Here is a 72,089-nt window from a genome sequence, read left to right on the forward strand (position 1 = left end):
ATTATTTCGCAACAGTAGTATAAGGAACACATAGAAGAACCGGGTCATTCTATAATCTGTGCAAGCGAAAAATTGGACACCATACAAACCACTCCTCTTGTGTGGCAGGAAGAGGGGTACTATGTGGGGTTACCTAAAGAGATGAGAGATTCAGGGTAGTCGGTTGCCGAAAATTACTTTTGAGAGAAATGAATGAATGAATGTAAGATTAGAAAAAAATAGGGAAGAAAGAGGTTTAGTCGCATTTTGTAAGACATTTTCAACGATGGACAATAAAAATGGAATTTTAAAAAATTAGCCAAAAATCACTTATTAATTAGGTAAATGATGCCACAAAACATTGTCTTGTCACAGACAATCATATTTTTTAGTGTATGAGAGTCCCAAACATGAAACCTTAGAAAGATGAGAGATACATGGAAGAGGGATACAAAAGGTAAGGGAAGGGGAGTGCTGTATGGGGTTACCTGAGAGAGATGAGAGATCCATGGTAGCCGGTTGCCGAAAATCACTTGAGAGGAGTGAATGAAAGATTGGAAAATATAGGGAAGAAAGAGGTCTAGTCGTGGTTCATACGAATTATCAACGATGGACAATTGAAAATATATTTAAAGAATACGTCGAAAATCACTATTAGGTAAATGTGATGCACATTAATTTCTGGCAGCTGGGAAAAGAGTACTCGTCGTGGTGATTAGAGGATACCTCTGATCGCTCAATTTTAAAGCGACACGTTCCATCCCAGTTTAATATCAGTTACAGGGGAGGGCTAATATTTTTCTTCCAATGAGGCAAAGTCGTCTGTCTGGATCCTAGTCTCGTCCCTTGTTAATTCACTTGAGACTCGACTTGATATTGCTTATAAGATTTTGACGACAAATATTATATTAGGTACGGGATATCCCTACCCCTCGAACCATAATCTCTCCTAATGCAATTCACAAAAGTATCACAAAGTGGATAAGTCCGATAACTCTATAGCAGTGCGGAATTGAGTTCCAATGACTACTCGTCGGAAGTTAGTTTTATAACAATTAATTAATTGACTATTTACCTAATCTCTAATAACTTAGGATACCAGCCATAAAAAAGTTCAATTTTATGTGCTTTGGCACATGAATTTTTCGACAAGTAGTACTGAAACTCCTTTTACAGTAAAATGTTTAATATTATATTTTATCATTTGCTCATCGCTCTCCATTTGATAAAGTCGTTGAAAATTCGACCAACTTTTTTTCCGTTGATAAACCCCGTCAAAATTTCCAGTATTACTTGTAGTCATAAAAATTTGTATCTATATCTAGAAGTATATGCGACAAAAACTTTTTTTTTTTTTTTGAATTAATATAAAGTATACCAAAGTGCAAAGTTCCTTAGACGATGGGGGTTGAGATGTTCACTGAGAGCCAGCAAAGACAAACAAGTAAACTCACTGTTTTGATCCTAAGTTAGCAAGGGCATCAGCCTCACTGTTTTGATCCCGAGGTATGTGTTGCAAAGTACACTCATTGAACTGATGTGATGTGACATGCAACTTGTCTAGGTACCTTTGCATTCGTTCTTCTTTGACCTCGAATGTCCCATTGGCTTGGTTCACCACGAGGAGGGAATCGCACTTAGCTTCGATCACCTATGCCCCCAGGCTTTTGTCTAGTTCGAAACCTGCAATCATGGCCTCATATTCGGCCTCATTGTTAGTCAATTTCACAGTGCAAATAGATTGTCCCTATTGGTGGCTTCAATATAATGCCAAGTCCGGACCCTTTGCATTCGAGGCTTCGTCAGTAAAGAGGGCCCAGATCCCCGAAGACGTCCCCGAGTTCACTAACAACACTCTTTCGACCTCAGGTATTAGGGCTGGCATAAAATTAGCCACAAAGTCTGCCAAAATTTGAGATTTAATGGCAGTCCAGGGTCAATATTCAATATCGTACCCGCTGATATCCACGGCCCATTTGGCCAATCGTCCCAATAGCTCGGGATTATGCATTATATTTTGTAACGGGTAAGTAGTCACAACACATACAGGATGACATTGAAAATATGGTTCAGCTTCCTAGAGGCGCTTAGCAAAGTGAGCACCAATTTTTCTAGGTGAGGGTACCTAGTTTCGACCTCACCTAGGGTCCGACTAACATAGTAAATTGGAAATTGCGTACCTTGCTCTTCCTGGACCAAGAGTCTACTTACCGCTATCTCCGATACCACCAAAGTACAAGTATAATTTTTTATCTGCCTTCTGCGTGTGAAGCAGCGGTGGGCTCTATAGATATCGCTTGAGTTCCTCCAAGGCCCGTTGGCATTCCGAAGTCCATAAAACGTTATTCTTCTTCTTCAGTAGTTGGAAGAATCGGTGACTTTTATCGGAGGACCTCGAGATAAATCACCACAAGGCTGCTATACGCTTGGTTAATCTTTGCATGGCCTTCACGTTGTCCACAACCGCAATATCCTCGATGGCTTTGATCTTGTCGGGGTTGATCTCGATTCCTCGATTGGATACCTTGAATCTTGATCCGACTCCAAACGCACATTTCTCCGAGTTTAGCTTCATATTGTACTTCTTCACTATGCTGAAAGTTTCCTGTAAATGTTTTAAATGATTCTTTGCTCGCAGGGACTTAACTAACATATCGTCAATGTAAACCTCTATTGATTTTCCTATTTGTTCCTCTAACATTCGGTTTACTAGGCGTTGATAAGTGACACCGACAGAAAACTGAGGCTCTCGTGGCTGGCCGTGGCATCGATCATGTGATTGATATTGGGCAAAGGAAAGGAGTCCTTGGGACATGCCTTATTCAAATCCTTATAGTCCACACACATTCTTAATTTATTCCCCTTTTTAGGGACTACCATTATGTTTGCTAACCAATCCGGGTGTTTAACCTCCAAAATGAACCCTATTTTGAGGAGTTTAGATACCTTGTCCTTGATGAAAGCATGTTTGACCTCGGATTGGGGTCTCCTCTTCTACTTGACCGGGTGGAACTTCGAGTCCAGGCTTAGCTTGGGAGTGGTTATCTCCTGCAGGATCCCTGTCATATCAAGGTAGGACCAAGCGAAATAATCTATGTTAGCTATAAGAAATTGAATGAATTTTTTCCTGAGCTCGGGGCTTAACCCCATGCCTAGGTATACCTTCTGATCGGGAAGATGCTCGATCAATATGACCTATTCCAGATCCTCGACCGTTCATTTAGTAGTGTCAGAATCATCGGGGTCTATAAAAGACCTAGGAACCTTTAATCGTCGTCCTCATTAGTCATCTGCTTCTCTGGTTGGGTCAGGGATGGAGTCAGTAATTGCTATTTAGTTTCCTGCTTTGTGACCGAACTTGGCCCATTTGTTGTGGCAAGTGAGAATACCGGAATCGCTTCTTTGACCGCAAATATTTTCTTTGTGGCTGGTTGTTCTCCATAGATTGTTTTAATCCCTCCTAGTGCTGGGAACTTCAATACTTGGTGCAGAGTCGAGGGCACTACCCTCATGTTGTGGATCGATGGCCTCTCGAACAAAGCATTGTACCTCATGTCTCCTTCGATCATGTAAAACTTGGCTTCCTAGATGGTCCTGGAGGCATTCACTGGTAATGTTATCTCCTTCTTAGTGGTTTCACATGTCATGTTGAATCCGTTGAGAACTTGGACTGCAAGCAGAATTTGATCTTGTAGACCGAGATGCTCTACGACCTTAGATTGGATGATGTTGGCCGAGCTACAAAGATAAATTAACACACGCTTAACTCAAGATTTATTTATGAGTACAGATTATCATTGTGGGGCTGAACAGTCCCTTCTGCGTCCTCATCATTGAAAGACAAGGTTCCTTCCGGTACATAATCTCGAGTTCGTTTTTCCCTTGTGATGGATACTTTGGTGCGCTTCAACATCGTCCCTATCGATGATCATGTTAATGACGTGTTGAAGTTCTTCTTGTTCGGTCCGTTTATTAGAATCCCTTATTTCTGAAATGGTTCTTTGCTCGATCGCTCAGGAATTCTTGAAGGTGCCCATTGTTGAATAACCAAGCTACCTCATCTCTCAACTGTCTGCAATCCTCTGTTTTGTGGCCATGAGTGCCATGATATTTGCACATCTGGTTAGGATCCTTTTGGGCTAGATCAAATTGTAGAGGTCGAGGTAATTTGGTGTCCTTGATGCATCCGATAGCTGCTACAATGGCGGCAACATCGACATTAAAGTTATATTCCTATAAACTCGGTGCTTCCTTAGGCCCGATAGGCCTGTCGAAACCACTCTTGCTCATGAGTCGGCGGTTGCTCTGACCTCGATCACCTCTCCTTTCATTTTGCATAGAATTCTGCCCGGACCCACTGCTTCTCCGGTCTCCAGTGTACGGCTGATAATGATCCCTGTTCGGCCTTGGTTCACGGTCGATATCTCTCTTGACTCTGTCGATGATTCTGACGGGATAAATGGACCCCGAAGGGGCCCCAAGTTGATCATTTTCGACTCTGATTTTTTATTGCTACCTGTTATGAATGTTAGCCAAAGTAACAGCTGGGTATTCTATCAGATTTCGTTTCAACTGCTATGAAGCCACTAAGCTTCGATCATTGAGTCCATGGGTGAAAGCCTGAACTGCCCAATCATCAATAACCGGTGGCAGATCTATCCATTCCATTTGAAACCGAGACACGAACACTCTGAGCATCTCATTATCCTTCTGTTTTACTTTAAAAATTTCTGACTTCTTGGTCTCAACCTTGATAGCCCCGGCGTGTGCTTTTACGAAAGAATCTGTAAGCATAGCAAATGAATCAATAGAATTAGATGGTAAGTTGTGATACCATATCATGGCTCCTTTTGACAGGATCTCCCCGAATTTTTTCAACAGGACAGACTCGATCTCATCATCTTCTAAGTCGTTCCCTTTGATGGCACATGTGTAGGAGGTAACATGCTCGTTTGGGTCAGTCGTTCCATTGTACTTAGGAATCTCGGGCATGCGAAACTTCTTAGGGATCGTTTTTGGAGTCACGCTCGGAGGAAAAGGTTTTGGCATGAACTTTTTGGAATCTTGGCCCTTCAGTATCGGTGGTGCTCTAGGATCTGATCGACCCTGGAATTATAGGTTTCCACCTTCTTGTCATTTGCTTCAATTTTCTTCTTTCGTTAGTTCTTCGAGCATCTTCATAATCTCAGGGTTGGTCCCCGACTCCCTTTTATTCGGCCTCTTTGGGGTCGGTTCATCTCTGTGAACGACTTTTTGGGGTGGTTCGGGCTCAATCTTGCTCGGCGTGCGGCTCTAGTTCTGGAGTTGGGCTATCGCTGACTGTTGAGCCTGTAACATTTCAAAGATTACCCGCAAGTTGATTCCACCATCTTCCCCATCATGCTTGTTTTGTGCAACCGATCATAATATATGCAGACGTTGTTTTCAGGATCGATAGGCAAATTTATATTGATGGCTACATGCGAGATGACATCAATCAGATCTACAGTCGGGACACCATCGAGGTCGGCTGGAGGTACCTCATTTCTGAGTGCTACGTTATTGTTTTCTCCATGGTGGACGGATTCATTGTCAACATGTAGGGGTGCTAGTTGAGAGTTTGACATTTTGAGTTTAAACTTGAAATCGGAGACACTTCAAAGAATAAGTGTAAAATGGTCTGTGTTATGGAGATTTGTATCAAATAACTACTATTATCCTTATCCCCATGGTGGGCGCCAAACTGTTTACCCTCAAAATCGGATAACAATTGAATTTGTAAGTGGTTTTAAGGATACGTGGATTAAATTGACGCAAAATGATAAAATAGATTACAATTGAAGTAAATAATGATAAAGTAAATTCAAACCACACGAATTGAACAGTCACAGCCTTGGGAAGTTGGCCACCCTCGAACTGGATGAACTTCGATTGGTATCAAGGCACAATTGAATAAGAGCTTAAAGAGAAAAATAATGTATTGCTTTGGAATGCATTTTACAATGTGTTAAACGAATTATCAGACCCCATTTATATAGTACGGGCGTCCTTCTTTAGGTATAATTTTATAAAAGGTAAAAATCTCTTGATTTGCTGATTGCCAGTTCCTTACTGATACATGCCGAGATTCCCGCCGTAATATTCGTCACGGATATTTCGGTCTTCTGTTGATTATGCTAACAATGTTTGCTCGAGGTCGTTTGGGGTCAGGGTCGATTAAGGGATCACAGACTCAATGTACTCGAAGGCAAACATTCTGACCTCGGGTTCCGGCCCTGTGGGATTTGGGGTCAATCTTCAGTCCCTCATGTTCCGAGCCCATTCTGTCTCGTCGTAGACGAACCCGATTTCCACCGTATACACTCCTTATATGATTTTGGTCAATCTTTATCTTTCGAGCTAGCTTTTGGAGTTGAGTTAGGCGTCCTTTTCTAACACGATTAATTAACATTACTTTTGTTATATTGAGACAAAAACATTTTTTTATATCTGGACATATTTCACCTAATGCATATTTTTTAATAGATGATCTGATTACGTACCTGAGGCAATGGGTTCAATTTTGCATTGAAGTAATTATACCGTTAAATTTATTGGTTCAAATTTACTATTTGTTGAAATTTTAATAGGTTTATTTTTACCTGCATATCTCTATTCGGTATCGAAAGTTATGAGATTAGATGAACTCATAGCCGAAAAGCTACGCCCGCCCCTGACATGTACACCATTTCAGTTATTCTATCATGACCTGATCTTATTGTCGACATAAATATTGCTCTTGTCCGATAATGTGCTACTTTCAAAACTGAGACAACAGAGTTGCTCCTTTTTTTTTCCCTCCTCGAGGAATATGATACTGTAATGTTTTATAACTGTGACGCAGGTATATCGGATAGAACCTTTTGTAATATCGAATATAGCTTATATACTATACACTTAGTATATATATATATATATATATATATATATATATATATATATATATATATATATATATATATATATATATATATATATATTTGTTTGTCGCGCGAAAAAAAGTTGTCCATTTGTGCACGTTATTTATCTTATATAGCATCCAGAATTAGACTATTTAATGATGAGCTGCTGCAATTGTTCCGCTTCAAATATCTTAACAGGTAAATACTGTCATTGCATGGTGAGTCGCACGCAAATTTGCTGCAATATATACCATTACCATGTGTGGTAAAGCTGCGAACGATTTCACATTAATCATAGATAGTGAAGATGCAGTCTGCTCACGTTACCGAGATATAAACTTGCACAAATGACGACACACTTGAGTAATATGTGAGAAACTCAACAATCGACATCGAATTTTTATTATGTCCAAAGTTAGAAAGCAAGTGTACTCTTGATGTCCTGGCCTCAAAAAGAGTTGGAATCTTAAGCTTTTAAGAACATTAGCTATAGTGGAAGCAAACACAGAACCGGAAAAACGTAACCTAGAAATGTAAATTGAAAAAAATGGTGTTGGAAAAAATTGGAAGATTATGGAGAATAAATGGTTTAGCTTGAGGCGTGTCAATGACACTGTCCTTAAGGATATTTCGTCCACACCGAGATAAATAATATTAGGTGTATCCCTAGGATTCAACAAGCTCTTCTAGTATAACTAGGAGCAGAAATAACAAAGCTTAAACAAAATAAAACCCAGCAATAAAATCAGTTTAGAAGAAGAGTTTTACTTTCGGTTTCATACACTTTTTTGTCTACCTTTCAAAGTGAATGTAGAATGAATTATATAGTCAAAAATGGACATAAGTTAGTCAGCAATAGCAGAAAACCAATCCATTAAGATTAAGCCATTAATAATTAAATAAACGTTGGACATAAGTTAGTAAGCAACGGCAGAAAACCAATCCATTAAGATTAAGCCATTAATATTAAATAAACGTTATTTTGACTTTCAGGATAGTAACGTGCAAATCTCATAATAGTCATATAAAAACTATTCAAAAGGTGGTTTCAAAATGAAAGCCATTAAGGCTAATCAAGTAGTCACATTAAGTTTATAATTTGTTACAAAAAATATTCAAAATAATTAATATGATAAAGACTTATTAATAAAACATTAAGAAAATAAATCTAGACATAGTTTTGGAATATTTTTTTTTGAGATATTAAAATAATTTTTCTTTCAAATGGATCATGGAATATGACAAAGGATATGCTGTATGAATTGAAGCTCCTTGACTTCTCTCTAAAGAGTCAAGCGACACACCTTCATAGGCACAAAATCAAGCAGCATCTCCGACTTTCAGCAACTTTTACTGCATCTCACCTGCAAATTAAATTCATGTACAAGGTAACTGAGGGAATCTGATGAAAATATTCTTTAAAGGAGCTGCTTTCACGAAATGGAATTGTAAAATGATAAGAAAGTCACCCCATTTTCTGACCCTAGAAAAGCAAACCCCCCCCCCCCCCAATGCAATCCACAGGGCACAAGCACAAAAAAATCGCGGGATATGCTGATTCTCTCCAGGGGTTTATTCCATCTCTTAAACTGGGAAGTGATGCTCTATAAAGCACGAAGAGCTGTATTGTGATGGACCAGAAGCAAAAAAAAAAAAATGAGAAAGAAGAGTTGGTGAATGATAATACTAATTCTTAAATAATAAGCGAAACAGTGGTAGGGCTACTCTCTATTGGCATGCCGTTATATGTATTGTGACTCCCTCACATATAAATTTCAGCTGACACGCCAAAGGAGAGCTGCCCTGTTACTGTCTCTGCTTAATCCTAATTCCTAACATGCACCTCCGCACTTAATATTGTGATGCAAAAGGTATTGCTATAATACTTGTCTCAAACGTCTACATTGGTTTTTCTCGATGGTTACAATTTTGCGCCAAGACTGACGTAGGAACCAATTATTTACTACATTAGCTCTCTCTCTTCTACAGTTCTACTTGAATGCTCCATTTGGCAAAGCGGACTTTTAGTTAACTCATAGTGGATACAATATAATGTACTTAGCAAAGAATGAGCAAAAAAAAGCAAAAAAAAAAAAAAGGAGAAAAAAGATAAATAGGTTTCTTGGCCAAAGAGAGGTGCCAAGTCATTTTCTATTGTCCCAACTTTATATATATATATATATATATATATATATATATATATATATATATATATATATATATATATATATATATATATATATATATATATATATATATATATATATGTTGGGATATACTATTAACCATGCGGTTTAGACATAGTATTATATTTTATTCTTTATGGAACAATTATTTATTTAATTTATTCAATTCAATAAAGTACTATTTTAAATAGATCATTTGTTACATGTGTGTCCTTTTAGTTATGTAGTAGACAATTTAGTGTATGGAGTCTTAGCTCATGCACAGAAGATTAAATTGTTGGTTCTCTTAATTAATAAACTCTGTTCACAATCAAAGATATTGTTGGACAAAATATCTTGATGATTGTAGCACAAGATTATCGTATAATTTGTCTTGAATATGGGAGTAGTTTTACTCCAACTTCTTGTGCTAGTATACTCAGTGTATATTGAATGGATCAAGTAGAGAAAAGATTTTTTGTACTGAATATATAAAACATTTTCAATAATTCATTAAATGAGCTTATACTCATAATCTTGATATAATTATTATGATCAATGTAATTTATTTATTGTTTTGATTTATCAAAAGGTACGACTCTATTTAGAGTTAGTATATGCCTAATAGATTGGACAATAACGAATAACATTTGTGAATAATAATTAGTTGATAGAATCCATGACTCCGTTTTGGGTTTGATGATACCCCTTTATGTAAGCTTATAAGTTTTCATGTGAAAACCCGGCCGGTGGATTTTGTATCCGTCACATGAAATAGTTTAAGCGGAATTATAAAGGATTTAATTAGTTAATTGAATTAAATTTTCAGTGATTTAATTTAAATAACTAGTATTTGAAATCTTAACATGGGGAGTTAAAATAAGCGTTAATGAATTTTTGAAATTCATATTGAGGAGTTCAATTGCAGCTTTTTAGTGGAATAAATTGCAATTAATTATAATAAGAATTAATTCATGTTAATTTCGAATTAATACTATAATTAGTAGCATTTTATTATTTCTGTGGTCCCTGCTATACCTAGTAAAAATCTGGACAGACTTGGATAAAAAGTAGCTTGGGAGAAAAGTTATCCTTTTGAGTTAGAGTAGGATTCTACTTGCAGAATCTTGCACGTTTTTAGCCCCTATCGTGGCTCAATTTCGGGTTTATTAAAGGAGGACTAGTTTCACCTAATAACTTACCTTTCAGTTGTATTGTTCTTGCCCACCCAATAGCAAAATCGTCCAAGGTTTTACTAGGCAAATAGTAGAAGACTGCCGCCCTGGATTCTTGCTGCTTTGAAGTTTGTGCAACTACTTTAAGAGGTTAGTGCTTCTAATCTCGTTATTATTGCGTTGTCTAGTTCACATGTATTTGATGCCTAGTTTGTATGCTTGCTTCCGTTGCGTATGTTCTGACAATCGGTATCAAATGTCGTCTTACATCTAACTAGATAATGTAATACAACATGCATAGAGTAATATTAAAACGTGTTATTTATTGATACATGTTTGGGATGATTATTCTATGTTTAAAACGTGATTGTATTTATTAGTATCTTAATTCTGTAATTCTGAAATTATAAATTAATATACACATGTATAAATAGTGGTGTTATATTTAAATAACAGTCTGTTCAAATTACATTTTTTGTTGAATAGCAATTTATTTTTGATAAAAACGTGACTGTGTTTTTGAATGCTATTAATGCTGTAATTATGGGTTAATATACATATTCATAAACAGTGAATTAATACCATTAATCTGTTTTAGTTGAGTTATGTCCATAATCACAGTGTTATATTAATAAAAGCTTCACTGTTTTGTATGATGTTAATTCTGTATTTTTGGATTAATATACAGAATTATGAACAGTACCGTTTTTGACTAGTGAAAACATATTGTTTTTACAATTCTGTCTAAACACGTTTTTATTAAATAGAAAAATTATTTTGAGTTCTGAAATCATGTGTTAATAAACATCAGTATATTATGTGATTTGAACAAGTCAAAATAATTAAACCCCTTAAAACGCCAAAAAAACAGAATTCTAGTCACGCGTAGAATTCTGAAATTCTGTCGAACTCCGATTGACCTCAAATTTGGTAGGTTCATCGGAAACGGCCCAACTTAAAAAACACATCAGCTTTGCTGATGATGTATGCCGTTTTTTGGGTATCGGGGTCGTTTAGATGGAGTTTTGGCCTTTTTTCTATTTTCTGGAATTATTTTAATAAAATAAAAATATTAATAGAAATCTGTGATGGTAGGGTTCAATTCCCATTGTTTCCAATCATGTTTTATAGTAATATAATGAATTTATATGTTTACATAGGTCTTCTTCCACATCGGATAAATTCATTATAGATGATTACTGTAGTTTTGCCTCTAGTTATTTCATTACATGTATTAACTCTCCAACTGAGTTACATGTTGATTGAATGAAACTAGAGTTTATAAAAGTGATACTTACCTATCTTAAATTAACAGTTTAATCTCCATCTGAGTTATTCCTGTTTAAATTTATGGGGTTAATATCTTACATCACTCATATATTTTGCATGAATAGTTAAGTTTCTCTAACAAATCTAACTGTTCAATGAGCATGGTTATATGTTTAATGTGTCATTTTTGATCATTCTAAATACATAACTAATGATCTATTTAATGTGAATATCTTTTAGATTAACCATGTCTTCATTCAACCCACTTACCTCAATTTTGAACCAAAACAAGTTAGAAGGACCGAATTATGTTGACTAGAAAAGGAACCTTGATATTGTCCTAACTGCTAAAGGTTACAAATTTGTAATCGCTGAGGAGTGCCCAGAAAAACCTGAAAATGCTACTGATGATCAGGTTAAGGCCTATGACAAATGGGTTAAGGCTGATGAGATGACGCGATGTTACATTCTTGCCTCTATGGCGAATGTTTTGCAACATCAGCATCAGTCTATGGGGTCTGATTATGATATGCTCGAAAGTCTGAAAAAGTTGTTCGGTGAGTAAACTCGTGCAGCTAAGCAGACAACCATGAAATCACTTTTGAATACCAAGATGGCTGAAGGATTATCGGCCAGGGACCATGTTTTGAAGATGATGAGTCTTCTGAATGAACTAGAGGTCCTTGGAGCTATGATTGATAAGAAGTCTCAAGTTGAGATGGTCCTGCAGACTCTGCCTGACAGATTTCAATAATTTCACTTGAACTATAATATGAACAAAATGGATTTGTCACTAGCGAAATTATTGAATGAGCTGCAAGCGGCAGAATCTATTATCAAACAACAAGCTCTAGTTGTAGCACTCAATGTTGAGAAAACTTCCATTTCTAAGTCGAAAATCAATAAGAAAAAGAAGAAGGCTTAAAAGGTTCTGGCACTTGGTGGTGCGACTGGTGTGAAAAAGCCCAAAGGCAAGTGCTATCATTGCAAGCAACCTGGGCATCACAAGAAGCAATGCTCTGCCTATCTGGAAAAGTTGAATAAGCAAGGTAATTCAAATTTAAATGTCGTTGAAACTTGTTTAGCGACTGTTTCTACCATGCTTTGGTGTGTAGATTCGGGAGCCACTAATCATATCTGCACTACATTTCTAGGGTTTCAGGAAACGCGACGGCTAAGTGAGAATGAAGTTTGCGTTTTTCAAGCCAATGGCGAGCCAGCACCAGCTTTAGCTTTAAGAGATATTAGAGTTTCATTTAGTAGTGATAGAGTTTTAGTTTTAAAAGATGTTCTCTATGTACCTTCTATTAGAAGGAATTTGATTTCGGTTTCGAAAATAATGGATGTTGGTTATAACGTTTATTTTTCTAATAACTCTACTATTATTAAGTTTAATAAACGTTTTATCTACACTGCTGCTAGAGTACATGACCTTTTTATTCTTGATATATCTCCTCATGTGCTACAACAACCAAAAGAACTAAATAACATTAATCTATCACATAAAAGAAAACATATTTCTGAATTGAGTCAAACTTATTTATGGCACTTATGTCTAGGCCATATAAATCTAAATAGGATTTCAAGATTGGTCTCTAATGGACCTTTGAGTTCATTGAAAGTGGAGTCACTACCAACATGTGAATCCTGTTTAGAAGGCAAAATGACAAAGAGATATTTCCCCTCAAAAGAAAATAGAGCCAGTGATAAGCTAGAATTAATTCACTTTGATTTGTGTGGTCCTATGAATATACAAGCAAGAGGTAGTTTTGAGTATTTTGTGACTTTCGAAGATGATTACTCAAAATATGGATATATTTATCTGTTACGACGTAAGTCTGAATGCTTTGAGAAATTCAAAGAATTTAAGACGGAAATGGAGAAACGACATGATAAATATATCAAAACATTGCGATCTAATCGTGGTGGTGAATATCTTTGTATATAATTCATAAAATACTTATCAGATAATGGAATTACATCTCAATTATCTGCCCCAGGAACACCACATCAAAATGGTGTGGCAGAAAGAAGAAATAGGACCCTTATGGAAATGGTTAGATCAATGTTAAGTTATTCTGATTTGCCTTCTTCCTTTTGGGGATATGCTTTAGAAATAACAAACTACATTCTAAATTTGGTTCCTTCAAAGTCAGTACCTTCAACTCCAGTAGAATTGTGGACTGGGCACAAGCCAAGTTTAAGGCATATTCGGGTTTGAGGTTGTCCAACACATGTGCTGAAAGGGAAAGCGGATAAATTGGAATCAAGGATAGAAGTATGCATTTTTATTGGATATCCAAAAGGAACAAAAGACGGTTTGTTTTATTGTCCCAAAAAAAGAAGGTAATTGTTACGACAAATGCCAGATTTTTAAAAGAGGACTATCTAACGAACCATATTCCTAAAAGTAAACTAGTTTTACAGGAATTAAATAATGGAGTAACTAAAGACTCATCTCTATAACGTATCCTGGAAGCTAGTATTGACATACCACTGCATTATCGTAGTGAGAGAAATGTCAATAGGCAGCAGATTGTACAAGAGCAATTGCCTGACATCTCACTACCCCAAAGTAGTGGGAGTAATGTTGAGCAACCTCAGATTGTTGAACAACCTGAAATTGTTATGCAACCTGCACTCCATGAAGAAGTTAATGATATCCCAGTACCACAAGGCATGGAGGATAACATTAAGGCTTCAGTTCGAGGAAATGATGATGTGATTCAACAACAAAATCAGCCTCCACCTGTAGTGAGTAGTCGTAGTGGGAGAATTATTAGAAAACCTCTCCGGTTTGTGCTCTTGGGAGAATCTTATGATAGAATCCTTGAAGAGCCTAATACAGAACCTATTAATTACGACGAATCACTACATGATGCAGATGCTGATAAATGGGTTGATGCTATGAAATCTAAAATGGATTCCATGTACTCCAATCAAGTCGGGGATCTTGTAGAACTACCTACTAGAGTCAAACTCATAGGTTGTAGATGGATCTATAAGAAAAAAAGAGGAGTGGATGGAAAAGTGCAAACTTTTAAAGCTAGGCTTATTGCAAAAGGGTTTACTCAAAAAGAAGGGATCGATTATGAGGAAATTTTTCGCCGGTAGCCATGCTTAAATCCATTAGGATTCTCTTATCCATTGCTGCTCATTACGATTATGAGATCTGGCAAATGGATGTGAAGATCGCTTTTCTAAATGGAAGTCTTGATGAGTGCATCTATATGGCACAACCAGTTGGTTTCATAAAAAGTGGTAATGAGCACATGTTGTGTAAATTAAAGAAATTCATTTATGGATTGAAACAAGCTTCTAGGGCATGGAACACTTGTTTTGACGCATCGATTAAGACCTTCAGTTTTGATCAATGTGAAAATGAGTCTTGTGTCTACAAGAAGTGGAATAGAGATAAAGTTACATTTTTGGTTTTGTACGTAGATGATATTTTGCTAATAGGAAATAATGTGAGCATGTTGAACTCAGTAAAGGAATGGTTGTCCTCACGTTTCGATATGAAAGACTTGGGACAGGTAGCACATATCCTTGGGATCAAGCTTATGCGATATCGTAAGCAAAGGAATTAGGCTTGTCCCAAGCACTTTATATTGATACTATTCTCATCAGGTTTAGCATGCAAGATTCCAAGAAAGGGTTTCTCCCCTTTAGACATGAAATCTCTCTATCAAAAGATCAGTCCCCAAAATGACTGATGAGATAGAAAAGATGAAGATGGTCCCTTATGCTTCTGCTATAGGGAGTCTTATGTATGTTATGTTATATACTAGACCTGATATCTACTTTATTGTTGGCATGGTTAGTAGATTTCAGTCTAATCCTGGTTGAGAACACTGGACTATTGTTAAGCATATAATCAAGTACTTGAAGAGGACTAGGGATTATATGTTGGTATATCACTCAGGTGATCTTGCACACATTGGCTATATTGATTCAGATTTTCAGTCAGATAGAAACTCTAGAAAATCTACCTCAGGATATGTTTTTACCTTAGGAGGTGGCGCTATAAGTTTGAGAAGCATCAAACAATCATGTGTTGCTGATTCCACCATGGAAGCCGAATATGTGGCTGCATCTGAGGTAGCTAAAGAGGCTGTTTGGCTCAGAAACTTTCTAAAAGAGCTTAATGTGGTTCCTTCGGTTCAAGCACCAATTATACTTTATTGTGACAATAGTGGTGCAGTTGCAAACTCGAAGGAACCAAGAAGCCATAAAAGGAGTAAGCATATTGAGTGTAAATATCACTTCATTTGGGACATATCTCAGAGAGGTGATGCAAGAGTGTTGAAGATTGCGTCAGAGGACAATTTGGCAAACCCGTTTACAAAGAGCTTGACACAGAAGATTTTGACAAGCATGTAGAAGGAATGGGTGTTAGAGTAGTAGACGAATGGTTATGAGTCTAAGTGGGAGATTGTTGGGATACTATTAACCATGTGGTTTAGACATAGTATTATGTTTTATTCTTTATGGAATAATTATTTATTTAATTTATTCAATTTAATAAAGTACTATTTTAAATAGATCATTTATTACATGTGTATACTTTTAGTTATGTAGTAGACAATTTAATGTATGGAGTCTTAGCTCATGCACAGAAGATTAAATTGTTGGTTCTCATAATTAATAAACTATGTTCACAATCAAAGGTATTGTTGGACAAAATATCTTGATGATTGTAGCACAAGATTATCATATAATTTGTCTTGATTATGGGAGTAGTTTTACTCCAACTTCTTGTGCTAGTATACTCAGTGTATATTGAACGGATCAAGTAAAGAAAAGATTTTTTTGTACTGAATATATAAAATATTTTCTCTACTGAATATGTAAAACATTTTCTCTAATTCATTAAATGAGCTTATACTCCTAATCTTGATATAATTATTATGATCAATGTAATTTGTTTATTGTTTTGATTTATCAAAAGGTACGACTCTATTTAGAGTTAGTATATGCCTAATAGATTGGACACTAATGAATAATATTTGTGAATAATAATTAGTTGATAGAATCCATGACTCCGTTTTGGGTTTGATGATACCCTTTTATGTAAGTTTATAAGTTTTCATGTGAAAATCCGGCCGGTGAATTTTGTATCCGTCACAGGAAATAGTTTAAGCGGAATTATAAAGGATTTAAATAGTTAATTGAATTAAATGTTCAGTGATTTAATTTAATTAACTGGTATTTGAAATTTTAACATGGGGTGTTAAAATAAGTGTTAATGAATTTTCGAAATTCATATTGAGGAGTTCAATTGCAGTTTTTTAGTGGAATAAATTGCAATTAACTATAGTAAGAATTAATTCATGTTAATTTCGAATTAATACTATAATTAATAGCCTCTTATTATTTCTGTGGTCCCTGCTATACCTAGTAAAAACCTGGACAGACTTGGGTAAAAAGTAGCTTGGGAGAAAAGTTATCCTTTTGAGTTAGAGTAGGATTCTACTTGCAGAATCCTACATGTTTTTGAGCCCCTATTGTGGCTTAATTTCGGGTCTATTAAAGGAAGACTAGTTTCACCTAATAACTTACCTTTCAGTTGTATTGTTCTTGCCCACCCAATAGCAAAATCGTCCAAGGTTTTACTAGGCAAATAGCAGAAGACTGCAGCCCTGGATTCTTGCTGCTTGGAAGGTTTGTGCAACTACTTCAAGAGGTTAGTGCTTCTAATCTCGTTATTATTGCGTTGTCTAGTTCACATGTATTTGATGCCTGATTAGTATGCTTGCTTCCGCTGCGCATGTTCTAACAGCTACAATAAGTTTTATAGTCAATATTAATGCTTATAAAAAATATTCAAAAAATTGTACTAGGAATGACAACAATATTGGATATCTATTTTTTTTTTAGTTTTTTCATGGTTTAGATAAAATGCACAACTTATTTTTTTATAGTGTTTACTCATGTAAAAGTAGAACTTGTTAGTCGTACTTATTTTAGCAACTTAGTAGGAAGTCGTGAAAGATGTCTATATTAATCGACTTGAGAAATGTTTTTATTGTTTGGTGGATAATTTTGGGTGCTTTTAATATTCATAGAAATTTGATAGAAATATATTATAATTTTGGCCATGGCAATTGTTGGAAAAATAAGTATTAGTGGTGGCAGAATTTTCGTAAAAGCAATTAGTAATTGTAGCGAAAATGGTAGCCACTAATTCCCAATCTATTGTGGCGACAAGAGTTAACTGAAGTATAATAGCTTTGGTGCCGGCTAATTGTCGCCACTAACAGTCAATTTACAGTGGCTACCTACCTAAAATATTGTTGGAACTTTTTTCATTGTATAGTTAATTATTTTTTTGGGGGGTTTAGTTGCTAGAAAATGTGCCAAAAATATTCAGTTTCGGAAGTACTTGCAGCAATTCTAGTGTCGCCACTAAAAGTTGATTTCTCACAGTTACACTCCCAAGTTAATCAAATATCGGACGATACTGAGTTGCTACCAAAATTTTATAGTTCAAGAGACATTAATTCTGAAAATAATGAGTAGCATCACTAGAATTTTTGAAAGAAAAATTGCACATTTGATAATTGACTCAAACATCACAAAAAATATAAATGGGAAGAAAGAAAAGAGGAGAAGCAACCATACCTTGATAGCTTGCTACTGAAAATCGTTGGAACCAATTTCAACAGTAATAGAGTAAGTTTGGATGTTATTAGTTTTTATTTACATATGGATCCACCCCATGGCCCAAGGTAAAAAAATAGTAATGCTTCATTTTCTTGAACTAAATATATATAATATATTATATATAAATTTATTCAGTTTGATTCGGTATTTTTTTTATTTCTTTAAAAACTAAAACCTATCTTAATTATTCGATACAAGTATAGATTGGGAATTTGTTGAACACTAAGCGAATGGATGTTCTCATTGCATCGGTGTTGGAAAAGATTGACCTGCTACCCTTTCTCCTCCGCTTTGATGACTTATTAAAGAAAAAAACAGGGCCGATTGTCCAACGATACTATTCTATAGAAATAACCTAATAATCTATTTGATAACTAAGATTGGACTAAGTCGATTAGATTGGTCTTTCAAACAACCATTAACACCCCCTAACCATTTGTAATAATTCTGTTTGGCGATATCTGAAACTATATTGCATTTATTTCGTTTTATGTGATATTCTTTCTTTCTTTAGATTGTTCCAAAATTTTATATATGAAAATAGTTTAATTTTACCCGTAATAACATACTTTCATAGCCACAAAAATCTCATGGCAAGTTATAGACCAAAAGTTTCAAAGTTCTTTAGTTTTTTTTAAACACTATGTCCATTCAAACACCGCCACATAAAATAATAGAGAGGGTGTTATTCTTTGATGAGTATCACCCACTTTTAAGTATTATATTTTGCACATTGAAATAAATATCCCTCTTGGTAGGGCATCATATACACTAGAAGAAAAGTGTCAATTACATGGGGATTTTCCTAAGGATAATATAAACATATCCGCAGGTAATATGATTTGCTGCGGAATTTCCTACCAAAATAAATCCGTTGGAAAAACCTTCGTAGGTAATTATTACCTGCGAATTAAAATTTCCCCAGGTATATTACCTGGGGATTATACCTGGGGATTTTGTGTCCCTATGTAACTTACTTGCGGATTTATCAGCGAAACATATCAAAAACATCGCAGGCGTATTTTGGTAAAAATTCGTAAACAAAAGGATTTTTCTTAGGAAGAAATCCACAGGTAATTCCCCGTGAAGATCCTCAAGTAAGTCCGTAGGAAATTTTGAGGTGAAAATTTATGGACGAAAGGGATTTTCTTGTGAATATTTATGAAAAATATTCCGCAGAAAAATTCCTTTAAAAATCCCAAGTAAAATCCGCAGGAGTATATTTTCGCAAGAAAATTCCCATGAAATATTTGCATGTAAAATCCCAGTAAAATTCCCAAGTAATAATTCATAGGTAAATCACCATGTAAATTTTCCAATGAAACAAAAGAATTATTTGAAATCCCCAAAAAAATCCATAAGTGATATCGTAGGAAAATTCGTATGTAATATTGCATATAAAATTAACGCGTTTCAAAATATTTTCCCATAAAAATTCGCAAGTAATCTATACATTTTTAAAATATTTTTTTTATTTAATCTAGCTTATATTCTTACAATTCACCTATATTATCACAATCATTCCACACACGTCTAATACAATTATAACAAAGAAAAAAATATAATTCATAACATTAATATTAATAACATATAATCCTTCATCAAAAAGCAAAATATCCCAAATGTAAAACTAAATAGTCTAATGAGCATCTCAATCCTAATTATAATCACTTTCATTCACGTTACCAAGGTTAGAACCACTTTCATTCACATTATCAAAGTCATTGTCACTTTCATCCTCAGATCCTTAATTGTCTTCTTGAGATGATAACTCATTTGAAGAAGATGCATTGAAATTCACGTACTTCTTCAATAAGTCTAATTCTTTCCTCATCTTTCTGTTTTTGCGCCGCTCTTCTTGCAACTGAGCATATAAGTTAGCATTGGAAGCATGCACCTGAGATTTAATCATCTCATCAATTTGTCCAGGTAAAGAAGATGTTGAATGCTTAAGTGCTTTTACAGATCGACCTAAGGAGCCAAGGCCCGCAACCCTTCCTTTTTTCTTTCCACCAACAGATTGCACCCAAATATCCATTTCACTTAATTGGCTTGCTGAATTAGTGTCACCTACCTCAGTTGATGCACTTTGAGAAGCTGATAGTTCTTGTTTCGTTCTTTCAAAATTATTCTGCATCAAAGTAAGTTATTTGAGAAATTATATAATGCCAATAAAAGGAAATGTTTTACAAATATAAATAGATGATGTAGATAGAGAGTGGACATTGGACACGCTGTGCTAAGCTAGCACTCTGTATAAAGCATTTCACAGATGAGTATTGTGCGTGAAATATATGGAACCAGGCAATTAAAGAAGAATATTAAGCGGCACTTTCTCCACGGTAAAGCACTGTTGTATTTTGTTCTATGTAAATAAAGTTCCTTTCTCAATTCTCATCATCCATAACTTAAAAAGTTATGTCCATAACGATAGTACATGAAGTAAGCCTTAGGAAATATACTTAGTCTAAGCAAGAAGGCCAAAACGTTTGATAAGGAAGAATGAACAACCACCAGTACAATTGCAATTGCAAGTTTGCAACAGTAAGTCAGCAACAGAATTCATTAAAAGGAAATCATTTTAAATTTCTAACGAGCAGCAGGCCAGCATCTAACGAGCAGTGGATTCAAGTTTACACAGAATTCAGAAATAACGTGTGCTCTTGTTGAGGTTTAGTTGAGCAATTGTTTGATCTGAAAATTGAACTCTATTTTAAGATATAACGGACTTTAAACTTACTATCTAGTTTCATAATGGCACTAAGGTAGTTCAATTTTAAACCCTTGGCATATCTGTTTGTATCATAATGTTGTCACTGAGGTAATGCTTCGAAAAAAAGTAAAAGAAGGAACACTTACATAAGCAGCTTCAGCTTTCTCATTTACCCAACATTTTTCATTTTTTGTGTGATGAGTCTGAAAATAAAATTCCGCAATTGAAGGTTCTTTTCCGGTGGCTTCTTTCTGGAAATAAAGGAAAATACAATACTATCAACACCGAATATGATGTTATTTTCTTGAAGAAATAAATTTAAAAAGATCTATATATTATATATATATATATATATTACCATTCTCTTCCAAATCACCACTCGATGAGATATACAACCACATGTATGAATTGAGGCGCCGTCATTTGAATTACAATTCTTTTTATTCTGTTCGGACTTTGACTTAAATTCAGGAGACTCCCAATACTCCTTCATCTCTTTGAATACATCATCCCCCATCCAATTTGGTTTCACAGGCAAGTTTTTTCTAATATCTTGAAAAAGTTGGGTCATTCTTGCCGCTGCTCTTTTCTCAAAATTGTCCCGTGTAGCTACATTATACTGAGGTAGCCATTTGAATTTCTTCTGCATGTATCAAATTAAAATTGCATTAGCCATACAATAACATACCAACAATATTTGAATATGAACCAGATTATAAATTTCCTTACCCTGAATTCCTCAAACCACATATCGCGAATAGATTGTGAGAACTTCTTCCAAGAAGGTTTAGCTAGCTCAAATTTACTACGAATGCAAAGAGCAATACCTTCAATAACTGGCTTATGAGGATCAAACCTACATAAAGTATAGTAGTTATACCAGCAGATAATTAAAGGAGTTATCTGACAGCAAACTCCACTAGTACAGTATTAAGTTTCCAGCATATGTTATCATTTGTTAGCTTTTCAGACTGGAATTCACATAGAATAGAGCACAGTAACATATTAATAGTAGTACATATGCAACTGAAACTTACTACGCAACAAAAATTAAAGAACTGAAGTTTAAGACATAGCATGATCTATATCAACAACCATAAAAAGAAGCAGCACTAGAATTTTGCCGGTTTAACACTTGAACTGACACCCAACTCCTCGAGCTATGATATTGAACTCCAATATAAAGATAATCATCAATATCTAACTTTAATACCCACTCAATCCACTGAATGCAAGTAAATACAGAAATTCTGCAATTAAGTTTTTCCAGCATGCAGAACTAGTAACACAATTATCAACTCAAAACCTCAGTTAGAATCCCTCTGGCTAGCAAATAATTCATACAGATATACAGTATGCATTTATCAGATAGAATAACATCAATTCAACTCAGCTCACCAATAAAACTCGAGGAGCATCTGGGAATATATACATAATCAATCTTCCAATGCAAAGGCTGTTCTATAGTATGACATATGGGTTCACGTGAATCCAATATATATATATTATACACACACAAAACAGTGTATAAGTCATGAATAAAAATGTCGAATCTTTCACTCTTTTATATAATAATAAAAATACAAGTTAGTATAATTACCCATCCGCTTCAGGTTTAATCCACATTCGATGCTCATCATCGTCATTGCCAACCGTACTAGATGAGGTGGCTGGAGTCATATTGGCCGGTGGAGACATCATCGGTTCAGTTTCTTGATTTACAAGTTGAGATTCATTAGATTGAGGTTGAGATGTAGTGTTATGAGGCTGGGATTGACTGACTTCAAGAATAGGATGAGGCAGAGAAGTGTCATTTATATGAAGTGGACCAGTATGAGATAGGCGGGGTCGTGGTAGTATTATGGGAATTCAACATTTTGTAAAACCTGGTAGCATCCATAATCGGGGACTCTTCTATATTGGGTTCAAATTGATGCCCAAATTGTACACCAGCATCATCATAAATCATACTTTGATATCTATTTACATGTTCATTGTAGCAACCCCTTTGGTAGGGTACTACTTAGGAAACAAATCTAATTTCCTACTTACAAAATATTAAAAAAGATATTAATAAAAATATTCAGAATAATTTTAGTAGCGGAAGTAGGCCCATGAGAAAAGGTTCAAAGTGCAATATATTTTTTTTTTTTTGAAAATACACCATAATTTTATTTTAAATGAAATACAATGTCAAAATATTAACATATGGTGATATAACCCTTCTTGATTAATCAACAGATTAAAGCAACTTCCTAACAGATTTATACAATCATTCAAAATCACTACAAGTTTGTATTGTACATAAATTTCAAACTATCGGGTAAAAAAAAGAAAATAGTTTTCTCCTTTTCTACATATTTACAAGACAAAGTGTAAATTCAGTATATTACAAGACTTGAGTTATTAAAACACCTTAATACAATAAAATAGGCTACAAATTCAAGTTACAAGATTTTGGTCTTTAAAATCCAACAAGCCTCCAAATAACATAAGTGTGACATATATATATATATATATGTATATGTATATATCTTGTATATCCTGTATATCCTGTATATCCTGTATATCATGTACATGTCCCAAAACTATGCAAACCAAGGTGCATATGCAAATGTGATCTCCATAAATTCTCCCAAAAAGACTACTTCACCCTGGCCATCTTCAGATTTCATCCCGAACATTTCCTACGATAGAAAACAACTATCGATGAAGCTTAGTACTTATTGATGTATAAATTTTAGGTTTGGAGTCATTAAATTCTCCAATTCCCCTTTTCAGTCATAGTTAGCTCAATTTAACATAATTTAAAACAAGTGAACAAATATATCAAACATATCAATATCAAACTTTGAAGTGTTTCCAAATATCAATAACAATGTTCAAGAGTCTAGAAAGTGTATACTATCAATTTAAGAGAGTATACCAAATATCCATTTTTCGCCCAATATGTACGTCATGCCATCACACTAAGCATAATCAGATATCAAGATGGACCGAAGCCCCAAATCAAGTAGGGTCAAAACCCAATAGACAAGAGAATCAAGAACCATATTAAAAATGGCTTCCTAGTTCGTACTTAACACGGACAAGTTCCATAATTCAAGACGAACTACAAATCCAAAGTCAAGATGGCAAAAGATCCGAATCAAGAGGCATGCCAAGATGAGTGACAAAGTCACTGCTACAAGAAGGACAAAGTCCCAACAAGAATGCAAAATGATCAAACAATCCGTACGAATGGGTGATTTAGCAAATATCTTACAATACTTGATAGAGTACGAATATAACAATATAAATTGAAGCCAAGAAAAATAAAATATCAAGTTATTTTAACATATTCCAAAGCAAAAAGAGTACAATTTTATACACAAACCTTGGTGTTTTACCACAAAACAGCTCAATCACAACTTTGGGACGTTTGAATCCGTCTACGCCGTAAACAAACCAAATCTGTCCACTTCCTCAAACACTTCCCCTTTAATTTTTTCAAGGGTTTATATACCTTAAATACATAATCAAGTATCTAAATAAGTTCAGTGATTTAGCAAGTCAAACTAAATATGATATTGGTTAAAATTACCCAAAAACGTTTGAAACAGAAATTCTGGACAGTATCACTATTCCGAGTTGTGACTCAGTTTTTGAAGATCTACACGGACAAACTAGACTTTTTGGTCTTCAGAAAAGTTGTAGATCTATGTCTTACCGTTTCAGAACATATTGAATCACCTCCATATCAATTTTGAACAAAACGTTATGCTAAAATTACTAACAGCAGTACATGGAGTATTTCTAAAATTGGAAATCTGGACAGCACCTGCCCTGTACTTTCTGATCCTTTTTCAGGTAAATACCAACAAAACTAGATTTTCTAGTAGGTGTCTAGTATAAAAACGAGTTTAGAAACTTACCAAGAGGAGCAACTTGATCTTCACCAAAAACGAAATTTGCTTGTTGATTTAGTAGAAATCCATGGTTTTTTTTCATGAAGCTTCAGATTTTCAAGTTTCTACGGAGAAGAGAGATAGAGAGAAGGAGGGATAGATAGAAAGAGAGAGATGGATAGCTACTCTTCTTTGTCTTGAAGAGTAGAAAAAAAAATGGGGAGTTTATGGATAGATATGAAATAAAATGGTTACCCAACTACTAAATATTTTTAAATAAATACAAAAGGTTGGAAACCCAAAAACTTAATTATATATATTTAATAACAACTAGTCAAAATAATATTAAGTGTTACATATAACAACATCACGAAACTTCATTGCCAATATTAACACAACCTAAAGTAAGAAATTTTCATATATTGACCATTTCACATTTAGGAAGTGCAAAGTAAATATTTCCTCGTTATAAAAATGCTCAATCAAGAATGCAAATATTATAAAAAATTTTGGGGAGTTACAACTCTCTCTCCCTAAAAAAAAATTTCGCCTCGAAATTTACCTTGTACTAGTCCCGAAACAAATGTGGATATTGAACTCGCATATCCTCTTCTCGCTCCCAGGTAGCTTCTTCGCCTGAATGATTTCTCCAAAGAACCTTCACTAATGGGATTCTCTTATTTCTAAGCTCTTTTATCTCACGCGCTAAGATTTGGATTGGTTTTTCTTCATATGTCAAATTAGGATTAACCTCAATAGACTCAATCGGAAGAACATGAGATAGATCTGAGCAGTATTTTCGAAGCATAGAAACATGAAAGACGTTATGGATCTTACCTAATTCAGGTGGCAAAGCTAGCTTATATGCAACCGGACCAATTCTCTTAAGTATTTCATAAGGTCCAATGAATCGAGGACTAAGTTTACCTTTGTGGCCAAATCTCATAATCTTCTTCCATGGAGAAACCTTTAAAAATACCTTATCGCCCACTTGATGCTCAATTTCACGCCTTTTAAGATCAGCATAGGACTTTTGTCTGTCTGAAGAAATTTTCAAACGATCCTTGATGATTTTTACCTTATCTTCAGTTTGTTGCACAATCTCAGGACCCACAAATTTTCTTTCACCAACCTCATTCCAACAAAGAGGCGTTCTACATTGTCTCCTATATAAAGATTCATAAGGAGGCATGCCTATACTTGATTGGTAGCTATTATTGTAAGCAAATTCTATTAGGGCTAAGTGTTTGTCCCAACTACCCTTAAATTCAATAATGCAGGCTCGAAGCATATCCTCCAAGATTTGTATTACCCTTTCAGACTGGTCGTCCGTTTGTGGATGGAAAGCGGTACTAAAATTCAACCTGGAACCCAAAGCTTCTTGCAAACTAGACCAAAATCTAGATGTAAACCTCGGATCTCTATCAGACACAATAGAAACAGGGATTCCATGCAGCTTCACAATCTTATTAATGTACAATTCTGCTAAACGTTCAAGTGAGTAGTCCATTCTGATTGCCAAGAAATGAGCACTCTTAGTTAGTCCATCTACAATGACCCAAATTGCATCATGATTTCTTTGAGTGCGTGGAAGTCCAGAAACAAAGTCCATCGTTATCCTTTCCCATTTCCATTCAGGTATTGACAAAGGTTGCAAGAGACCAGCTGGGACTTGATGTTCAGCCTTTATTTATTGACATACCAAGCATTTAGAAATGAACTCTGCAATGTTTTTCTTCATACCACTCCACCAATAGTGCTCGTTAATGGTCCGATACATTTTAGTACCTCCAGGATGCATTGCATAAGGTGAACTATGTGCTTCAATCAAGATCTGCTTTCTCAATTCATCATCATTAGGTACACACAACCTATTTTTATAAAATAAGGTATCATCTTTCCTTAATGAAAATTTTGATTCTCTTCCATTTTGGACTTCTTCAACCCGTTTCACAAGCTTCTCATCTAACTTCTGTGCTTCTTGGACTTGCTCAAGTAAGACTGGATTGACTTGCAAATTAGCAATGATAGAACCATTAGAATTAAATGAAAGTCAAACATTCATGGCTCTTAATTCAAGAAGCAAAGGCAAAGGACCTAGAGTTAAACTTGCAAGGGAATTGTGATTCAACGCATCTGCAACCACATTGGCTTTACCAGGATGATAATCAATCGTGCAATCATAATCTTTGATGAGTTCAAGCCATCTACTTTGTCGCAAGTTTAACTCTTTTTGTGTACCCAAGTACTTCAAACTCTTGTGATCAGTAAATATGTGACACTTCTCTCCGTATAAGTAATGCCTCCAAATTTTTAAGGCAAAAACAATGGCAGCAAGTTCAAGATCGTGAGTGGGATAATTCAACTCATGTGATTTCAACTTTCGAGAGGCATAAGCAATTACTTTCCCTTCTTGCATCAAAACACAACCCAAGCCACGATGAGATGCATCACTGTATACCACATAATCTTTTCCTTCAGCTGGCAAAGAAAGTATTGGAGCTTGTGTCAACAAGGATTTGGAATTTTCAAAGCTCTCTTGACACTTGTCATCCTATACAAATTTGGCATCTTTCCCTAAAAGCTTGGTCAAGGGAGAAGCTATAATAGAGAAGCCCTTCACAAATCTTCTGTAATATCCTGCTAAGCCCAAGAAAATTCTTATCTCAGTTGGAGTTTTAGGGAGTTTCCAATAAACAATAGCTTGAATCTTACTAGGATCAACCTTCACACCTTCAGATGATATAATGTGCCCTAAAAATGCCACTTCATTTAGCCAGAATTCACATTTGGAAAGCTTCGCGTAGAGTTGTCTCTCTTTCAGAATTTGCATGACAATTCAGATATGCTTATCATGATCTTCTCTATTATTGGAATAGACTAAAATGTCATCAATAAACACCACCACAAATTGATCGAGATAAGTCTTGAATACACGGTTCATTAGATCCATAAATGCAGCAGGAGCATTTGTCAAACCAAATGGCATTACCAAAAATTCATAATGGCCATACCTGGTCCTAAAAGCAGTTTTAGGAACATCTTGCTCCCTCACACGCAACTGATAATATCCAGACCTCAAGTCAATTTTTGAGAATAAGCTGGCACCCTTCAGTTGGTCAAACAAGTCATCGATTCTAGGAAGTGGGTATTTGTTCTTGATTGTTACCTTGTTCAGCTGTCGGTAATCAATACAAAGCCTAAGAGTGCCATCTTTCTTTTTCACAAATAAAATAGGAGCTCCCCAAGGTGAAATACTGGGACGGATAAAACCTTTCTCAAGAAGTTCTTGCAATTGAGCCTTCAACTCTTTTAATTCAGCTGGAGCCATTCTATAGGGAGCGATAGAAATAGGAGTAGTTCCAGGGACAAGATCTATAGGAAATTCAATCTCTCTTTCTGGAGGCAACCCAGGAAGATCATCAGGAAATACATCAGGAAAGTCGCACACAGTTGGTATGTCCTTAAGACTTGGACTCCCCAATCGTGTATCGACTATATGAGCAAGATAGGCATCACAACCTTGACAAATCATCTTCCTTGCCAAGACCGCAGAAATAATATTAGATGACAATGATCTTTCTCCTTGAACTACCATGTATGAATATGCAGGAGTTCTAAATGTCACTTGCTTCAATCTACAATCAACAAATGCATGGTGCCTATGGAGCCAATCTATGCCAACAATAACATCATAGTCTCGGAAGGGCATTTCAAGCAAGTCGACAGGGAATACCAGATTTTGAATCATGAATGGACAATCTCGGTAAATCCTGTTAACAACAGCCTGATGACTTAATGGACTCGTGACCAGCACATCAAAGTCAAGTCTCACAAATTTAACAGTATCGGGAAATGCAAGTGATGAGCAAACATAAGAGTGCGAAGATCCAGGATCAAATAATGTAACAACAGATATGCCAAATAATTGAAATTTACCAGCAACCACGTCCGGACCATCCTGGTCATTCTTCTGTCTCATAGCATAAACTAGTGCAGCAGCTCTCGACCCACCATCCTGATTAGCTACACTCGAGCCTGCTGCTTGCATATTTCGAGGTCTAGCACTACTATTAGCTTGAGAATGAGTAGTGACAGGCTTTTGAACTGATCCTTCTGTGTGTGTATAAGAAAAAGGATTAGGATTAGGACAATCCTTCACTTTATGATCCATACTTCCACAATTAAAACAAGCACCAGAAGCTCGTCTACATGCACCATAATGATTCTTCCCGCACTGTGCACAAGTAGGTGTACGAGTTTTGCATTGGCCATAACTTGGAGTACTGGCAGTAGAAAAATTTGACTTATTCTGCTTATGATGTAATGATTTATGTGTACTCTCAGTCTTGGAATAGTCAAACTTTCCCTTTTTGGATGGACCGCCATAATCTGAATTACCCTTCCTAAACTTGTTTTCTCTCCTACTAGCTTCGTCCTTGTCAATTCTTCCCAAGTAAGTGCAGCTGAAATCAGCTTGGAAAAATCCTCAAGTTGTAAGATTGCCACTGATTTTCGAATGTAACCATTCAAACCTTCTTCAAATCTTCTGCACTTGTCTCTTTCACCATCAATAATACCTTTAGCATAGCGAGAAAGCCTGAGAAAGTTTTGTTGATACTCTGCAATAGACATACTCCCTTGTCTTAAATTCAGAAACTCTTTCTTTTAGAATCACAATAGACAAGGGGAACATATTTTGCACGAAATGATTTCACAAGGTCATCCCAAGTCAGCACCGGAGGTTTTGCTTTTGCATTTGGCACACTTACCCACCAATCATAGGCATCTTTTTGTAAAAAGGAGATAGCATACTTAAATTTGGCAGCATTAGTACACTCCAATTGTTCAAAGACCCTCTCCATGCGCTCGAGCCATTGATCAGCTACCGTGGGATCTGTAGTGCCTTCAAATTCAACTTCGCCCATTTTTCTCATCTTCTCAAAATTCATTTCACTAGGTTCTGACATTGTCCCAGCCAAGTAACAAAAGAATTCAGCCATCTGCTGGAATGGAGGAGTCATAAATGGAGTATTATGACTCATTGCTCTTGGATTACTGCTCATTTCATTTCCACTAACACGAGGATGATTTAGGTCAGGCAAGGGTTCCTCATTTCCTCCCTGAAGGTGATGCATGACATTATACTGGGCCTGACTTTCATCAACGGATTCAACAGCTCTATTCGAAGAAGAGGCCATATTAAAAGTCCTATAAAAGATAAGATCACACTGCATTAGGGACATGTACATGATGCATATGCACACAGAATACAATAAATTAAATTAAACAAGTATGCAAAAACTTATAAACTCCAAGTCATTTTAAAGAAAGGAAATAACAACAAATACTAGGTATTATCACAACAAAACAAATCCTAGAATCACAAACCGTGGCTCTGATACCAAAACTTGTAGCAACCCCTTTGCGAGGATACTACTTAGGACACAAATCTAATTTCGTACTTACAAAATATTAAAAGAGATATTAATAAAAATATTCAGAATAATTTTAGTAGCGGAAGTAGGCCCATGCGAAAAGGTTCAAAGTGCAATATATTTTTTTTTGAAAATACACCATAATTTCATTTTAAATGAAATACAATGTCAAAATATTAACATATGGTGATATAACCCTTCTGGATTAATCAACAGATTAAAACAACTTCCTAACAGATTTATACAATCATTCAAAATCACTACAAGTTTGTATTGTACATAAATTTCAAACTATCGGGTAAAAAAAAAGAAACTAGTTTTCTCCTTTTCTACATATTTACAAGACAAAGTGTAAATTCAGCATATTACTAGACTTGAGTTATTAAAACACCCTAATACAATAAAATAGGTTACAAATTCAAGTTACAAGATTTTGGTCTTTAAAATCCAACAAGCCTCCAAATAACATAAGTGTGACATACATATATATATGTGTATGTATATATATATATATATATATATATATATATATATATATATATATATATAAAAAGATATGTATATATCTTGTATATCATGTATATCATGTACATGTCCCAAAACTATGCAAACCAAGGTGCATATGCAAATGTGATCTCCATAAATTCTCCCAAAAAGACTACTTCACCCTTGCCATCTTCAAATTTCTTCCCGAACATTTCCTACGATAGAAAATAACTATCGCTAAGCATAAAGCTTAGTGGTGTATAAACTTTAGGCTTGGAGTCATTAAATTCTCCAATTCCCCTTTTCAGTCATAGTTAGCTCAATTTAACATAATTTAAAATAAGTGAACAAATATATCAAACATATCAATATCAAACTTTGAAGTGTTTCCAAATATCAATAACAATGTTCAAGAGTCTAGAAAGTGTATACTATCAATTTAAGAGAGTATACCAAATATCCATTTTTCTCCCAATATGTACGTCATGTCATCACACTAAGCATAATCAGATATCAAGATAGACCGAAGCCCCAAATCAAGTAGGGTCAAAACCTAATAGACAAGAGAATCAAGAACCATATTAAAAATGGCTTTCTAGTTCGTACTTAACACGGACAAGTTCCATAATTCAAGACGAACAACAAATCCAAACAAGATGGCAAAAGATCCGAATCAAGAGGCATGCCAAGATGAGTGACAAAGTCACTGCTACAAGAAGGACAAAGTCACTGCTACAAGAATGCAAAATGATCAAATAATCCGTACGAATGGGCGATTTAGCAAATATCTTACAATACTTGATATAGTACGAATATAACAATATAAATTGAAGCCAAGAAAAATAAAATATCAAGTTATTTCAACATATTCCAGCAAGCAAAATGAGTACAAGTTTATACACAAACCTTGGTGTTTTACCACGAAGCAATTCAATCACAACTTGGGGACGTTCGAATCGTCTACGCCGTAAACAAACCAAATCTGTCCACTTCCTCAAACACTTCCCCTTTGATTTTTTTCAAGGGTTTATATACCTTAAATACATAATCAAGTATCTAAATAAGTTCAGTGATTTAGCAAGTCAAACTAAATATGATATTGGTGAAAATTACCCAAAAACGTTTGAAACAGAAATTCTGGACAGTATCACTATTCCGAGTTGTGACTCAGTTTTTGAAGATTTACACGGACAAACTAGACTTTCTGGTCTTCACAAAAGTTGTAGATCTATGTCTTACCGTTTCAGAACATCTTGAATAACCTCCATATCAATTTTGAACAAAGAGTTATGCTAAAATTACTAACAGCAGTACATGGAGTATTTCTAAAACTGGAAATCTGGACAGCACCAGCCCTGTACTTTCTGATCCTTTTTCAGGTAAATACCAACAAAACTAGATTTTGGTTCCTTCATAAGAGTTATAGATTTATGAAATACCTTTCCCGAAAGTCCTAGATCACTTAAATCGGAGCTCTGTACAAAAAGATATGTAGAACATTCTAGTAGGTGTCTAGTATAAAAACGAGTTTAGAAACTTACCAAGAGGAGCAACTTGATCTTCACCAAAAACGAAATTTACTTGTTGATTTAGTAGAAATCCATGGTTTTTTTTATGAAACTTCAGATTTCAAGTTTCTACGGAGGAGAGAGATAGAGAGAAGGAGGGATAGATAGAAAGAGAGAGATGGATAGCTACTCTTCTTTGTCTTGAAGAGTAGAAACAAAATGGGGAGTTTATGGATAGATATGAAATAAAATGGTTACCCAACTACTAAATATTCTTAAATAAATACAAAAGGTTGGAAACCCAAAAACTTAATTATATATTATATTTCATAACAACTAGTCAAAATAATATTAAGTGTTACATATAGCAACATCATGAAACTTCATTGCCAATATTAACACAACCTAAAGTAAGAAATTTTCATATATTGACCATTTCACATTTAGGAAGTGCAAAGTAAATATTTCCTCGTTATAAAAATGCTCAATCAAGAATGCAAATATTATAAAAATTTTGGGGTGTTACAACTCTCTCCCTAAAAAAAATTTCGTCTCGAAATCTACCTTGTACTAGTCCCGAAACAAATGTGGATATTGAACTCGCATATCCTTCCTCTCCGTGCGATGTCCAATACCAATATCCTGGCATGAACCCTTTTTGAAAAACATGCACAATAACTTGATCGCATTTTAGGTGCTTCATATTTTTACAACGCTTACAAGGGCACCTTATGACTCCCTCGGACAAGTACTTAGGTTGACTACAAGCAAATTTAATAAACTCATCCATGACACGTAAAAATTCATCTGTATATCCCGCTCGACGGGGAAGTAGTCTATTTTCCATCCATTTTCGATGCTCGGGAATTTTCATTTTCTGAACCAAAAGACAAATATAGTTAAAAATATAGATAATAGCATTTAGGCACTAGACATAAAACAGTTAGTGTTGGAATTCTTGGCTGCCCAAAAAACAGGCCCAGTCTCATGAAATTTACATGTACTGACATGCGTACATCACAACATAGTTCTGGCAGTCCACTTAATCTACTTTTACTCCCTGTTGTGCTTTTAAAAGATTGTATGGTTTGCACTGAAAATGCATCCTCTAGTCAGGCAACACCAGTTTTTTAGAGAAATATAAACACCACAAATATGTGTGTGTAAGATCAATGTGAGTATAATAAAAATAAAAAATAAAAAGAGCTAACCAGGTGGGCAAAAGATGAAGAGTAAAAACGTAATATAGCAAAAACTTTTGAAGAAAAAATAAGCCTTGTGGCACTTAACACTTCAATTACCACTAAAAATATCACCACAATTCATGTTTGCTTCTTCTATCTGTTATTTAATCCAATAAGAAAAAAGCACAAATACATATCTAACATATCGGTCAAAAATTAATCAAAATATAGTGCACATGGCAAGTGTTAACCCCCTGACAAAGGTCCTCGGCAGGTGTGGGTTGTGACAAGGATTTTCATGATGGCCTTGGCACACAACCTGAAAAAAATGGGGCAACATCATGAAGGGCTGCTCGGCATGACGGACAATGCAGGGTTCGACAAACGCACCTTGAACGGAAGCAAGGCACATTTTACTTAGATGTGCGGGTTTGGCAAAACAATGACAAGCAAAAGCCATGTCAAGCAGGGGCAAAGACATGGCAAGGCGGGACAAGCAAAGGCAAATGATACAGACAAATTTGATCAAGTCGGGGGCGATTTGACATGGGTGGGCAGCTTTGACAATGAACGTGTGCGGCTAAGTCAGTGGATGGTGAGCTGTGGCAATGACATTGGCGCGGAGCAGTGTCAAAGACAAGGTTGGGCGCAATGCCAGCCTTGGCACAAAGCAGCTGGGCAAAAATCGGGCCAAGCTGTGCACAAGCAGCAGTTGGAAAACATGTGCCAAGCATATGGGAAGCAGTTGGCAGTTGCAACCTCTTCTAAGACATGCTGATCATGGCCTAAAAGTGTGCCCACGTTTTTGTACTTTGGCTTAACTTGTTGCCCATCAGTTGGGGCTTTGTCAACTGATTGTAGCCTTTAAATATTTGCCTAGGCTGTCCAAAACGGGGCAGAAACTTAGTCTAAGGCATTGTGTTAGCCAAAATTCGTCTAAGTTATTTTCCTAAGGGTGGGAAAACTATTTTGGGGCAGAGAATTAGGGAATTCTTTGTCTTGGCCATAGGGTTGGCTATTGTGTTCTTGTATTCACTCATTAATACAAGTTGGGGAGAAATTCATGTATATCGTGTGCCTTTATTTACAGATTTTGCTGCCTATTTTCATTCTAAGTTCAAACGTTCCTAAAAATAAAACTAAGTGTTGGAAAGGCTGAAGTCAAGGCTGGGCTTGACTGCCACACGGAGGTGAACCTCGGGCTGAGTTCGAGTGACACAAATCACCCCTGTGACAACTGGTATCAGAGCTTGGCTGGATCGGGGCGAAGACACAACGTTCATTGGTTGAATTTTGTGAAGAATGGTTGGTGGCAACGCAGAACTGAGGGAAAAGGTTGCTGCATTAGAGGCACTTGTCGGAATTGTTGATGGGGATCAATTTCTGACTATCTTGACTCGTCTCGCCTATCTTGAGGCCGAGATGAACAGACTGAGCCAGGAGTGCACAGATCTGAAAACGGAAAATGGGTTGTTGCGTCGTGCTGTTGGCAATGATGAAGCACAACGTGGGGCAGATCGTACCAAGGTCAGAATTCCGGAGCCTAAAGAGTTCAATGGCGCAAGGAGTGCCAAGAAACTTGAAAACTTCCTGTGGGATATGGAACATTACTTCCATGCTGCCAAAGTGCAAGATGAAGACAAAGTCCCCATTACGACTATGTACTTGGTGGATGATGCAAAGCTATGGTGGCGTACACGCGTGGCAGATGATGTAAGTGCTGGTAGGCCGAAGATTGATTCTTGGGAAGGGCTGAAGAAAGAGTTGAAGGATCAATTCTTTCCTAGCAATGCGGGCTGGATTGCTAGAGATCGTTTGAAAAAGTTGAAACAAACTGGAACGGTCAGGGATTACGTCAAGGATTTTAGTTCTTTGATGCTGGATATTAGCAACATGTCTGAGGAGGACAAGCTGCATAATTTCCTTTACGGGTTGCAGTCGTGGGCGCAAATGGAACTCCGAAGGCAAAATGTGAAAGATCTTCCTAGTGCCATTGCTACTGCGGATGCGTTGGGTGATTTCCGGTTGGGACAAGATGGTTCTGATTTCTTTACTACTTTAAAGTCCAAAAACGGGAACAAGGACAAGGGAAAAGACTGGAGGAAAAACGGAACTGACAAGGGTAATGCTATTGAGGGCAATGGCAATGAGAAGGGAAAGCAATGTGCTGGACCTTCGACAAACAAGGGACAAAACAGCAAATTTGATGGCTGTTTTATTTGCAAAGGACCACACATGGCGAGGGATTTTCCAAGAATTGAACGGCTTTCAGCGTTGTTTGAAGAAGAAAAGAGTGAAGATGAACAAAACGAGGAAGAACATGTGCAAGCAACAACATATTTGGGACCTATGGTGGTGCTGAAAAATGCGGAAGCTGCTTCGTCGAGGACGACGAATTCTTCTGGTGGGGGTGGTTTGTTAACCCCCTGACAAAGGTCCTCGGCAGGTGTGGTTTGTGACAAGGATTTTCATGATGGCCTTGGCACACAACCTGAAAAAAATGGGGCAACATCATGAAGGGCTGCTCGGCATGACGGATAATGCAGGGTTCGACAAACGCACCTTGAACGGAAGCAAGGCACATTTTACTTAGATGTACGGGTTTGGCAAAACAATGACAAGGCAAAGCCATGTCAAGCAGGGGCAAAGACATGGCAAGGCAAGGCAAGGCAAGGCGGGACAAGCAAAGGAAAATGATACAGACAAATTTGATCAAGTCGGGGGCGATTTGACATGGGCGGGAAGCTTTGACAATGAACGTGTGCGGCTAAGTCAGTGGATGGTGAGCTGTGGCAATGACATTGGCGTGGAGCAGTGTCAAATACAAGGTTGGGCGCAATGCCAGCCTTGGCACAAAGCAGCTGGGCGAAAATCGGACCAAGCTGTGCACAAGCAGCAGTTGGAAAACATGTGCCAAGCACATGGGAAGCAGTTGGCAGTTGCAACCTCTTCTAAGACATGCTGATCATGGCCTAAAAGTGTGCCCACGTTTTTGTACTTTGGCTTAACTTGTTGCCCATCAGTTGGGGCTTTGTCAACTGATTGTAGCCTTTAAATATTTGCCTAAGCTGTCCAAAACGGGGCAGAAACTTAGTCTAAGGCATTGTGTTAGCCAAAATTCGTCTAAGTTATTTTCCTAAGGGTGGGAAAACTATTTTGGGGCAGGGAATTAGGGAATTCTTTGTCTTGGCCATAGGGTTGGCTATTGTGTTCTTGTATTCACTCATTAATACAAGTTGGGAAGAAATTCCTGTATATCGTGTGCCTTTATTTACAGATTTTGCTGCCTATTTTCATTCTAAGTTCAAACGTTCCTAAAAATAAAACTAAGTGTTGGAAAGGCTGAAGTCAAGACTGGGCTTGACTGCCGCACGGAGGTGAACCTCGGGCTGAGTTCGAGTGACACAAATCACCCCTGTGACAGCAAGCATGGTCTGCTTTCAGCATTTTTAGGCAACAAATGACCAAAGCAATGTAAAATATTTTCACTCTCTAGTCTAGAAGCATTGTGGCAGAAGATTGGTCTACCTTGGATAAACTAAAATCATGTGAATTAAGATATGCAGAAAGAATATCTAATATATTATTAACCAATATTCTGTTCCCCAATTATAGATAAATATACCTAAATATGTAATCTACATAGGATGTGTAAGGTTCATGAAGCATTACCATGCAAAAAAAAATTCTATTACAAAGTATCTTTGCTGCACTACTAAAAATTCTTAACTCCAAGGATAAACTTCACATTTTACCAATGGAAAATATGAGCATCCTCTAACCAAAATAAATAGAAGAAAAGATAAAGTTCTAGGACTAAGTAAGCATTAGTGTTTTACTTTTATAGTTCTAATATTCAGTTTCTATGTGTTGGAAAACAAGATATGCAAAAATAATTGCTAATCAACAGCAGTCTTGCTTTTTCACACAATAATTGATTTTGAGGCTCTATCAAAGATTGGTTTGGTAATTGCTACAGCAGAAATTGCCTCAAAATCTGGCTTCTAATTCAACTTTGTTGTTGGCCACGGAGAAGATAATGTGCCACTAGTATCTGAATCCTGCAAACTCGATGTACTTGATGATTTCCTAACTCAGAATTGATGATGCATAACTTTAGATTATGCATCTTTTGAAAACTAAAGTTTTCTAGATTGTATCCTAAAATTCTCAGTCTTTTCTTTCGTAAATTAGAAATTTCAATCCCTAAATATATATATAAAATAATCAAGGGTGATGAAAAAACCTAGAAATTCATACTCACTTAGCCAAAGAATGGGATGAACAAAACATAGACGATTGGCCAAAGCAGTAATTGAACATCAAAATGAAAAACAAAATTGACCAATATTTATGATTCCATAAATTAAAAGATAAAGAGATAGAGAAAAGGAGAGAGGCTTACGGGTTTAGAAAAAATGGAGGTGACAGAGCTTAGCGAGTGGAGGAGGCAGACTAAGCAAAAGCACCGGCGAAAATTTCCCCCTTATGTTCTCTCTTTTATTTTCAGTTGTAACGAAATATGTATATACTAAAGCTTTTATTATTTTGGAAGTAAATTATGAATAAATTTTTAAAAGTTGATTATAACCATAAACTTTCAAAAATTACTTTTGTAATTTTAAAATTTTAAATATGATCATATATGTCATTTGAACATAACAAAAGATAATTTATATTTCTTAGAAAATGAATTCAATTGTTTGAATAAAAATATTTTATCCCGATAATAATGAATTTTTTTTTGTGGGAATGTCATTTCAAATTTTCTTCAAACCAAAACAATTTCACTAAGCTTGGTATAACTATATTTCAAAAATATTACTTTTTCAACATAATTAAGTCATTAGTAACTTCTTCCCACAAAATAATTTTTTGTACTCTATGAAATCAAATTGAAATGTTTCTTAAATTTGTGTGTACTCCATGATTTTCTCGAAATCGCTATATTTATACAGTTGCTATCTTCCTCACGTTCATTACCTACACAACGATGATCATTTATTGTCCATACTAGTTAATATGATCTATCTAGGGTCCTAATAAAGAAGAATGGGGATGTGTATATAGAAAATATGTACATAGAATAAACTTATACACTTTCTCTACTATCGACCTTCTATAATATGTTCTTCCAAGCATAAATTTTAATTTATCTTATTAATTAAGGTAAAATAATTCTTTAGTATTACTTGTAACTTAATTATTCCCATGCCCATTTATATTGGAAACTTATCAACGATGATCTCTACATTTTATGTCAATATTTATGTTTATTTCATTGTTTGTGTCACACAAAATTTAACAAATAGTGCTATGGTACCTTTTTTTATTCGCAGTTATATAATAAACCTAACCACAAAGAGATAATAAATTTTCAGCTAAATCGAATAAAAAATAATTCAGTAAGTTATAAAATTCTCAATACAACATCTGTAATTTTCAAAGACAATATTCTGACTCAAGCTCGGAGCAAGTAAAATATCCCTATGCAAGAAAAAAAATTAAAATATATTCTAGCTAAATTCGCAATAAAAAAAAATCTCCAGCTAATAACACAAAAAATTAAATCCTCGGATATTTCGCCATAGAGAAATTTAGGTGAAACCGCTTCAAGATATTCCCAGTTAATTTTCCCGGGTAAATAAATACACAGGCAAATCCCCAAAAGAAATTCCTAGATAACTAAAACAACAGGCAAATCCCTATAAAAGAATTCCCAACTCCCAAGTAATAGCGCAATAGACAATCCCCAGTTAATTTTCCAGATATATAAGTCCCCACATAAATCCTCATGAAAATATTCGCAGGCAAAACCCAAACAATAAATCTGAGGTATTACCCTAGGTACATAATCCGTTGGTAATTCCCCAGGAGATATTTCCCATGTAAAATCGCAAAAAGATAACCCCAGGTAATTCCCTTGGAAAACTAAATCCCCAGGTACATCCTCATGATATAGTCCGCAGCAAACTCCGCATGACAGTTACCTAGGTAAGTATCTGCCGACTCATAAACGAAAAAAATAAAATTTACCTGCGAATTTACCTATGGATAGAGGACTTGTCGATTATTTCTCCAGGTAATATGTTTGCGCTTAATGGCGCCAAAACTACCTGCGGATTTATCGGGGGAAATTAAATTCCCATTTATAATATTTTACAATTTAAGAATTTTAAATTTCGGCAAGAAAATTCGCAAGTAAATCAAGGGATTTTATCCCCAGGTAATCCGCCTTTTTCTAGTAATGATAGTTACTCATGTTTTCAGAGGTGGATGCAATGTAATTCCAAAGGGTTCAACCGAAATTACTGAAAGTTTAACAAAATAATATTTTAAACACATTTATGCAAAAGTGCTATGGATGTACTAAGCAAGTTTGGAGTAAAATGTGCAGCTGGATGGAAAAGCAATTTCTGGGATTGGTCAATTGGTAGCAATTCATCCAATGGTCAGTCTTATGTACTAAAGGGAAAACTCAGCATGCTCAGGTCTTTAGAGTGGTTTATGCATAAGTTGCTTAGCACATTTGGATGGAGAGAAACAGATCTATTTTTGAACAAAAGAGCAGAGTATGGGAGCAGATTACAAAGAAATAGCTTATATTGTTAGTGTCAGAGTTACTCCTAGAAATAAGTCGTTTATGTATAATTTATGTTTCTAGGTAGTAGAGTATGAAATGTATATGGAAAGATAGCAGACTGTGTTAGCCATGCTATAGTTTTGTAATTGCTACTTGGTAATTAATAAAATAAGTTAGTTACCACAAAAAAAAAAAGTGTTATGGATTCAGTAGTGGTTGAGGACATAAACCGTTATCAAATTTAAATCATGGATCCTCTTCTATCTGTTTTATTATTATTTATTTTCCTTAAATGACATACTCACTCACAATAAAAATAATAATAACAATAATAATAATAATAAGAACAATAACAACAACAACAACAACAATAATAATAATAACAATAATGACAATGATAATAACAATAATAATAATAACAATAAAAATAATAATAATGATAATGATGAAGATAATAATAATAATAATAATAATGTCACATAATAATAATAATAATAATAATAATAATAATAATAATAATAATAATAATAATAATAATAATGTCGCATAACTGTGACGAAGGCAATATTGGGCAGAAGACTGCGTGAGAAACTTGCTGATTGAAACAATATTACCCATTATATCGTATCGTATTGTTACTTTAAATACAATATTTGTTTTGATTGTTACTTAAATTTTATTGTATCGTATCGTTAAATTCGCTGTTACATAACGACGAAATGTGCCACTTTATGTAACGACCGATTTGGTGTGGTCGTGTCGTTACCTTGTCTTTTTCTCTCAATCTCACCCTCTATTATTATTAAATTATTTTATTTTATCATTTATCCTACCTTTTTATATAGTAGTTTTATGTTGTATCATAATTTTTCTTTACAATATTGCAAGTTTATTCTTCATATTGCTGTTGCGTGATATCATGAAACGATGAAAAACGACACAATCTATCCAAACATTGTATTTATCAAACGATACAGTATAATACAATATAGTACGATACGATACATTATGAAACGATGCGTAACAACCATCCAAACAAGGTGTAAACAATGTTTGTCCCGAGAAGAATTTTCGTATATATGGTTTCTGTGCAACTTCTAACATGACATCAAGATTTGGACTATTAGTACGCAGAAGCGAATTCAGGATTTAAACTCTATAGGTTCAACTTTTAATATTTTTATCATTGAACTCATTATATTTTTAAAATTATGGGTTCAGATATACTATTTTTGCAATTTTAAAATTTTTTACATATAATTTGTACTCCGCGTCAAAAGTTATGAGTTTAATTTGTAGAGTCCATCTCATAAATCAAAGAAGATAATTTTCCTCCTTTGATTGGCAACCACCATCTTTTCTTTTGCACTATCAAATATGGTAGGCTGCAGAAGAAAAATGTCAAGATTGGTAGGCATAGCAAATTTGCATGAGAGAAAAATGTAAAATATAGTAGGCATGAGAGAGTGAGGTTCTGCCAATAAAAAGAGAGTTTCGGCTCTCATTTCTAAGTTCTAACACACCAAAAATCTCAGACAATACATCTGAGTGAGAGAGAGAGCAAGGTATTCCATAGACTATAAGAAAATAGTCTGTAAAAAAAATAGAGTGTGAGAGATATTGTAGTGAGGTGGAAAAAGCAAAAAGAGTATTTTTTCTTTTGAAGGTGTAGTGGTCTTAGGAGTATTTGTACTCGTTACTACACAGTATAAAATTCTTTGCTATGGTGATATCAATTGCTTTTTTTGGATGTGGTTTTTCACTTATTCAGAAGGTTTTTCACATAAAATCTTGGTGTCATTATTGTTGCATTTTTATTCCTGCTGATTTAATCATAACTTAGTATTTCTTATTTATCATTAATATTGTAAATATTATTTTTACGGGGTTTATTTCTACTACAATTGAACCCGGTTAGTATGTGCGGAGGCAATTTTTCTTGTTCAAATGTAATTAAGAGGTAGAGACTGTCTTCGTATTATGAGTCGCTGCCAAATTTGCTGCAATATCATGTGTGATTAAAGCCTAAAGGTGAAACTGATTTGAAAGCATAGGGATCATCAGTTCGGATTTGCGAGACATGTAAAACCGGTCCGGATCTCGACACACTTGAGTAATATGAGAGAACTCAACAATGGACATCGAACTGTTCATTATCCAAGTAAGTCAAAGGAAGCAGTACTCTTGATTTCCCGGTATCCGAAAGAATTGGAATCTTAAAAATTTATGTGCATTATCGAGGTTGGAATTCGGGAAATCGAAAAGCCACATAAAGCAAAAACAAATTAAACCCGATATAGATATATACTCCATATAGATGGAAGAAAGAAGAGAAAAAAGAGGAATTATGAAAAAATTATGCAGCATCTCTAACTTTCAGAAACTTTTTTCTGCATCTCACCTGCAAATTAAATTCATGGACAAGGCAATTGAGAGAATCGGATGACACTATTCTTTAAAGGAGCTGCTTTTCACGAAATGGAATTGTAAAGGGATAAGAAAGTCACACAATTTTCTGACCCTAAAAAATGCAACCCCCCTAATGCAATCCGCAGGGCACAAGCACAAAAAAGTCGCAGGATATGCCGATTCTCCAGGGGTTTATTCCGTCTCTTGAACTGGAAGGGATGCTCTATAAAGATTGGAAGTGCTATGTCGTTATGAACCAGAAGCAAAAAAATGAGAAAGAAGATTTGGTGAATGATAACAAGGGAAACAGTGGTAGGGCTACTCTCTATTGGCATGCCGTTATATGTGTAGTGACTCCATCACATATATATATATATTTCAGCTGACATGCCAAAGGAGAGCTGCCCTGTTACTGTTTCTGCTTAATCCTAACACGCACCTTCGCACTTAATATGTACTCTAATGCAGAAGGTATTATTATACTTACTCCACTTGGCAGTTACTGGTAGTTAAAACAATCAGGAAAATACATGGGGACCAGATCAGCTTATAAATTGTTTACTTCTCTAGTACGCTGAATTGAATTGAATTTATGTCTCTGTTTCACTTCTGGAGTAGCTCTTATAAGTTAGTGTACATTTCCGGTGTCACTTGATCTATTTCTAGTGGTTAATGTACTTGATATTGGTAGTTTTTCCTATGTAGCCCTTCTCATATCGATATATAGTTCTTTTCCTAATCAGCTTGTATAAATAGTTATATACATGTATATACACACATATATGATCATTGTATAAATGCGTCAATGTCAATGTCAATGAGCAATGAAGTATGGTGTACTATATATTTAACCGACTTTTTAGTCACGAAAGTATCTACAATAATCGACTTCAGAAATATTTGTATGGTTTGGTGAATAATTTTGGATGCTTTTAATATTGATTGACAATTGATGGAAATGTATTAGCCATGACATTTGTTGGAAAAATAGGTATTAGTGGCGACAGAATTGTCACAAAAGCAATTAGTAATTGTAGCTACCATGGGCGCCGCTAGTTCCCAATATACTGTATCGACAGGAGTTGCAACTGAAGTATAATAGCTTTTGTGCCTGCTATTATCGCCAGTTCGCCGCTAAAAGCCATTTTAGAGTAGCAACCTACCTAAAATATTGTTTTGTGGAACTCTTTTCTGCAACGACCCGAATCGTCGTTTCCTGTATTTTCGTCCTGTATTCCCCGTTAAATGCTTATTCATGTTTCAATATGTGTACTTGGTGAATTTGAGTCAATTCGGATCGAGTTTGGTATGAAATGGGACAATTAGTCTCTTTAAGGAAGAATTAGTTTGGAAAAGTCAACCAGACGTTGACTTGTGAGTTAGAGGGCTCGGAATTGCATTCCGATGATTCGGTTAGTTTCGGGGGATGATTTAAGGCCTAGGAGCGCAATCGGAATTAATTTTAGAGGTCCGGTGAAGAAATTAGCTCATTTTGGCGAGGTTAGTATTTTGGCGATTTCCGGTTGATAGGTGAAATTTTGATTCGACGGTCGGAATGGAATTCCGAGAATTTCTGTAGCTTCGTTATGTCATTTTGGACTTGTGTGCAAAATTTGAAGTCAATCGGACTTGATTTGATAGGTTTCGGCATCGGAAATAGAAGTTGGAAATTCTAAAGTTCATAAAACTTGGATTGGAGGTTGATTCATGATTTTAGCGTTGTTTGATGTGATTTGAGGCCTCGAGCAAGTCCGTAATGTATTTTGGGACTGGTTGGTATTATTGGTCGGGGTCCCGGGGGCCTCGGGTGTGTTTCGGATGCCCAACGGGTTATTTTTGGAAGATTTTTGCCGTTTTGAGCATAAATGTAATGATCTAAAGGTTCATTTTTAGTTCTAGAGATCCAAATTTGATTTCGAGACTTCCAGAATTTAAATCATGAATTATAGGACTGATCTGGAAATTTTGGTTTAATTTCATCAAGTCGCGATAGGGTTTTAAAGTGAAATGTGAGTTAATTGTTTAACGAGTGAAATGGGTATTTAACTGGGCAAACGAGCTCCGAATTGAGTTTCGACTAAAGGATTGTGTTCGTATTATTATTTGTGACTCATAGGAATAAGAATCGTCTAATTCCGAGTTCGTATGATGGAGTTAGAGCCATTTTAGTGAAAAATGGTTGTGCTGCAAATTTCTTAAAAGCTGTTGTATTTTCTGCAGCAGTGAACAGTAACCGCGCGGGTGAACAGTGAACAGTGACCTCACGCGCATGAACAGTGCCCCGTGTGAACAGTACCGAAAATTTCTGGACAGATTTAATGTCCAGCAGTCCGAGTTTGGTCATTGTTTTTGACTTCCAAGCTCGAATTTTGGGCGATTTTTAGCAAGAAATCTTGGGAAATCTTGAGGTAAGTCACTTGTGATTATTTTTACTCCATAATATTAAATTATCATCGAATAATCCAACTAGATTACATGTTTTTGAGGAGTAAATTGAAGATTTAGGCCTAGGGATTTGAAAATAAGATATGAAGATTGAGGGGTCATTTGAACTCCGATTTTGGTAAATTTTATATGTACGAACTCGTGGCGAGATGAGGAATCCGGTGATGTGACTTTCGTAATTTTTTGAGAAATGGGCCCGGGGCTCGGGTTTTGCGAATTTCGTGAATTTCGATATTTTTCGAGTCTTTTCGATTGGGTTATATTCCCTTAGCCTATTTTAATGTATTCGTTGTGGTTTTGACCAGATTCGACGCGCGAAGAGATAAATTCGAGAGGCAAGGGCATAGCGGAGTAGACGTTGGACCGTCTTGAGGTGAGTAATGATTTTAAATGATGCACTGAGGGTTTGAAACCCCGGATTGCACAACATACTGCTATGTTGAGATGAGACATGCGTTGTATGACGAGCGCGGGGTCATTTACTATTGGGGATTGTGACTTGGTCCATCCCAGTTGATATTTTTACCGCGTAATTGATAAAGATTTATTGTTTTTCATTATGATTGGGCTTATTGCCATATTTGGGCTTCGTGCCAATTATCTGAAATCTTTTGTGAATTTACATCACTATTTTCCTCATGAATTGAAATATTATTTGAACTCAGTCCAATTGAATTATATTATTTTGTGAACTCAGCTACATTTATACTCAACTCGAGATTTAATGATATTTATAATGCTGTTGAGCTGAGCACTATTGTTTTACTGATGCCCAAGAGGCTTATGATTATTTTCTGGATTGATTGAGGCCGAGGGCCATACGTGAGGATATATTGAGTGATGTGAGGAGGCTTTCAGGCTTCGAGTGTTATATGAGGATGCTTTCAGGCCTCGTGTGTGATGTGTGATGGCTTTCAGGCCTATTGATATTGTGCTTGGGCTGTAGGAGCCCCTCCGGAGTCTGTACATACTCCCAGTGAGCGCAGGGTACCCAGGTGAGTTGGGAGTAGGCCCGAGAGGCCGTTGCTTGTGTGTGGTGAGTTGGGAGTGGGCCCGAGAGCCCGAGGGGCTGATGTTGTGTGCTGGTGAGTTGGGAGTGAGCTCGAGGGGCTGATACTATACTGAGATTTACATATTGAGCCCGAGGGGCAAGCTTTTGATTTATCCTTACTGTGGAAATTATTTGTCTTTACTGTTTTAAAAGAAGAATTATCTGATACTCACTATTTTACTGTATAACCGATTTTACTGCTTGGGATAGCACTATATTGTGCCGTTATGAGATTTCATGTTTTTAGTCGTTATTTATTTTTATTACTCACTAGGTCGTAGTACTCACATTACTCCCTGCACCATGTGTGCAGATACAGGCAGAGCTGAGTTCGCTCCTGAGCGTTGATTCTTTCCAGACCAGGCGGTGACTAGGAGTAACGAGGTAGCTGTTGACGTACGCAACCCTATTTTCTCCCTTATCTTTGTTATTTATGATAATTCCAGACTTTGTAAAATATTAGTAAACTTTGTAGTAGCTCATGACTTGTGACACCCTGATTTCGGGCTGAGTTGGGAGGGTTTTCCTTGTTCTATCATGTTTATTTCGCATTTAAGATTATATTGCCCATAATTTAGACTTATTCCTGCTAAGTAATTATAAAGAGATGTACTGTTTTGCTGATTGGCTGGCCTTGTCCCCACGAGAGGCGCCATCACGACCGGGTTGGGATTTTGGATCGTGACAAGTTGGTATCAGAGCCTAGGTTACATAGGTCTCACGAGTCATGAGAAGGTTTAGCAGATTCTCGTGGATCGGTATGGAGACGTCTGTATTTATCTTCGAGAGGCTGCATCACCTTTAGGAAAGACTTCATATTCTTGAATTCTTATCGTGCGCCTTTGATTCAGCTTGAAAAAATGACTTTTATAATTCCTTCCACGTGTTCGTATGCGTGAACGAGCGCTCAGTATTAGATGTGCCTTGATGGCTTGTGATTCCCTGATCGAAGGGAGAGATGTGACCTCTGTGAGTTGATGTTGGGCCAGTCTGAAGGACTTGAGGACGGATCTTTGCCTATGGCTTGAGGACCGAGGTGCTAATTGTGCAAGCAAGTGTTTTGAACTTATATGTCTGGTATTGTCCCTATTAGTGGGAATGATGGTTGGATAGCTACGTGAGGAGTATGTTAGTACTGCGAGATGTATCTATATGACTTGGAAGTGACGAGGAAGGGCTGCAGGATGATAGATGAACTATTAAGTGTTTGATTTTCATTGTGATTAGATGTGTAGCCCCGAATTATGGGCGCGTGGAGAATCTTTTCATGTCTCCTATTTGGAGTGAAGTGAATTTCATGTTACGGTATGAGTTTAGACTCAGAAAGATTAAGTGATTGTGTAATGTGTATGACCGTGGAAGGTATACAAAAATGTTAATTGGAGGTGAAACAGGTGGGTTATCTCCTGAGGAGTGTCCTAAGGTGGTGCGATCTTTATGTTGTCTATTAGAAGATCTCATTTACAAGTGAAGAATATGCATTGAAATCTAAATTGGGCCTCCTAAAGAGTGGGCTTAACTGTTGTGTGAGTGAATGCAAGAATTGCATAAGAGTTAAAATTCTAGATGATTCATGTTTCCACAAGCTTATGAAGTAGTGAGTTTAATCTCACTATGGTATTACGACAACAATAGAGTATATGCGTTGTGAATTATTCAGTGCGTTTTGATCTATGGCTTTGAGCCAAGTTGAGGAGTTTGCTATTAATTAAGTCGATTGCACGGTTATGTGCTATATTGGTTCCAGTTTGAGGTGTGTTGGTGAGTCAGTTATGGCTTACAAAGATTTAAGGTCGATCAGGCGGTGGCCGGGCCCATTTTTATGCTATTCCCGGAAGGACAAATGCTATTGCTTCAGATTATGTCATTATAGGAATTGTTCCAGTCTGCCACAGAGATGCCTTTGTATTATTCGATCCCGGTTCCACCTATTCTTATGTGTCCTCATATTTTGCTCATTATTTGGGTATGCCCCTGGAGTTTCTTCTTTATCTGTTCATGTATCTACCCCAGTGGGCGATACTATTGTTGTGGACCGTGTGTACCAGTCATGTGTTGTGATTATTGAGGGTCTGAAGACCCGAGTTGATCTATTGCTATTGAGCATGGTGGATTTTGATGTTATATTGGGCATGGATTGGTTATCTATATGTCATGTTATTCTAGACTGTCATGCTAAGACAGTTACTTTAGCTATGTCAGGTGTACCGCGGATCGAGTGACGTGGTATGACTGATTATGTTCCTAGCAGAGTAATTTTTTTCTTGAAAGCCCAGCGTATGGTTGGGAAAGGTTATCTGTCATATCTAATTTTTGTGCGAGATGTTAGAGCTGAGACCCCGAGTATTGATTCTGTCACAGCTGTGAGGGATTTTTCCCAATGTATTTCCTGCAGACCTGCCAGGCATGACACCGGATAGGGATATTGATTTCGGTATCGACTTGGTGCCGGGCACTCAGCCCATTTCTATTCCACCGTACCATATGGCTCCAGCGGAGCTGAGGGAATTGAAAGAGCAGCTTCAGGAACTCCTAGATAAGGGGTTCATTCGGCCTAGCGTGTCCCCGTGGGGTGCACCTGTTTTATTTGTGAAGAAGAAAGATGGCACAATGAGAATGTGCATTGATTATAGGCAGTTGAATAAGGTAACAGTGAAGATTAAGTATCCTTTGCCTCACATTGATGACTTATTTGATCCGCTTCAGGGAGCGAGGGTATTTTCTAAGATTGATCTCCGTTCGGGCTATCACCAGTTGAAAATCAGGGAGTCGGATATTCCCAAGGCTGCCTTCAGGACTAGATATGGTCACTATGAATTTTTGGTTATGTCTTTCGGGCTGACCAATGCCCCAGCAACGTTCATGCATTTTATGAACAATGTATTTCAGCCTTATCTGGATGCATTTGTTATTGTATTCATTGATGATATCCTGGTGTACTCGCGTAGCTAGGAGGAGCATGCCCAGCATTTACATGTAGTGTTGCAGAGATTGAGAGAGGAGAAGCTTTATGCAAAATTCTCCAAATGTGAATTTTGGCTAAGTTCTGTGGCATTTTTGGGACACATAGTGTCCAGCGAGGGTATACAAGTTGATCCAAGGAAGATAGAAGCAGTGCAGAGTTGGTCTAGACCGTCCTCAGTCACAGAGATTCGGAGTTTTCTTGGGCTAGCAGGCTATTATCGCCGATTTGTTCAGGGGTTTTCTTCTATTGCACCGCCTTTGACCAAGTTGACTCAGAAAGGTGCCCCATTTGTATGGTCCAGCGAGTGTGAGGAGAGCTTTCAGAAGCTCAAGGCACTTCTGACTACAACTCCAGCATTGGTGTTACCATCAACTATAGGTTCATACACGGTATATTGTGATGCTTCCAGAGTTGGGATTGGTTGTGTGCTAATGCAGGAGGGTAGAGTTATTGCTTATGCTTCTCGTCAGTTGAAGCCCCATGAGAAGAACTACCTTGTTCATGATTTGGAGTTGGCTGCTATAGTTCATGCCTTAAAAATTTGGAGGCACTATTTATATGGCGTATCTTGTGAGGTATTCACTGATCATCGCAGTCTTCAGCATTTATTTAAACAAAAAGATCTTAATTTGAGGCAGCGGAGATGGCTTGAGTTACTTAAAGACTATGATATTACCATTCTATATCATCCGGGAAAGGCCAATGTAGTGGCCGATGCGTTGAGCCGAAAGGCAGTCAGTATGGGGAGTTTGGCTTACATCCCAGTTGGGGAGAGGCCTCTTGCAGTTGATGTTTAGACCTTGGCCAATCAGTTGGTGCAGTTAGATATTTTTGAGCCTAGCCGGGTATTGGCTAGTGTGGTTTCTCGATCTTCCTTATATGATCACATCAGAGAGCACCAGTATGATGATCCGCATTTGCTTGTCCTTAAGGACAGAGTTCAGCATGATAATGCCAAAGATGTTACTATAGGTGATGATGGCGTATTGAAGATGCAGGGCCGTATTTGTGTGCCCGATGTTGATGGGCTTAGAGATTTAATTCTTGAGGAGGCCCATAGTTCGCGGTATTCCATCCATCCGGGTGCTGCGAAGATGTATCAGGACTTGAGACATCATTACTGGTGGAGGAGAATGAGGAAAGACATTGTGGGATATGTGGCTCGGTGTCTCAACTGTCAGCAGGTGAAATATGAGCATCAGAGACCGGGCGGTTTACTTCAGCAGATGATTATTCCTGAGTGGAAATGGGAGAGAGTTACTATGGATTTCGCGAGTGGCCTTCCTCGGACTTTGAAGAATTTTGATTCAATTTGGGTCGTTGTGGATAGGCTCCGGTGTGTACCACATATTCTGCGGAGCGGCTGGCTAGGATCTTTATTCAGTAGATTGTGCGGTTGCATGATGTTCCAGTTACTATTAATTCGGATAGAGGTACTCAGTTCACTTCTCAGTTTTGGAGGACTTTTCAGCACGAGTTGGGCACTCAGGTGGAAATTGAGTTCAACATTTCATCCTCAGACGGACGGACAGTCCGAGCGTACTATTCAGATATTGGAGGATATGTTGCGTGAAAGCGTGATTGATTTTGAAGGTTCTTGGGTTGAATTTTTACCACTTGCAGAGTTTGCCTACAACAACAACTATCAGTCCAATATTCAAATGGCACCGTATGAGGCCTTATATGAGAGGCGGTGTAGAACTCCAGTGGGTTGGTTTGAGCCCGGTGAGGCTAGGTTGTTGGGGACAGATTTGGTCCAGGATGCCTTAGAAAAGGTGAAGGTGATTCAGGAAAGACTTCACACAGCTCAGTTGCGTCAGAAGAGTTATGCGGACAGGAAGGTTCGAGATGTGTCATTTATGGAGGGCGAGAAGGTTTTGCTGAAGGTTTCGCCGATGAAGGGTGTTATGAGGTTCGGAAAGAAAGGGGAGTAGAGTCCGCAGTTTATTGGACCATTTGAGGTACTTAGGAGGATTGGAGAGGTGGCTTACGAGCTTGCTTTACCGCCTAGATTGTCGGGTGTTCATCCGGTATTCCATGTGTCCATGCTCCGGAAGTACATTGGGGACCCGTCTCATATTTTAGATTTCAGTACAGTACAGTTAGAATGTGGAGCCAGTGGCTATTTTGAGTCGACAGGTTCAAAAATTGAGATCAAAAGATATAGCATCAGTGAAAGTACAGTGGAGAGGTCGGCCCGTGGAGGAGGCTACTTGGGAGACCGAGCAGGAGATGCGGAGCAGGTACCCGCACCTATTTGAACTCCAGGTATGTTTCTTAACTCGCTCGAGGACGAGCGTTTGTTTTAGTTGGGGAGAATGTAACGACCCGAATCGTCGTTTCCTGTATTTTCATACCGTATTCCCCGTTAAATACTTATTCATGTTTCAATATATGTACTTGGTGAATTTGAGTCAATTCGGATCGAGTTTGGTATGAAATGGGACAATTAGTCTCTTTAAGGAAGAATTAGTTTGGAAAAGTCAACCGAACGTTGACTTGTGAGTTAGAGGGCTCGGAATTGAATTCCGATGATTCGGTTAGTTTCGGGGGATGATTTAAGGGCTAGGAGAGTAATCAGAATTAATTTTGGAGGTCCGGTGAAGAAATTAGCTCATTTTGGCGAAGTTAGTATTTTGGCGATTTTCGGTTGATCGGTGAAATTTTGATCCGACGGTCGGAATGGAATTTCGAGAATTTCTGTAGCTTCGTTATGTCATTTTGGACTTGTGTGCAAAATTTGAAGTCAATCGGACGTGATTTGATAGGTTTCAGCATAGGAAATAGAAGTTGGAAATTCTAAAGTTCATAAAACTTGGATTGGAGGTTGATTCATGATTTTAGCGTTGTTTGATGTGATTTGAGGCCTCGAGCAAGTCCGTAATGTATTTTGGGACTGGTTGGTATTATTGGTCGGGGTCCCGGGGGCCTCGGATGTGTTTCGGATGCCCAACGGGTCATTGTTGGAAGATTTTTGCCGTTTTGAGCATAAATGTAATGATCTAAAGGTTCAGTTTTAGTTCTAAAGATCCAAATTTGATTTCGAGACTTCAAGAATTTAAATGATGAATTATAGGACTGATCTGGAAATTTTGGTTTAATTTCATCAAGTCGCGATTGGGTTTTTGACGTGAAATGTGAGTTAATTGTTTAACGAGCGAAATGGGTATTGAACTGGGCAAACAAGCTCCGAATTGAGTTTCGATTGAAGGGTTTTGTTCGTATTATTATTTGTGACTCATAGGAATAAGTTCGTCTAATTCTGAGTTCGTATGATGGAGTTAGAGTCATTTTAGTGAAAAATGGCTGTGCTGCAAATTTCTTAAAAGCTGCTGTATTTTCTGCAGCAGTGAACAGTAACCGCGCGGGTGAACAGTGAAAAGTGACCTCACGCGCATGAATAGTGCCCCTGCATGAACAGTACCAAAAATTTCTGGACAGATTTAATGTCCAGCAGTCCGAGTTAGGTCATTTTTTTTTGACTTCCAAGCTCGGATTTTGGGCGATTTTTAGCAAGAAATCTTGGGAAATCTTGAGGTAAGTCACTTGTGATTATTTCTACTCTATAATATTGAATTATCATCGAATAATCCGACTAGATTACATGTTTTTGAGGAGTAAATTGAAGATTTAGACCTAGGGATTTGAAAATAAGATTTGAAGATTTGAGGGGTCATTTGAGCTCCGATTTTGGTAAATTTTATATGTACGAACTCGTGGCGAGACGAGGAATCCATTGATGTGACTTTCATAATTTTTCGAGAAGTGGGCCCGGGGCTCGGGTTTTGCGAATTTCGTGAATTTCGATATTTTTCGAGTCTTTTCGATTGGGTTATATTCCCTTAGCCTATTTTAATGTATTCGTTGTGGTTTTGACCAGATTCGACGCGCAAAGAGGTAAATTCGAGAGGCAAGGGCATAGCGGAGTAGACGTTGGACCGTCTTGAGGTGAGTAATGATTTTAAATGATGCACTGAGGGTTTGAAACCCCGGATTGCACAACATACTGCTATGTTGAGATGAGACACGCATTGTATGACGAGCGCGAGGTCATTTACTATTGGGGATTGTGACTTGGTCCATACCAGTTGATATTTTTACCGCATAATTAATAAAGATTTATTGTTTTTCACTATGATTGGGCTTATTGCCATATTTGGGCTTCGTGCCAATTATCTGAAATCTTTTGTGAATTTACATCACTATTTTCCTTACGAATTGAAATATTATTTGAACTCAGTCCAATTGAATTATATTATTTTGTGAACTCAGCTACATTTATACTCAACTCGAGATTTAATGATATTTATAATGCTGTCGAGTTGAGCACTATTGTTTTACTGATACCCAAGAGGCTTATGATTATTTTCTGGACTGATTGAGGCCGAGGGCCATACGTGAGGATATGTTGAGTGATGTGAGGAGGCTTTCAGGCCTCGAGTGTTATATGAGGAGGCTTTGAGGCCTCATGTGTGATGTGTGAAGGCTTTCAGGCCTATTGATATTGCGCTTGGGCTGTAGGAGCCCCTCTGGATTCTGTATACACCCCTAGTGAGCGCAGGGTACCCAGGTGAGTTGGGAGTGGGCCCGAGAGGCCGTTGCTTGTGTGTGGTGAGTTGGGAGTGAGCCCGAGGGTTGATGTTGTGTGCTGGTGAGTTGGGAGTGAGCCCGAGGGGCTAATACTATATTGAGATTTACATATTGAGCACGAGGGGCAAGATTTTGATTTATCCTTATTGTGGAAATTATTTGTCTTTACTGTTTTAAAAGAAGAATTATCTGATACTCACTATTTTACTGTATAACTGATTTTACTGCTTGGGATAGTGCTATATTGTGCCGTTATGAGATTTCATGTTTTCAGTCGTTATTTATTTTTATTACTCACTGGGTCGGAGTACTCACAATACTCCCAGCACCATGTGTGCAGATACAGGCAGAGCTGAGTTCGCTCCGGAGCGCTGATTCTTTCCAGACCAGGCGGTGACTAGGAGTAACGAGGTAGCTGTTGACGTCCGCAGCCCCGTTTTCTCCCTTATCTTTGTTATTTATGATAATTCCAGACTTTGTAAAATATTAGTAAACTCTGTAGTAGCTCATGACTTGTGACACCCCGATTTCGGGCTGAGTTGGGAGGGTTTTCCTTGTTCTATCACGTTTATTTCACATTTAAGATTATATTGCCCATGATTTAGACTTATTCCTGCTAAGTAATTATAAAGAGATGTATTGTTTTGTTGATTGGCTAGCCTTGTCCTCACGAGAGGCGCCATCACGACCGGGTTGGGATTTTAGGTCGTGACATCGATCCACATATATAATTGTTGCAGCGTGCAACCCGCCATTATAATATCTGTTGCGGCGTGCAACCCGATCCACATATATAACAATTGCGGCGTGCAACCCGATCCAATATAATATCTGTTGCGGCGTGCAACCCGATCCACATATATAACTGTTGCAGCGTGCAACCCGATCCAATACAATATCTTTTGCGGCGTACAACCCGATCCACATATATAACTGTTGCGGCGTGTAACCCGATCCAATATAATATCTAAAAATGTTGCGGCGCGCAACCCGTTCCAAATATACAACCAACAATAATTATAATTAACCGTCCCGGCAAGGGATCAACAATAGACAACACTATGTGTGGCTAGGGAACTCAACAGTACAAGTATATACGTCCCGGCAAGGGAGAAACAACCATAACTAAACTATAACTCAACTAGTTTCAACATCTAACTACCTCAGCTATAACTAAACTTGTTACAACACCTAACTACCCAGCTATAACCAAATTTGTTACAACACCTAACATGAAGAATCATCAACCTAAACGTCGTAATATCAATTAATAACACAATGCAAGGGAACCTCAACTCAATAATAGCCCGGCAAGGAGTAACTTAATGGTCTCTTCTCTTTCTCATTTTTAATTCACAATTCACTTCACAACTCAGTTTTGATTATCACTTATACTTTCACAATTCGTTATACAATTGGAGCCAATGCTCCTCAATGTTCATAGGTCACAATTCTTTCCACAACTTCACACTACAAATGGAAATCTTCACCAAGGCATGAATAATAAAACGAGATCATGAAAATCACAAGATAAGACTCACGGTCATGCTTGACACCAACGCATAGATACTCGTCACCATGTATATATGTCGTACTCGACAAGAAACAAATAGCAAATAGGACATAACTCCTAATCCCTCAAGCTAAGGTTAGACCAAACACTTACCTCGATGCCTCGAACACAATTCAAGCTTTAATTATAGCTTTACCCCTTGATTCCATCGCTAATTCGCTCGTATCTAGTCACAAATTACTTAATTACATCAATAAACACTAAATGAATCAACCCCAATGCATGAAAATGAGTTTTTCCAAAGTTTTACCCAAAACGTCAAAAATTGCCCCTGGACCCACATGGTCAAAACCTGAAATTCGAACCAAAACCCGATTATCCATTCCCCCACGAACCCAAATATATGATTTGTTTTGAAATCGGACCTCAAATCAAGGTCCAAATCCCCAATTTTTGAAAAACTTAGGTTCTACCCAAAACATCCAATTCCCCCATAAAAATCATTGATTTGATGTTGAAATCATGTTAAAAGATGTTAATGATTGAAGAAATCTAGTTAAAAATGACTTACAATTGATTTGGAGAAGAAATGTTGTTTGAAAAATCGCCTCTTATGTTTTTGGGGTTTTGAAATACGAAAAATGATTGAAAATCCCGTCTATTTATGCTATTCTCAGGTGCCTTGTGCGGACCGCACAAAATGGACCGTGGACGCACAGTCCTTCCTGAGGGTACTGCAGTCTAGAGCACTGTGCGGACTGTACAAAACCGACCGCGACCGCACAACCCAGTGAAAAGTTGTGCGGACCGTACAAAACTGACTGCGACCGCACAATCTCCACCGCGCACAGCACGAACCACACGCGGACCGCACTGGCCCTTCCGCGGTCGCACATGATTTTTCGTGGACCGCACTAGCGGGTTCAGAGACCTGCAAATTCCTTTGAACCTACAACAACTGTGTTTTTAGACCTAAGGCATCCTGAAACCTACCCGAAACTCACTCGAGCCCTCGGAACTCCAAACCAAGCACACGTACTAGCTCAACAACATCATACGAACTTATCCGTGCGATCAAATCGCTAAAATAATCTCAATAACAATGAATCAAACCTCAAAATCAAGAACTTTTTCTCAAACTTCATCAAGTATCAAATTTAGCAATTTAGGTCTGAATCACATCAGACGTTTGTTTTCAACCAAACTTTACAGAGATGACTCAAACCATATATAAGACATGTACCGCGCACCGGAACCAAAATACGGGCTCGATACTATCATGTTCTAATCAAATTTCATTTCAAATTTCTTTAAACAATTTCAGAAAACAATTTTCTTTGAAAATTCATTTCTCGGGCTTGGGACCTCAGAATTCGATTCCGGGCATACCCTAAGTAATATATTTTCCTACGGATCCTCCGGGACCGTCAAATTACGGGTCCAGGTCCGTTTACCCAAAACGTTGACCGAAGTCAAATTAACTTATTTATAATCAAAACTTATTATTTTTCACATATTATCATATATAAGCTTTACGGCTACGCGCCCGAACATCCAAAGAAAACTGATTGGACAAGGCGTGAACATCCAAAGCAAGCGGCCTCTCACCGACCGGAATATAAGCAACGCTGCCCATACTGGCTGACTTCCTACTCAAGGCATCGACCACCAGATTGGCCTTTCCCGGGTGATATAAGATAGTGATATCATAATCTTTCAACAACTCCAACCACCTCCTCTGCCTCAAATTCAACTCCTTTTGCTTGAACAAATATTGAAGACTCTTGTGATCCTTGAACACCGCACATGCCACGCCATACAGATAATGCCTCCAAATCTTCAATGCGTGAACTATGGCCGCCAACTCTAAATCATGAACTGGATAGTTCTTCTCATGAATCTTCAACTGTCGCGAAGCATAGGCAATGACCTTGCCATCCTGCATCAATACTGCACCAAGCCCAATACGGGAAGTATCATAATAAACTGTATAAGGCCTGATCCTAAAATATTGTTTCGTGGAACTCTTTTCATGGCGTATTTTTTTTTTTTTTTGGTGAGTTTATTCGCTGGAAAATGTGCTTTTTTGAGGCAACATAGGTGTCATCCCAAAAAACGTTCAGTTTTTGGATTACTTGCAACAACTCTAATGTCGCCCCTAGCAGTCCAGTTTCTCGCAGTAGCACTTCCAAGTAAATCAAATGTCAATACGTAAATCAAATATCAAACGATTATTGAGTTACTACAAAAATTTTGTTGTTCAAAAGACATAAGTTCTGAAACTAATGAGTAGCATCACTAGATTTTTTGAAAAAAAAGTTAAACTTGATATTTGATTCATACATCACAAAGATATAAAGGGAAAGAAAGAAAAGAGGTGCAACCATACCTTGATAGCTTGCTACTGAAAATTGTTGGAACCAATTTCAACAGTAATAGAGTAGATTTGGGTGTTATTTGTTTTTGTTTATAAATGAATCCACCCTAGGTTTAATTCCGTGTTTCATTTGATTTCTTTCAGAAAACTAAAAACATATCCTAATTATTCAGTACGAGTATAGATTGGGCCTTCGTTGAATACAGAGCGAATGGACATTCATATTGCACTGGCATTGGAAAAGATTGATCTGCTGCCCACCCTTCCTCCTGATCTGCTTTGATGACCTAATAAGGGAAAAGCGAGGACCGATTATATCCAACGAGAAGAGGTATCGAAACCTACGGTTTTATAGAAACAACCTAATAATCAGTTCGATAACTAAGATTGGATTTAGTCGATTAGATTGGTCTATCAAAGAACCATTAACACCCAAATCATTTGTACTAATTCTGTTTAGGCGATATCTTAAACTATACTGCATCTATTTCATTTTATGTGGCATTCTTTCTTTTTTTAGTTTGTGCCGAAAAAAATAATACCTTTTTATATATAAATATAGTTTAATTTACTCGTAATAATATGCTTTTATACCCATGAAAATTTCATGACACGATTTAAGATCACAAAATTCAAAAAAAATTCATTTATTTCTTAAACAATATGTCGCATAAGTGTGACGAAGGTATATTGGGCAGAAGATTGTGCGTGAGAGACTTGCTGGTTGAAACAATTATGGAGGTCAAAATTGTTTGTCTCGAGAAGAATTTTCGTATATATTATCAATTTTTGTGCATAATCTTACATAACATCCCGTTCTAGACTACTTAATGATACGTGCTGCTGCAATTTTTCGTGTTCAAATGTAATTAAAAGGTAAAGATCGACTGTCTCCGTATTGTGAGTTGCACCCAAATTTTGCTGCAATATCATGTGTGGTTAAAGGTACAAACGATTTGAATCAGAGCACAGTGATGATTAGCAAGACATGTAAAACTGGCAAAAATGACGACACACATGATTAATATGATCGAACTCAACAATGAACATTGAACTTTTTATTATCATATCATATCATCATATCATACTATATTATAAGTAGGAAAACCCAAAGTGAAAGTTGAATTACCAAATTGTCCTATAAAAGTGGCCCAAGTTACAGCGGGCTCTTTCTATTCTGAAATGGTTCATATGTCTTTATTGCTTGGTAACTTTTGGATATAATCCTTCAAGCAAATACAACTAAAGTAAAAAAGATTGTGCAAAAATGGAATTACACATACTAATAAAGTTTCAAAATTTTTTGGAGAATGTAAGGAGTTGCATTGAATAACTGAAGTAATAGGCTGAATTCATTTGGCTAATTTAATATGAGCCAAATTCATCTACTGAATGCAAATTATTACTCATTAACTAATTATCCATTCAATATATGCATGGTTTATTAAGCATATATTAGCCACAGAGTTAGTTTTGACTTATGACATTCCACTTTTATTATGCTCTTTAAATCACACTAAATTACAAGAACACTCATATTTATTCTTCCGTTTAAAAATTTAGAAAGACACCTTCTTAATTGACTGATCTTCATAACCTTTCGTATGGTAGCTTTATCTCTTATTTATGGGCAAAAGCTTATCTCCATCTTTTTCTCTATGTAAGTTGTACTCAAAAATTTATATTTTTCGTATTTGAATTCTACTGATGTAACTTTACTTTTTATTCTACGAAAGAAACTTTATTTTCTACACTTTTGTTTTTTTATATATGCACGTTCATCACTTATAATTTTAAATTTTCTGATTTGGATTAATTTAAAATATTGATATCTTGAACCCTATTTTATGATTTTTATTGCAGGTGTGAGATAGAGGTCAAAATTTTGCCTACTAGAGTTAAGGATGCAGCAAGTGAAGCAGTTGAGTGCAAGTGGTTAGTTTCTCTTCAGGTACTGAATAAATATTTCTGACATACAAAAATATAAATTTATGTTAAATTGATGTGTATTCCTTAATCATTTTGTTCTTTTATTTCTTAAAATTTTTGTTTAAAATTAGCTTCACAAAACCTTGTATTCTTATGATTATGACATTCTTGTAATAGTCAATTGCATTTTTTATATTTTTTTGCAATTAAATTGAAATGTCTGCTTTGCGCAGTTCTTTTGTATTGGTTTCTTTACTATTATATTTACGGGTTATCTAAAATAAAGGAACCTTAGCATCTAAGGTATCCAAGAACTTATAAGGTTTCTTCTTTTATGAAATTTGCTAAGCAAGATCAACATTCATTATTTTAGAATTGGCAATTAAATTTTTTTATAACTAAAAATAAAATTTTAATTATATTTATGTTATTTTTAAAGTCTAATACTCATTAGGGGTACACGCGCATTGCGCGTACCCAAAAATTATTTATACTAAAAGTGGGAAGCTCTTACCTCCAAAGTTGAATTACCATTTTACCCCAACAACAAATTAATATCTAATTAAATATCTAATTAATTAAATAGGACTACTAAGTCTAAAGTTGAAATATGAAAATATCCATCAAATTTGCTAAAATGAAAATTTACATTTCAATATATAATAAATTGTATAGTACATATATTAAATGTAAAACGTGGACGGATTGTTTATTTGAAAAATTGACAAATATGTTTGTAAAGTTAATGTCATTTATTGTAATCTATTAAATTTAGATTAACTTTCATCTTCCACTATTTATACAATTAATATCAGTCTTTAAAATGTGAATTGAATAGTTAACTCTTTCACCTTATAACAATAATTATAAATTTATGAATATCAGTTTTTCCACTCCTCCATTTACTTATTTATCATTTTTCCAATACACCATCTACAATCTGGCTTCGACTATGAGGGTTGAGCTCCATTCCAATCGATTCCTACTCGGTAACTTTACCTTTTTGTCTTCTTTTTGGATTACTATTTACACACACACATATATATATATATATATATATATATATATATATATATATATATATATATATATATATATATATATATATATATATATATATATATACCCTCAAAAGGTTAAAAATTTGAAAAGTTATAGAGCAGATTCATATAGAAGTATAATTTTTAATTTCTGAACTCAATGCATTTATTTTCTTAGTTAATCGCATAAGATAGATAAGTAATTTGAAAAGTTACATGTAATCTACAATTATAGACCAAGTTCATATGCAAAAGTAAAATGTGTAGTATTTGAACAGTCATTCCTATGGCTATTTAGGACCTAACGCTGATAATGCAGTGAAGTCACAGAGATTTATTAGGAGTAAGCTGGCAAAAGTTGGGTTCATTTTTTTTTTCCCTTATCCCTAATTCTTGGCCCATATATTTCACTTTATAGGTTATTTCTCCTTTTTTTATAGTGTTGATTCTCATATTAATGTCTTAATAATATTATTTTATATGCGGGATATATGTTTTTGTACTGTATATCCACCTTTCTAATAAGATGTTGAAGTGTTGTATAAATCGATGGCCTCATGGTATTTCTATGCACACGAATTTTATTTGTCCGATTATTTACCTCGATAAAAGATCAAAATATTTGTTGAAAAAATAACTTAAATTATTTCTTATTTATTTTGTGGATAAAATTTATCTTTGTAACAAGATCCAAGCTCTTGATAGCATCTCCATGGAAAGTAAGATCATGATTAAAAAGTCAAAATATGTTGGCTACATGTTAACCCCTTCAGTTGTTCAATTAACTGAACAATATGTATATGTAATATACATATTGAGCAAGATCTAAATATGCTAATATTCTTAAATTGGTACTCCATTACCTCACTCTTCACATATCTCATACATGCACGTTTTAAGTTCTCCTATTTATTTAGAATGCAAATATTTGATTTCTTGTTGGAACAGGAGTACTGTGGCTATTAGTGTTCTTGAATAGTAAGTTTTTAATATTCCCAAGCCCCAAAGAAGCATGAATAATTTGATCGAGTGTACAGCTGAGGACTACATCATATATATTAATTTCATTGAGTTTCTGGGGAATGTTTAACAAAGAATTTGATGATCTAATGAAGTGCATATGCATGTGTTTTACATATGTGATTATTTATTATCCTTTTGAAAATTTCTTTCGTTTGAGTATATTGTTTGAAATTATTGGCTTTCAAGGCAAGCAAGAAGCCAAGGAAGCTAATATATTCATAACTTAAATAATTAAGTTTTTTATTTGCCATATAAGTTTTTTTTATTCGTAATATACATGTGGAGCACACGTGTCTAATCATTAACACAATAAAATATACATTTAAATAGTTTAATTCTTCATATTCATACGAACTAATGACATCCAATCATTTTTAACCTCAACTACTAAATCACTAATCAAGGATCATATTATATGATTTTTATAATGTGAATTTATATATTATTCTTTAATTTTTATTTTATTGCTCAAAAATGTCTTAATAATCTTATATGGTGTTTTTTTAAATTGTACGAAATGTCTCATGGTTTTCTTAAAATTATGTACTAAATGACTCATGGGTTTTTAAATATTTTGTACTAAATAACTAGAGATCAAAGACGAAACCAATACTTAAATTCTATGTGTTTAATCTTTAAGATTTGAGCATTGAATTCATTCACTTGTGGAATTACACTAAATTATTGTTGTTGTTTGTTTGTTTTATTGAACCCATTATGTTTTAAAGGTTGTGGATTCATATTACTATTTGTTACAGTTTAAGTGAATTTTAACACATAAATTATGCTCAGCATCTTACGTGAATCCGATACCATAACGCTGGATCTATCCCTTCTCGGGAACACGTTGCACATGGCGAGAGACTAGTATCCAAATAAGTCAAAGGAAGCAGTATATTTGATTTCCTAGCATCCAAAAGATTTTGAGTCTTAAAAATTTATGAGCTTAAGGGAGATTGGAATTCCGGAAATCGAAAAGCCCAAAAGAAAAAAAATCAAAAGGGAAACCTAAGGTTCTGTCTGAGTATGCTTTGTGGTTGCAGCACAGTCTGAACTTACACATCAGAAAAGACTTACTTTGGTCTCTTAATAAATAGTATTTGTATTTGTGATAAACGATGAAAGCCAACACTAGTAGAATTATTACTTTGAATGGCACAAATTATGCCATTTGGAAGGGTAAAATGGAAGATTTGCTCTATGTCAAGAATTTTCATCAACCTGCATTCACCACTATAAAGCCTGATAATAAATCGGATGAAGAGTGAAGTTTGTTACACAGACAGGTTTGCAGCTTTATTAGACAGTGGGTTGACGATAATATTTTGAGCCATATTTCTGGGGAGACACATGCTCGGACCCTATGAGAGCACCTTGAAAGTTTGTATGCTCGGAAAACTGGAAGCAACAAGATGTTTTTGATAAAGCAGATGTTTGGTTTAAAATACCACGATGGTTCCGCGATGACAGATCATCTAAATAATTTTCAGGGGATCATGAACCAGTTATCTGCTATGGGCATTAAATTTGATGAAGAAATTCAAGGCTTGTTTCTACTTGGTTCCCTACCAGATTCTTGGGAAATTCTTAGAACGTCATTATCAAATTCTGCTCTGTATGGTATGATCTCTTTGGATCTTGCCAAGAGTAGTCTTTTAAATGAAGAGATGAGAAAAAAATCTCAAGGTTCCTCCTCATCAGATGTCCTGGTGACTGACTCTAGGGGGAGAAGCAAGAATCGGGGTTCTCAAAATAGAGAACATAATAGAAGCAAATCTAGAAACAGACTTAAAGATATTGAGTGCAATCATTGCGGGAAGAAAGGGCACACAAAGAAGTTCTGTCGGATTTTGAAAAAGGAGAATAGAGACAAGGAAGAACAGAAAGAAGATGGCAATCGTGTGGCCACCGTCACAATAGAAGACCTTGTTACCGTCCTTGATGCGGATCTGAGAAATATTGCTTGTGATGAGTCAAGCTGGGTTGTGGACAGTGGTGCCACATCTCATGTGACATCAAGGAAGGAATTTTTCTCATCCTACACTCAGGGTGACTTTGGAACTTTAAGTATGGGTAATGAGACTGTATCTAGGGTGGCTGGTGTTGGAACGATTTGTTTGGAAACTAGTATTGGAACTAAACTAGTTTTAAACAATGTAAAACATGTACCTGATATTCGTTTGCACTTGATCTCTGTTGGTGTTTTGGATGACGAGGGATATGTTAGTACCAATGGTGCTGAAAAGTGGAAGCTCACTAAGGATTCCATGATTGCGGCTCATGGGGAAAAATGTCGTTGTCTATACTGGACTACGACCTCTACTTGTGTTGATACGGTGAATGCCGTTGAGAGCAATAGCTCTTCAACGTTATGGCATAAGAGGCTTAGCCACATTAGCAAGAAAGGACTAAATGTTCTGGCCAAGAAGAAATTGTTGTCAAATTTTGAAAGTGCAAAATTAGAAAAATGTGAGCACTGTTTGGCTGGAAAACAAAAAAGAGTTTCTTTCCAATCTCATCCTTCTTCAAGAAAGATAGAGTTGCTTGAGTTGGTGCCTTCAGACTTATGTGGTCCAATGAAGACAAGGACTTTGGGTAGTGCACTTTATTTTGCTACCTTTATTGATGATTGCTCAAGGAAACTTTGGGTCTACATCTTGAAGACTAAAGACTAAATATTGGGTGTCTTTAAGCAGTTTTAGGCTTTAGTTGAAAGAGAAACTGGAAATAAGCTGAAGTGTATTCGTACTGAAAATGGTGGTGAATATTGTGGATCGTTTGACGAATACTGCAAGCAACATGGTATCAGACACCAGAAGACTCCTCCTAAAACTCCTCAGCTTAATGGTTTAGCAGAAAGGATGAACATGACCTTGATGGAAAGAGTCAGATGTTTGCTTTCTGAAGCAAAGTTGCTGAATTCCTTTTGGGTTGAGGCTTTGTTGACCGCCGCACATGTTATTAATCTATCCTCTACAATAGCTTTTCAAAGTGATGTTCTAAACAGAGTTTGGTATGGCAAGGATGTTTCCTATGACCACTTGAAAGTGTTTGGTTGCAAAGCTTTTGTACATGTGCCTAAAGATGAGAGGTCACCGCCAAGACAAGGCAGTGCATATTCATTGGTTATGGCCTTGATGAGTTTGGTTACATGCTATATGATCCAATTGAGAAGAAGGTCGTGAGATGTCGTGATGTTATCTTCGTGGAGGATCAAACCATTGAAGATATTAACAAAGCGAAGAAGCTAAAATCTCCAAGTTCTAAAGGTTTAGTTAATCTCGATCAAGTTCCTCATACAAATGTGGATGACGTTGGTGGGCTCAATGATGATGGTGATGCCTAGAACCATATTCCAGATCAACATATTGATGGAGATGGTGATAACAATGCTACTGTTGATGAGGTAGACGCTCACACTCACGAAGTTGTGGATGAGCTAGATATTCTACTCAGGAGGTCTTCTAGACCTCATACTCCTTCCTCCCGGTATTCACCCAATGAGTATGTATTACTCACTGATGGGGGAGAACCTGAATGTTATGCGGAGACCATAGAAGATGAGCACGAGGATCAATGGATTGAAGTCATGCAAGATGAGATGAAATCTCTGCATGAGAACCATACTTATGAGTTGGTGAAATTACCTAAGGGCATGAGAGCTTTGAAGAACAAGTGGGAGTTCAAAGTTAAAGCTGAAGAAGATAGTTTGAAGCCCAGATACAAAGCTAGATTGGTTGTCAAGGGATTTGGTCAAAGGAAAGGTATTGACTTTGATGAAATATTTTCTCCTGTCGTGAAAATGTCCTCCATTCAGATAGTTCTTGGTTTGCCTGCTAGTCTTAATTTGGAGATTGAGCAGATGGATGTAAAGACTAAGTTTCTTCATGGTGACTTAGAAGAGGAGATTTATATGGAACAACCTGAGGGCTTCAAGGCAAAGGGTAAGGAAAATCTTGTATGCGAACTTAAGAAGAGTCTATATGGATTGAAGCAAGCTCCGAGACAGTGATACAAGAAGTTTGAGTCTGTTATGGGGGAGCAAAGCTACAAGAAGACTTCTTCAGATCACTGTGTGTTTGTACAAAGATTTTCTGATGATGATTTTATCATCCTCTTGCTAAATCCTACTGATATGTTGACCAAGGTGGTACCAAGAGACAAGTTCGAGCTATGCAAAGAACTTGTCGGCATGCACTCAGACTAGAAGACAGTGCTACCTCCTCTAGATGAATGAGACTGGAGGGGGAGATTGATATGGTGTCCATCTCATTCAAATGATTTGGTAGCCAATTTTGTTGACTTAGTTTGGTTTGATAGCCAACCTTGTTGAATTAGTATAATTTGGTAGCTAATTTTATTGACTCGGTTTGGTTTAGTAGCCAACTTTGTTGAAATTGTGAAAAGGGTATGCAAATTGTCAAATATTGTAGGCTTTAGAGAGTGAGGTTTTGGCTATAAAATGAGAGCTTTAACTCTCATTTCTACATACCAACAAAGAGAGAAAAGAGAGAGAGAGAACAAGGTATTCCATAAACTATAAGAAAATAGTTTGTGAAGAAAAATAGAGTGTGAGAGATATTGTAGTGAGGTGGAAAAAACAAAAGAGTATTTATTTCTTTTGAGGGTGTAGTGGTCTTAAGAGTATTTTTACTCGTTACTACACAGTATAAATTCCCCGCTATAGTGGTATCAGTTGTTCTTCTTGGCCGTGATTTTTCCCTTATTCAGAAGGGTTTCCACGTAAAATGTTGGTGTCATTATTGCTGCATTTCTATTCTTGCTGATTTAACCATAACTTAGTATTTTGCGTTTATCACTAATACCGTGAATATTATTTTTACGGGGTTTATTCCCAACATAAAGGTTGTGGGTTCATATTACTATTTGTTACAGTTTTCGTGAATTTTAACACATAGATTATGCTCAGCATCTTAACGTGAATCCGATACTATAACACTGGATCTATCCCTTCTCGGGATACACGTGCAATGCACGTGGCGAGAGACTAGTATCCAAATAAGTCAAAGGAAGCAGTATATTTGATTTCCTGGCATCCGAAAGATTTTGAGTCTTAAAAATATATGAGCATAAGGGAGATTGGAGTTGCGGAAATCGAAAAGCCCAAAAGAAAAAAAAAATCAAAAGGGAAACAAATTAAACCCGAGATAGAAATGTACTACATAGATGGAAGAAAGAAGAGGAAAATGAGGAATATGACAAGGTATATGCTGTTTGAAGGTCATAGCTAGGCATAAAATCATGCAGTAGCTTTCAGCATCTTTTTTTCTGCATCTCTCACCTACAAATTAAATTCATGGACAAGGCAACTGAGGGATTAAAGGAGCTGCTATCACGAAATAGATTGGTAAAAGATAAGAAAGCCACCCCATTTTCTGACCCTAGAAAAAGTAACCCCCTAATGCAAGAAGATACCCAAAGGCCACAGCACCAAAAATCGCAGGATATGCCGATTCTCCAGTGGTTTATTCGGAGAAGGGATGCTCTATATATAAAGCGCGAAGTGCTCTATAGTGATGAAGCAGAAGCAGAAAAATGCTCAGAAAGAAGAGTTGCATTGGTTAATGATAATAAGGGAAATAGTGATAGGGCTACTCTCTATTGGCATGCAGTTAATTATATGTATTTCAGCTGACACGCCAAAGGAGAGCTGCCCTGTTACTGTCTCTCCTTAATCTTAACACACACCTCAATAATGTAATGCAGAAGGTATTGTTATACTTCCTCCAACTTGGTAGGTGCTGGTAGTTACAAAGAATCTGGAAAATGCACCGGGACTTGGAAGCTTCCTACTACCCTGTTGAAGAGGTAGACAAAGTAACCAGATCAGCTTATAAATAGTTAACTTCTCTAGTAAGCTCAATTGAATTGGACTACTGTCTTTCACTTCTGGAGTTGCTCTTAAAAGAAGTTTATATTTCTGGTGCGTCTTGATCTATTTCTGGTGGCTAACGTATTTCATATTGATAGCTTTTCATATGTTTAACACTTCTGATATCAAAGGTTTTTTCCCCTAATTAATCAGCTTATATAAATAGTTAAATGCAATCTTTTACTATATATGTTACTCCATTGTGGTACTGGTCACCCTTTTTACTATTAACATTAATTTATGAGATTGTCAAAGTGATGATCATGTGTTAATTTTTTTTTTTTTTTTTTTATAATAACAGGGATAAGGTACTTATACAATTACAAATGACGTTGACCAAGGTGGAGTTTGAAGGCACTTAATGCTTCTTTTTTTTTTGTCCGTATAATGACAATGAGCAATGAAGTATTGTATATATGTTTGACTGACTCTTTTTTTCTTTTTTGGGTTTTATTAGTCATGAAAGTGTTTATAATATTCTGACTTGAGAAATATTTTTATTGTTTGTTGAATAACTTGAGTAATATTCGTAGAATTGATGGACTGATTAGTGACTTTAAATTAATTTTAGCAGCCAAGGTCACCACTAAATCTCAAGCTATTGTATCGATCGACAAGAGTTTCCACTTGAGGTATAATTTTTGTGGCGACTACAATCGCCACTAAAATTCATTTTGATGGACGACCTACCTAAAATATTGTTTGTGATACTATTTTGGTGGCGTATTTCTTTTATTTCCTGACAAATTTAGCCTCCATGAATGTGTTACCTCAAGGGATCGTTCCCCCCAAAAAAAAATTCATCTCCGAATGTAATTGCAGCAACCCTAATTTATGTCGCCCCTATAATGACACTAGCAAGTCAAAATCAACTTGTTGTTCTATAGTAGAATGATTACTAAGTTGCTAACCAAAATTTTGTAGTTAAAAAGATATAAATCTGAAAAATAATGAGTAGCATTATTTATGCGGTGATGACAAACATCGCCACACAAAATGACACTAAAGGAGTATTATCTTTGAGGAGTATGACCCCACTTTTAAGTATTATATTGCACTCGTCATTGACATAAATGTTTCTCTTGATAGGGCAACATGTACTTTCTCCTGTTTTCTGAGGTGATGCAATATAATTCTCTATATACGTGTGTGTAACATCACTAAAATATCAACAAATACTAGTAAGTTTTAAACCCATTGTTGCAAAAGTTCTATTTGGTGATCGGGAACATAATTACTCCTATAAATACTTATCAAATTTAGATCATGATACGCTTCTGCCAGTTTTTTGGTTTTTCCTTAAATGGTGATCGGTTTTATCAAATTTGCTGCAATATCATGTGCAATTAAAAGTTCAAACGATTTTAAACAGATCATAATGATCATTAGTTCGGATTAGGCGAGATACTCCCTCTGTCCCAAAAAATACTTGTCACAGTTCACTTTTTAAGAGTATATTTGACTAATCTTTGAAACTAAATTGGATTCGATAAATCAATACTTTAAACTTGAAATTTAGCTATTCGAAAATTATATGAAAAGTATTATAATTTGCAATTCTTCTCGTATCAATATAAAGAAAAATACCTATTAAAATATTGGTCAAAGTTAATGTAGTTTACCTTAAAAGCCTCCTTCTATCTCACATCGATTTGCGTGCGCGGTCCGAACATAAATCCGGAAAGCTTTTATGTGAAAACTTGATAAAAATGCTAATTTTGCCTTTAAAATTAAATTTAAGTTGACTACGGTCAATATTTTCGGTAAGCGGACCCAAAAATATGGGACTTGGGCGCATGCCCGGAATTGAATTCCGAGGTCCCAAGCCCGAGAAATAAATTTTTGAAGAAAATTGTTTAAGTGAAATTATAAGAGTTTTTGAATGTGTTTGAATTTGATGGTATCGGGCCCGTATTTTGGTTCCGGGACCCGGTACAGGTATTATATGGTATTTAAGTTGTGCTAGTAAAATTTGGTAAGAAACGGACTTAATATGATGTGAATCGGACCCTCGGTTGTGAAATTTGAAACTTAAGAGGTATTGAGATTTTTCTTAGATTTTGATACTAAATTCATTGTTAAAGAGGTTATTTTGGCGATTTGATCACACGAGTAAGTCCGTATGATGTTTTTAGATTAGCATGCATGTTTGGTTTGGAGCCCTGATAACTAGGTATTTTGACGCATTTCATGCTCCTTCTTGCTTACGCTTTGATTATAAATTCATACAAAATAGTCCCAAAAGGATAATAAGTTGTGCTTGATTGCAGGTTTGATCAACAAAGTGATGAGATGTCAAAGATCGGCTCAAAAGGAGTGAAACCGGGCCTAGTGCGGCCGCACTACACTTTGTGCGGTCCGCACTAGGGAGATTCAGAGAGTTGGTTTTTCAAGTATTAAAGCAGTGCGGCCGCAGTAGATATTGTGCGACCTGCACTGAAGGCACCGCGACCGCACTACCAGTCTGTGCGGTCCGCAGAACCAAAGTTCAGAGAGATGGCAAGTTCTGAAGATCAAGCCTGTGCGGTCCGCGGTCATGTTTGTACGGACCACACTAGATGCCTCCGCGGGCGCAGTCCATTCTGTGCGGTCCGCGGAGCCTGGGTTCAGAGAGTTGAATTTGCAGAGTCAAGAGCCTAGTGCGGCCGCACACCATTTTGTGCGGTCCGCACTGACCCCCCAGGGACATTCTTGTCCAATTTTTCTAGCTTAGTATAAATAGAACCTTTTTCCATTTTTAGGGTATCAGACATTATCTGACTTCAGCTGCGCTCGTGAGAAGACCTTTTGTAGCCATTTTGGGCATTTTTACTTAGTTTTTTTATCATTGAATCTTTGTATTTACCTTAGCAATTAATTAATATGTCTTTATCTTCATCTATTTCTCTATGTTTTCTCTTCAAGCATGAGTAGCTAGACCCATTAGCTAGGGTTGTGGCTCAACCCTTGTGTAGGTAATTGATGGGTGTTGTGATTTAAGGTTAGATTGACTATGGGTGTTTGTTATTTTGGTCAATTTCAAGGTTTAATCTATGAATTAGTGGTTGCAAATACTAGTTTGTGCTAAGTTGACTTGTGTTCTTCTTGAGAAAGAGAGCCTAAGTCTCCGAAATTGACCCAACAAGGAATTGGGATAGACTCAAGAGAATTAATAGTCCCAATTAAAGGGTTAAACCTCGAGAGAGTAATACCCAGCTTGAACCCCAGTTGCTTGAGCAAATTTGCCTACCCTATTGGTCTTGAGAAAGTCAATTAGAAAAATCTCTCTCTCTACCGAGAGGTGTGAGAGTGAGTAAAATTGTGCAACGGTTATAGCATATTCTCCAATCATGTCAATCGTGCCTTAGGTTCAATTACCTGTCAATTGGCCACCTAGGAGGATGCCACTACCCTAATACCTTTGAAACTATTAGATACAACTTGTAGCAATTTACTTGGAGTTAATTTAGTAGCAATTGTAATTTGTAGTTTGATAATATTAGAATATAAAGAAAACCCAAAAATGATTAGAAGTGATATTTGGAACAAATACGTAATTCCAGCCTAAATAGATACTCGACTCCATTCTTAGCTCTCTGTGGAAATCGATCCCGACCCACAAATCAGGTAAAAGCTATTGCGACCCTTTCTTCCTACTTTTTAGTAGTGTGGAGTAGGCTGCGATCACTTTTTGGTGTCGTTGCCGGGGAGCTAACGGTTTTGGCTATCTATTTAGTTAGTTTTGTGTATTGTTCTTCTTTCCTTATTTGTTACTTACTTGTTTGTGTCACTACTCAAGTACCAACATGGCTTTAAACAACGCTAATGACCCTCTTGGAAACGTGATAGCGGGGAGGAGGTAGATGATCTTGAGCAAGATGAGGTGCCTCTTGCACCTCAAGGACAACGTAGAGGCCACAATGCCAATGCGAATCCAAATGACAATATTCCAGATCCTCCTCTGCCACCTCCAAGAGTGGCTCCCAGAGTACTTCCAGACCGGGGTTATGCAAGTGCTATTGTCCCACCCAAAATTCGGGCCGACAACTTTCAGATAACCAATGTGATGTTGACCTTACTTGAGAAGCGTGGGTACTTCACGGGCGCTGCGAATCAAAATGCCTACAAACATCTCAAGGGGTTCGTAGATACATGTTGGGGAGCAAGCAGACGAATGTATCTGCGGATGCACTGAGATTGAGACTTTTCCCGTTCTCACTTAGGGGGAGGGCATTAGACTGGCTCGAGAGACTCCCCAACCATTCCATCACAACTTGGGATGAGTTGGCTAATAAGTTTATTGCCAAATTCTTCTCTCCTAGTCATATGGCGGCACTTCGAGATGAAATATTAGCCTTCAAGCAAGAGCCAACAGAACCTTTGCATGAGATTTGAGAGCGGTATAGAACGTTGGTGAAGAAGTGCCCAAATAATGATATGACCGAGGCCATGATCTAACAAGCCTTCTACCGGGGCATAAATACTACAAATCAATACATTGTTAACTAATTGGCCGGGGGAATTTTATGAAGCTTTCTTATGATGAGGCATGTGATGTACTTGATGAAATAGCGGACACTTCTTCAACATGGCAGAGTAGAGCAAATGTGCCTCAAGGTGACGCTACGGTTATCTATTTGAACAAGGAATTACATGATCACGGGCAAGCGATAGCTGAGCTTACTACTACTATAAACCAATTGGTTAAGGTGCAGTTGCAACAAGTTCAGAATCCTCGCCAAGTAAATGCCATGGAGGGTGTTAGTATGCTTGTCAATAAGAGAAGGCAAATGAGGCAACAAAATCAAGGGAATTCTGAGCAATATGATGATACATGTGATGAGTTTCAAAATGATGGTTATGATGATCAAAGTTAAGAGGTATAATATGTCAACAACTATC

The 72,089-nt window shown here is 36.5% G+C and overlaps 2 protein-coding genes and 1 long non-coding RNA gene across 6 annotated transcripts; all 3 read right to left on the bottom strand.

Moving 5' to 3' along the window:
- Positions 1-19,736: 19,736 nt before the first annotated feature.
- LOC107797328 (uncharacterized) lies at positions 19,737-22,802 on the bottom strand. Of its 3 annotated transcripts, XM_075254394.1 has the most exons (6): positions 22,488-22,801; positions 21,617-21,743; positions 21,246-21,530; positions 21,034-21,138; positions 20,249-20,305; positions 19,737-20,071 (listed from the first exon to the last, which is right to left on the bottom strand). In XM_075254394.1, exons 1-6 carry the CDS (start codon positions 22,586-22,588, stop codon positions 19,922-19,924), a joined length of 825 nt encoding a protein of 274 aa, XP_075110495.1. In that variant the 5' UTR covers positions 22,589-22,801; the 3' UTR covers positions 19,737-19,921. The 3 variants fall into 3 exon arrangements, with proteins under 3 accessions (XP_075110495.1, XP_016475686.2, XP_016475685.2); XM_016620200.2 differs by having other exon boundaries at positions 19,737-20,305; positions 21,617-21,692; positions 22,488-22,802; XM_016620199.2 differs by having other exon boundaries at positions 19,737-20,305; positions 22,488-22,799.
- A 3,662-nt stretch (positions 22,803-26,464) lies between these two features.
- LOC142182051 (uncharacterized) lies at positions 26,465-29,409 on the bottom strand. Its single transcript, XM_075255928.1, has 5 exons — positions 29,176-29,409; positions 28,145-29,086; positions 27,710-27,835; positions 26,872-27,328; positions 26,465-26,775 (listed from the first exon to the last, which is right to left on the bottom strand). The coding sequence occupies exons 1-5, from the start codon at positions 29,407-29,409 to the stop codon at positions 26,465-26,467; spliced, it is 2,070 nt and encodes a 689-aa protein (XP_075112029.1).
- Positions 29,410-30,782: 1,373 nt separating this feature from the next.
- LOC107796420 (uncharacterized) lies at positions 30,783-37,886 on the bottom strand. 2 transcript variants are annotated; one of them, XR_012710706.1, is made up of 3 exons: positions 37,796-37,886; positions 31,605-31,733; positions 30,783-30,913 (listed from the first exon to the last, which is right to left on the bottom strand). It is a non-coding gene; the product is annotated as an uncharacterized LOC107796420 (long non-coding RNA). The 2 variants fall into 2 exon arrangements; XR_001650398.2 differs by lacking the exon at positions 37,796-37,886 and adding an exon at positions 32,240-32,473.
- Positions 37,887-72,089: the final 34,203 nt, after the last annotated feature.

This window comes from Nicotiana tabacum, chromosome 6 (genome assembly GCF_000715075.1).
Source record: "Nicotiana tabacum cultivar K326 chromosome 6, ASM71507v2, whole genome shotgun sequence".
Lineage (NCBI taxonomy): Eukaryota > Viridiplantae > Streptophyta > Magnoliopsida > Solanales > Solanaceae > Nicotiana > Nicotiana tabacum.

What these genes read in the sequence shown, in the direction of transcription:
- LOC142182051 (XM_075255928.1), bottom strand. Translation starts at nt 29,409, where the DNA reads ATGTCTATTGCAGAGTATCAACAAAACTTTCTCAGGCTTTCTCGCTAT. An exon ending in TTGAATTTCCTATAGATCTT is followed by an intron (nt 27,836 to 28,144) that starts GTCCCTGGAACT and finishes GGATATTATCAG; the next exon opens with TTGCGTGTGAGGGAGCAAGA. An exon ending in TTATGGATCTAATGAACCGT is followed by an intron (nt 27,329 to 27,709) that starts GTATTCAAGACT and finishes AAATTTGTATAG; the next exon opens with GATGACAAGTGTCAAGAGAG.
- LOC107797328 (XM_016620199.2), bottom strand. Translation starts at nt 22,588, where the DNA reads ATGATGTCTCCACCGGCCAATATGACTCCAGCCACCTCATCTAGTACG. An exon ending in ATTAAACCTGAAGCGGATGG is followed by an intron (nt 21,744 to 22,487) that starts GTAATTATACTA and finishes TACTTTATGTAG; the next exon opens with GTTTGATCCTCATAAGCCAG. An exon ending in TGGTGATTTGGAAGAGAATG is followed by an intron (nt 21,139 to 21,245) that starts GTAATATATATA and finishes CTTTATTTCCAG; the next exon opens with AAAGAAGCCACCGGAAAAGA.